Source organism: Esox lucius, chromosome 15 (genome assembly GCF_011004845.1).
Source record: "Esox lucius isolate fEsoLuc1 chromosome 15, fEsoLuc1.pri, whole genome shotgun sequence".
Lineage (NCBI taxonomy): Eukaryota > Metazoa > Chordata > Actinopteri > Esociformes > Esocidae > Esox > Esox lucius.
In genome coordinates, this window is record NC_047583.1 from 27,561,685 (window position 1) to 27,621,332 (window position 59,648).

Here is a 59,648-nt window from a genome sequence, read left to right on the forward strand (position 1 = left end):
ATCAGGCTTCTTGTCTCTAAAAGAGTCCTGACCAAACTCTTCTATCGATCCATTCTTTGATTGGGTCATTTGGAAACCCAGTTGTTTATCCATCCACTTGCTTATCTTTTTGCATCTGCACTAATTCCTTTTCCTGTTTTTCTACAACAACCATGATTTCCTCTAAACCAACAAATGTAATTGGTAGCTATCAACCTCTAATGTCAGATAAAAAGACTGGTTCTCTATAAATGAAGATTTCAAGGTAAACACTGAAAAATCTACAAACCCGATTCCAAAAAAGTTGGGACACTGTACAAATTGTGAGTAAAAACGGAATGGAATAATTTACAAATCTCATCAACTGATATTTAATTTGCAATAGAATATAGATAACATATTGAATGTTGAAAGTGAGACATTTTGTAATGTCATGCCAAATATTGGCTCATTTTGGATTTCATGAGAGCTACAAACAAGTTGGGACAGGTAGCAATAAGAGGCCGGAAAAGTTAAATGTACAGATAAGGAACAGCTGGAGGACGAATTTGCAACATATTATGTCAATTGGCAACATGATTGGGTATAAAAAGAGCCTCTCAGAGTGGCAGTGTCTCTCAGAAGTCAAGATTGGCAGAGGATCACCAATTCCCCCAATGCTGCGGCGAAAAATAGTGGCGCAATATCAGAAAGGAGTTTCTCAGAGAAAAATTGCAAAGAGGTTGAAGTTATCATCATCTACAGTGCATAATATCATCCAAAGATTCAGAGAATCTGGAACAATCTCTGCGTAAGGGTCAAGGCCGGAAAACCATACTGGATGCCCGTGATCATCGGGCCCTCAGACGGCACTGCATCACATACAGGAATGATCAGAGATGGGGACAAGTCACACATGGTCAAGTCCAAGCAAGTCTCAAGTCTTAACCATCAAGTCTGGAGTCAAGTCTCAAATCACAGTTCAGATAAATCAAGCAAGTCAAGTCAAGGGTTCACCCTAAGCAAGTCAAGTCGAGTCCTTAAAAGTTTCAAGTCAAGTCACAGTACTAAAGAGATGAACACACACACACACTGTCCTCTGTTTCTGACGTGCGCTCGGTGCGAAGCTAGATTTCAAAATCAAACATTTTTCTCATCCGCGGTAAATTTTTTTGGGGGGACAAAGCAGAGGGATCTTGAATCAGCCCAAGGGGTTGTATTCGCTATAACAACCGCCACGCTACACCTTATCCCGCTTATTACATGGCTACCTACCAAATAAATCTATAATTTGACACAAAATATTGATTTCAAAAGGAATTTATTGATTTAAAAACGACTGTATTGCTTCCTCTAAAGAAAATAGTCCGTTCCGTCTCTGGTTAGAATCCTGCTGCGTCCATAGCAACGCGCTGTTTTTCATGGCAATGGTCTGTTATCAAGAAATAACATGCATTCTGCACTGGAATTCAGCAAATACATGTAATAAGGGCTAATAATAACAACCTTATAAACTAATTATTGTGACTGAAAAACTGCCTAATATGTAATTACGCTGTAATTATTCTTCTCTGTATGAGTAAAAAAAAAAAACTCTTCGAAATGTTTAGGTGCTAGTAATCACATCGGCGCCTCCATGTTAGCCTTTCATGCAGTAAAGTTAACTGTTATGGTGTAAGCACAATGATTTTTAGTTTCCACACGCAGTCCACAAACACTTGCCCACATTTAATACAGACATTATAGCCTACGTGTAATAATATACATGCCCGCTCATTTTAAGATGCCCATCAACATTAAAATTCAGGCTATGCCACTGTTATAGTCATATTCCCTTAAATCTATTTACCAGACGTATTCAGTAATAATGGTCACATTTCTAACAAGAAAAAAAATTATATATAATATGCAACCAAGGCCAAATTATGACAAACAAAAGATTAATTCATAGTAACTTAATCGTTATAGATCTTAGTGAAACTGAATATAAAGAGATTACTTTCTTACCTTTCCTTGTGGTTCTTAAAATAACGAATGAAATTTGACGTTGTTGCATATTTTGCATCTGGCAAATCTTTTTCCAAACGATACTATTTGTGGAGCTCGACTAACGTTACTGTCTGCCATGTTTGGCGCGGTTTGAATTGTGCAGCGTTAAAGGCACATACGCTGATTAGTGGTGCTGATGTCGCAACATATAAAATTATTTTATTGCTATTTGTTTATTATAAGTTCAAGTCATTGTGGAGTCTTCCACTTCAAGTCAAGTCTCAAGTAACTTGTTCTCAAGTCAAAGTCAAGTCATTTTCATACTTTAATCAAGCAAGTCACAAGTCCTGAAAATTGTGACTCGAGTCAGACTAGAGTCAAGTCATGTGACTCGAGTCAGACTAGAGTCAAGTCATGTGACTCGAGTCCCCCACCTCTGGGAATGATACTGTAATGGAAATCACAACAGCTCAGGAATACTTCCAGAAAACATTGTCGGTGTACACAATCCACCGTGTCATTCGCCGTTGCCAGCTAAAACTCTATAGGTCAAAAAAGAAGCCAAGTGGAAAAGTGAAAAAAGAAGCAAAGTGGAAAAGTGTTCTGTGGTCAGACGAATCAAAATTTGAAGTTCATTTTGGAAAACTGGGACGCCATGTAATCCGGACTACAGAGAACAAGGACAACCCAAGTTGTTATCAGCGCTCAGTTCAGAAGCCTGCATCTCTGATGGTATGGGGTTGCATGAGCAGCCTACACATCTGGAAAGGCACCATCAATGCTGACAGTTATATCCATGTTCTAGAACAACATATGCTCCCATCCAGACGTCGTCTCTTTCAGGGAAGACCTTGCTTTTTCCAACATGACAATGCCAGACCAAATACTGCATCAATTACAATGTCATGGCTGCATAGAAGAAGGATCTGGGTATTGAAATGGCCAGCCTGCAGTCCAGACCTTTCACCCATAGAAAACATTTGGCGCATCATGATGCCATGACATTTAAAATCAACTTATTTTTCCCTTAAAGTGATACATTTTCTCAGTTTAAACATTTGATATGTCTATGTATTCTGAATAAAATATTTAAATTTGAAACTTCCACATCATTGCATTCTGTTTTTATTCACAATTGTACAGTGTCCCAAGTTTTTTGGAATTGGGTTTGTATAATTGCAAAATGGGTACACATACTTTCAAGCAGCACTTTATTTGACAGCTTTGAAGCCAACTGTCCAAATACTTCAGGTACCCTTAAATGGGAGGGACTATGTTCAAAATGCACTGCTATTTCTAAATGGTTCATCCAATGTGGAGTAAATACCCTTAAATTAAAGCTAAAGCTGCAACCGTATACACTTATGGACTGCACCGTTAATTTGCTACACTTGTAAATGTATTTTTAAGTCATTTTATGCTTTATTTGACAGGAACATGTAAAAGATATAGAAGACCAGCCGGCCTAATTCAAATACAAACTTCTGCCAGAGACCGCAGCTTAAACTGATCGACGACCGAGTCCACAACATTTACTACGCTGGAGTATTATGAGTTGCATTGCATTTTTCTCGAAAGGTCAGAGGCTATGAATACCACATCTGTAAAGCTGAATTACAACTTTACCACCACAACTGGTCAACCAAGTTATGAAGATGGGAATAGGAAGGTGTTTCTTTTTCTGTACATGACCATTATAATCATTGGGATTCCCTTTAACTTCTTCTCCCTCTACGTGTCCTGGAAGCACATCAGACAAAGGAATGACCTGGGTGTGTATCTGTTTAACCTGGCCCTGTCTGACCTTCTATCCACTGCAGGCCTGGCCCTGTTGGTGGAGTTTATGTTTCAAGGTGTCTGGCGTCACGGAGAAGCCATGTGTCTACTCTCTGTTATCCTCCTCTACACTAACTTCTACACCAGCGATGGGCTGCTTTGCTGTATCGCCATGAACCGTTACCTAGCTGTGGTCCATCCGCTAAAGTACGGCACCCTGAGGAGGGTAGACACGGCCGTGGGGATCAGCATGGTTATCTGGGTGCTGGTGGTCTCTCTTAACACTGCTACTGTCATCTGGGTCAAGTCAGACAAAAGCCAGGAGGATATTTGTTTTCAGTTGCTTGAGACAAAGAAGCTTAAACAGGTCAGTGTGACTCGTTTCGTTCTGGGTTTCCTGTTTCCCATTCTGATGGTGTCGTTCTGCTGCCGGGGAATCTGCATAGCGGTCCGCTCTAACCGGGCCACCGAAGAGCAGGAGAGGAGACGGGTATCCCGGCTCCTTAGGGTGGTACTGCTGACCCTGGGGCTTTGCTTCGGACCCATCCACATTATCATGCTCCTGTGTAGTTTTTGTACAGGCTGTGGGATCCCCTGTCATCTGATGTACAATGTCAGTTTGACTATGTCAGCTCTCAACATCCTGGCTGACCCATTCCTCTACTGTTTCGTCACCAGACTGGGCAAGGCACACGTTACACAAGTGGTGCACTTCCTCAAGCGGACAAAAGAAGAGAAGAATCAGGAGTCAGTGAGGTTTGATTCTTTTCAACCTCCAACCAGTTTCCTGGGGCCAGAATAAAATGATGGATTTTTATCTCTCCTTGTAACACCTTTTTTCTGTCATGCTGTTTTGTCTTGCCGTTCATACGTTCATGTACAGACTAATGTTTCAGAAGTGACCAACTTTATTAATAACACAAATAATAGACCTTGACCATTTCACTCATTTAACATTTGTATTATAACTCTCTAACTTCATGCTGTCCCAGGGGTTTTGCTTTGTTATATATAATGTACGACAGTAGAGCAGCATGTAAACAGAGATATGGTAGAACATCATGTAGGCAGTATTGGTAAGGCATTGGGATGTCTATTTATATGTATTTGGCACCCTCTTTTGCTCTACTGTATATCTGCAGCCACTACTTACAGGTACAGTAGAGCTTGTAAACCAGAGGCCGGTTCTCTTGCTTTATCCTCTACTAACAATATGGGACTGATTCAGACCTGAGATGCCAGGTGAAGGCAATCAACTAGCAGGTAGAACCAAAAACCAGAAGTGTTTCGGCCCTCCAGGACCGGATTTGAATAGCCCTGCTGTAAACTGTCTGCTCCTATCCAGCCACCGAGGAGCAGGAGAAGAGACAGGTATGGCCACTCCTTGGGGTGGAACTGCTGACTCTGGGGCTTTACTTCGGACCCATCCACATTATCATGCTGTTGAACAGTTTTTGTGCTGTGAGAGCTGTGGGAGCTGTGAGAGCTGTAGGAGCTGTGAGAGCTGTAGGAGCTGTGAGAGCTGTAGGAGCTGTGAGAGCTGTGAGAGCTGTAGGAGCTGTGAGAGCTGTAGGAGCTGTGAGAGCTGTAGGAGCTGTGAGAGCTGTGGGAGCTGTGAGAGCTGTGGGAGCTGTGAGAGCTGTAGGAGCTGTAGGAGCTGTGAGAGCTGTAGGAGCTGTGGGAGATGTGGGAGCTGAGGGAGCTGTGAGAGCTGTTGGCACCTAAAGTAGAATGTCAGCATGACATTGTCATCCTTGTAATAGCCTGGTTGACCCATTCCCCTACAGTTTCGAAAACTGGGCAAGCCCAGTTATTCATTTTGCAGGCAATTTTATCTAGAGGAAATTAGTTATCTCACAGGGATGTATAGGGGGCCCCAAGAATCAAATCTCTAGATATACCAACTGAGCAATGAAGGACCATTGTCTTTTCTATGGACATGTTTACATTACATTTTCCGATACAAATCAAAGAAGACTTGAGATGCCAACTTAAATTTGTTGTGTAACCTTGCAGATCTTGATAGCTGGATGCGCCACCTACCGAGGTAGCATGCGTCACATTTTCAATAGAGGCTCCCCAGAGGTTTGCAAGTGTGAAGACAATTGTGTCTGGACTGTATCAGGTTTCTGTGCTGCAGCCATGATTATCGATCGATCTTTCCTAGACTGAGTCAATCCTGAGTAGTTGGTCGCATAAATGCCGTTGGAAATGTTATGGAAATGATTATCAGTCTATGGAGCATTTTATTCTTTCTCTCATAATGTAAATAAGCCCTATGTCTCCTTATATATTGGGCACTGAGATAAAAGATCAGCTCTCCCCAGTTAAACTAGTGGTGGTAATGCTTGGTTATGCAGGAGAAGATTGTCTCATGAGCTTTTGTTGTGTCTGACACATCCTTCAATCAACGCCTGTTAGAAAAAGTTCAGCCTGGGTATAACTAATCACTAAGGTTTTTGTTTTGCTTGCTGGTCATTCTTGAATTCTTGAGAAATGTGGATCCTTCCTGGATTCATTCCTTTCTTTATCTGAATACACATCCAGTTTTGTTCCAGATCTACACATAAGAGTCTCACAGACATTCTATAGGATGATGGATGAATAGACTGATCTATAGAGGTGATCTTAATCTCAAAATGCTCTGGATATTGTGGCACAGACAAATCCACTACTGAATCAGCATTGCACCAACATCTCCAAGGAAAAAACCTGCCAGGCTCCGGAACATTCCAGAGGCAGCTAGTGGGGCCTGCCCATCTGCAATCCATCAGGGCAGGGATATTAACGCCCCAGCATGGCATCTTTGGGGCAGGCTGCTCTGTTTATATTTATACAGTATCTAACAAAAGTGAGTACTGTTGAGAAAAAGGGCAGAGTGCAGGAGATGAGCCGAGGGTTTCGGGAGCAGCAGCCGAGGACAGATCATCAGCCTACACTAGGACCTGAGATGGATGACATACAACTACCCCCCTCCCCCCAGGTGTTTGTCTGTGAATCGAACGAAGACCCCAGTAAAACAGAAAACTTTCAAGGAATGGGGAGGGCCTACATATAACCCAAATAAGGACTATGGGAAGGGTGGTAATGTCTGGGGTCATGTGATAATGATAAACCAATCATTGAACAATGTTGTATAATATGTATATCCTTCATACACAAAAGGAGGGAACTGAAAGATGATATTATGGTAAACCAAACATTGTACAATTATGTAAAATGTGTACCTCCCTCAAGAACCTCAAGAACCTCCCTCAAAAACATTATAAAAGGGTCTGGTGGGTCCGATAACGGGGCTTTTTTGCTTTTGGAGCAAAGACTCTGAGCGAAGAGTTGATCTGACTCTTGGTTATTGGACCCTCCCGGAACCCGGTGCTGTCTGTACTAGTGATTGACTAAATAAAGGTAGGAACTTGTGAGAGCTCTGTCTCCCTCTTGGTCTCTGTGGGTGTGTGATTGTCAATTGCTTGATCATAATTCCTCTGCCTCTGAGCCGCATCTCTGTTTTTACTAGAGATAGTAGCCAGTGAGATTCTGCGTACTGCGTAAATCAAAACTTAGACCTTGAGACGATAACAGTTCCCCGTCCAGGTCCCTTGCAGGCAACTGAGCGAAAGGGGTAGACGCGATCGTCGGTGAGAGTGTGTTTGGTACTGGTTTGCTCCAAGGTTGGGTAAAAATACATTCATTCCTTTAGGTGTTGGTTCTGGGTTTAATAAAGTATTTTTGATAGTATATGTTAGGGTAAAAAGACGTGGGTTGACCAGGGATTCGTTCCCGAGAAGGAATACAAGACTTGAGTCCCCGCCATAAAAAGATCTGATCTCTGACCCCTTTTGAACTCACAGAGGGACAGAAGATCAGCATTAGTTAGATAAGATTTAAAAAAAAGAGTTTGTGAGTTATAGCTGGGAAGTACCCACACCTTGGAGAAAACCAGAAAATAGTTTAAACGGACCATAAGAGGACCTAAAGGCTATATTAAGCCAGCCCAATTACGATAGAGGTGACTATCAGTACCTCAGGCTCGGTGAGTGAACTGGTTCTAAACAAGCACAACTATAAATGTTGTTGAGCGTTAGGAACCGCCTGGGGGCAACATAAAAGTTCCTCCGTCGGAAGATTGATCGATAGGACCGTTCCAGACTTAAGACGCGTGTCATAAGCCAGGGTGGAAGTTAACTGACCTTGCAGTGGGTCAAGTTAAGCCTTACGCTACATTCCAGTGCCTGGTAAACTGAGTTCGGTGTAATCCCTCCAAAGACGTAAAATCTAAATAAAAAGATCCTAGGGCAAGTGTGAAATTACCAAAAACGCTTGGCACCGTCACCCGATTAAAACTGAGGTCTGATAAATAACTGGAGGTAAGTTGATCCCAGAGGTAAAGGCCATGAAAGTACACACCTCACATTTTTGTAAATATTTGATTATATCTTTTCATGTGACAACATTGAAGAAATGACACTTTGCTACAATGTAAAGTAGTGTACAGCTTGTATAACAGTGTACATTTGTTGTCCCCTTCCAGTGTATGAGGGAGTGTGAGAGCAATAACACCAAATTTAACACACCTGCTCCCCATTCACACCTGAGACCTTGTAACACTAATGAGTCGCATGACACTGAGGAGGGAAAATGGCTAATTGGGCCCAATTTGGACATTTCCATCTAGCGGTTTAGACATTAATGGCTGTGTGTGGTGTTATTTTGAGGGGACAGCAAATTTACACTGTTATACAAGCTGTACACTCACTACTTTACATTGTAGCAAAGTGTCATTTCTTCAGCGTTCACATGAACAGATATAATCAAATATTTACAAAAATGTGAGGGGTGTACTCACTTTTGTGAGATATTGTACATTGCCCTCCATGGCCTCTCACACTGTTATGTAAAAGTCCTTGAGATCTCTAGGGCTCGTACAGAGTTGGGGAAAACCTCTTTTGGATAACATGCATGCTTGATTGAGCTACAGAAAAGCCTGAAACCTGGATGTTTTGGTTTATATAGGGAAATTTAAAGCAATTCTAAATAGATGCAATGTTATGAAATATAATTTATTTGTAAATGTATTGTTTTTCTATTTGGAATTTGTGTAAATAGGGCACAGGTGTAAAAGAGGCCTTAGTCTGTATAAATAGAGGTATACAATAAATCTGTTTTGTCACATTGTTTGGAGCTGCTTGACATTTTCTAAAGGGATTAATAAATAGAATTTATTCCATTATTCACTTTATTTCCCATTGCTGGCTACATTAGCAAGACAATATCATAATCTCTAATTCATACAAGGGAATGACTATGATTACAACAAATGTTCTAATATATAATTAACTTATAATTCACATAATAACTGAAATGTACGGTCATTCAGAGCACCGTGGTTTGACCACCTAGGATCTAGACATTATACGTGTAACCTTTTTGGAGCACTTTGATTTTGAGCAGGGTTGTTTAAGTGTTCACGCACTTCCCACATCTTTTTTCAAAAGTGTGTTAAACTGTTTAGAAGTAGATCTCATAAAAGTGGTAAATGCCTCACTTCTCTCTGGAAGTTTCCCAAACTCCCTGAAAACTGGTGTTGTCAAACCCCTCCTGAAAAAGAGCAATCTGGATAAGACCATATTAAACAACTATAGACCGATCTCAAATCTTCCTTTCATAGGCAAGGTCATTGAAAAAGTTGTCTTCAATCAGCTGAACAAATTCTTAAGCTCAAACGGATACTTTGACAATTTTCAATCTGGTTTCCGACCGCATCACAGCACAGAGACAGCGCTCATTAAGATAATAAACGATATTCGCTTAAATACTGACTCAGGCAAATTATCAGTGCTGATACTACTTGATCTCAGTGCTGCATTTGACACTGTCGATCACAACATACTTCTAGACAGGCTGGAAAACTGGGTGGGGCTCTCTGGGATAGTCCTAAAATGGTTCAGGTCATACTTAGAAGCAAGAGGGTATTATGTGAGTATAGGAGACCATAGGTCTGAGTGGACGTCCATGACATGCGGAGTTCCTCAAGGCTCAATTCTTGCGCCACTCCTATTCAACCTGTACATGCTCCCAATGAGCCAAATAATGAGAAAGAACCAAATCTCTTATCACAGCTATGCAGATGACACACAGATCTACTTAGCCCTATCGCCTAACGATTACAGCCCAATTGACTCCCTGCTCCAATGCATTGATGAAATAAATAGTTGGATGTGCCAAAACTTTCTTCAGTTAAACAAAGATAAAACTGAAGTTATTGCGTTTGGAAATAAAGATGAAGTTCTCAAGGTGAACGCGTACCTTCACTCTAAAGGTCAAACAACTAAAAATCAAGTCAGGAATCTCGGTGTGTCTCTAGAGTCAGACCTTAACTTCAGTAGTCATGTCAAAGCAATAACTAAATCAGCATACTATCATCTGAAAAATATTGCTAGAATTAGATGCTTTGTTTCTAGTCAAGACTTAGAAAAACTAGTGCATGCTTTCATCACCAGCAGTGTGGATTATTGTAATGGACTCCTCACTGGCCTTCCCAAAAAGACCATAAGACAGTTGCAGCTCGTACAGAACGCCGCGGCCAGGATTCTCAGCAGAACCAGAAAATATGATCATATCACACCAGTCCTCAGGTCTTTACACTGGCTGCCAGTTACATATAGGATCGATTTTAAAGTATTACTACTGGTATATAAATCGTTCAAAGGCCTAGGACCTCAATACATTGCAGATATGCTCAATGAATATAAACCCAAACGAACACTCAGATCATTAGGATCACATCAGCTAGAAATACCAAGGGTTCACTCTAAGCAAGGAGAGTCTGCTTTTAGCTATTATGCCAGTCGCAGCTGGAACCAGCTTCCAGAAGAGATCAGATGTGCTCCTACAGTAGTCACATTCAAATCCAGACTCAAAACACATCTATTTTACTTTGCATTTAATGAATGAGCACTGTGCCACTGTCCGTCTGACTGTTTTCACTGTCCTTTATTTTATTATATTTTTTATTCTAAACTGTATTTGACTTTATATTCTTAACGGTTTTAATTTTTCTTATTTCTTCACTGTTCTGTATTTGATTTTATATTCTTAATGGTTTTTATTCTTTCTTATTTCAAATGGATATTTATGTAAAGCACTTTGAATGACCATTGTGTATGAAATGTGCTATATAAATAAAATTGCCTTGCCTTGCCTTGCCTTCATAAGTCCTTGACTGCCAGCTGAGACCTGGCTACTTATTGGAATAGTCACGAGCAGTCACATAGATATTTTGCCCACAAGTATAAATGTCAAATATTTTACATTTCTTTTCCTCAGACTCACTAGCTGCAATCATTAGATAGCTTGGGTAGTGTCAGTCATCTTAAAATATCCATTTGTGTTTTGTCCATTCGTGTGACCTTTGAAGTTGTCTTTCAAAATAGGTCAGGAAATTGAAATGCACCAACTGCCAGACTTGCTTTTAGCTCTGGTTGACTCAGGCTATTATTATTTGTCATAGCACCTAAATAGAGTATTTTCCATTTGAGTCATCTAAAGATAGTGATAGTGATAGCAATAGTCTACGATAGTAGCAGTGGTAGTTTTCACACCCTTCTTTCTATTCTGGTTAGAGCCGGTTTCCGCTGTTCTGTCATGGGAGTAGCACACAACGTTGTTTGAGATCTTAAGTGTATTGGCAATTTCTTACATGCAATAGCTTTCAGTTCCCAGAACAAGAATAGCCTGACTCATTTCAGAAAAAAGTTATTTGTTTCTGGCCATTTTGAGCCTGTAATCGAACCTACAATTGCTGATGCTTTATTATCAACTATTTGCAAATGTCACCATTGCAAATGAGAATAAGTTCTTAATCGGCTTAACTGGTTAAATAAAGGTTAAATAAATAACAAAATTATTGGAAATGAGGTCGCACACACCAATTATTATGTTATTTTACATCCTAATTAGCACACTTGCCAAAAGACAATAACGTAAATAATACTGAGCTTAATTATATGCAAAATAGATTGGGAAATTGTATTGCCAAATACTAATACAAATAACTCAGAGAAAAATACATGCTATATTGTATAATCTAAAACCTCTATTTAATTTGTGTTTTTTTACTAAGCTAGCAAGGAATTGTTTTAAGATAGTCAGACAGTGGATCAATTACCAATTAGATTTTTAGTTTTAGGATCTGTGATAATGTATACAGCATATTTCAAAAATATATTAGGAAATTATTATAACAGTGAAATTTGTTTTTGGGATTTCAATAGAGCTTTCAGATTCACTGGATTAAACACCATAATATACCATAAAAGGCCTCCACTACTTCATCTGTCTTGCATAACCAAGAAAAAACTGACCTCCAAAAAATCTCTGAATACACCTACACTCAAACCGACACACTGGAGAAAAGTGTACTGAGAAAAAACATTCTAACAGCCTTGTCTGTGGACCTGCAGTGGCATCCAGACCTGCAGAAATAAACTAAGAATATCATGAAAAGCTAATATACTGGAGAAAGTATCTCACCCCGCAGCTTTTTTTCTCCAGTCTTTTATGCATGTCCTGGAGAAAACTGTCCTTCTGTAGCCTCCAGGTTTGGACGAGACCCACAGAGTGCTGACTATTCAGGGGTCATTTCCAGCTCAAAGACAGTTACCCATCATCTGGTGTCATGAATGTCAACACCTAGTCCTCCGGTTGTCTGTTCTACCACCAACTGAAGTATCTTGCAACTGATAACAATAGACAATAATACATTTCTTAGTCTGATTTAGATCAATATTTTTGGGGATAAACAATGATATCCTCTAGTGAATAAAAACCACAGTCAACTTAACCAGTGCTGATGCCATGTGAACAAACCACTCAAAAGAGCTAAAGACCATCATGTTGCTGGAAGTGTGTCAGAGATGTCTAAGTACACACAAACACACACACACACTATATACACCGATCTGCCATAACATAATGACCACCTGCCTAATATTGTGTAGGTCCCACTTTTGCCACCAAAACAGCTCTGACCCATCAAGGCATGGACTCCACTAGACCTCTGAAGGTGTGCTGTGTTATCTGGCACCAAGACGTTAGCAGCAGATCCTTTAAGTCCTGTAAGTTGCGAGGTTGATCGGTGTATCAGTGTTATTCACTTCACATGTCAGTGGTCATAATGTTATGGTTGATCGGTGTATCAGTGTTATTCGCTTCACCTGTCAGTGGTCATAATGTTATGGCTGATCAGTGTATCAGTGTTATTCGCTTCACCTATCAGTGGTCATAATGTTATGGCTGGTGGGTGTATATATATGTGTGTTGCTCCATCTCCCTCTGCAGTCTTTGAGCCAAAGCAGGGTTTCATCCCTCTGTAATGAACTGTGAATGTCAGAATAACAATTTTCTAATTGAGTTACTTTTTTTAAAGGAACGCATGAAACAATCACCTTTTACTCATAGTAAAGTGGATTTGGTTGGATTTTATATTAAGTTCTGGATCCAAACCTGTTAAGAAAAAAATGGCGGGGGGGGTTTAATGTACAGAGGTACAGCTGTGACACCAAATGTGAGTTCTCTAGCCTTGTGGATTTTTCACAGCCATTTCTGGGATTCAATTGAGCAACCTTCGGTTATTGGTCGTATGCTTTAACTGCTAGGCTGCCAGCTATGAATAACATTGATCAGACAATTAAAATAGATAGTACGCAGCTCAGAACATCAGCCAACATCTCCAAACACTGCAAGGTCGGACACTTTAGTGCTTGATCAGCACATTGGCTTTTCCCTGGCTAAGCATGATCCTGGCCAGTAATGTTCCATTGATTACCAATCTCAAGATGAATACAATAGTGCAATCCTGTAATTGAAGTGTGAATTGATGGAGTAAGGGCCAAAGCCAATCCATCTCGATCCATGAGAAGAACGGGAAACGACGGAAAGCAGGTGGAGGACACTTTGACTTTGAAAGCAGATGCCCACCTCTCTCAAAGCTCCCAACTACATTACATGAATGGCTTTCTCTCTCTTCTCTATTCTTTGTAATTGATTAATCGAATTTACAGTGCAGACAGCAGCTCGGCATCGACCGCAAGGCTACATATGGCCCCTGCATCCTGTAAAGAAAACACAATCAGAATCCTGGGGCATTATCAGCCATTTTCTAAAAGCTATGGGTGGACTGCTCCCTGCCTCACTGCCACAGAAACCAAACAAGATCATTATTTTTAACTGCTTTCTTTCTCCCACCAAGAAGGCTGTGATTGCTGAAACATCATGAGTATCCTTGGAAAATTACATAAAAGGAAGTATACTTACATCAGGTATAGGCTATTGTTGTACATTCCTATACTACATTAGAGCGTTAAGGCCGGTGTTCCACTTGATATTTTTTGTATTTTTTATATTTTGTAATATATTACTGATTTGGTTACAAATGTAGCTGCGGTTACTTTTTCCTATCTATCATTCAAAATGAGCTGTTCCGTTATGTCATTGGAGGGTGGGGAGAGGCTGCATCAAGGACTTTGAACAGGTAGACAAATCAACTGCACAGATGGAACACAATCAACAGAGCCCATGGTTACAACAAGATACTTTGTACATGTAATCGTGTGACAAATCAATATTTTTGAGGAAGTCGCAGTCAGATGGCAGGGAGGACAAGGAGCTGATGTGACGCTGCGCTGCCTATCTCCAAAGGATCTGCTCATCACTCTCGTTGACCACATTCCCCGTCCCTCTTTTCAAGTCATTTTGTTGCCTTTTTACATTTTATATCCATTGGAGGCTTTAACAAGTGAAAGCACTGAATACAGACTGACAATCATAGTCTGGACCTACTCTATCATAGCTGGGGTTTTTTTGTTCTTTAAAACCCCTTTGATGTAAATGGACTAATACAATTTCTTCAGCCATAACTGTCCTGAACTGTACTGACAATCAGTTAAACCCGTTGCATGTAAAAGCCAGTCAAGCTCCCCTTATATGTCAAAATATATATATATAATAATACAGAAAGACATTGAAAGAGTATGGTAATAACTGTGGTTTAGGAGTTGTTTCTGTTTTTCAGGGAGTGGGTGTATGCATTATAAAATACAGGGCCCTGGTGAAACAAAACCCTGGTCTACTATTTTAATGATTCAGAGGTATGATGTACACACAATGATCCCAATTAATCCTGTAATAGGTTATGTATAATAACAACATGGTAGATTTCTATGCTAGTGAGTCCCGACAAACATTGTGAGGCACCGCTGGAAAGACAAGACTCTCAGCTTTTAGCAGACACCCTGGATACCCAGATAGGGCCTACCGTTCTCATAAAAGACTGCATTTAATTAAGTAACAGACGTACCCCAGATATGTGGTACTTACAAGCACAATTCACCCTAAGCGTTGAAGTTTTTGCACTTTATCTTTATAACTGTGGAACACCAAGTTGTTGGTCGAAACCATGTACAATCAGAGTGTTGAGTACGGGAGGTAAATTAAGAAATATTAGTTGATTATCCTAGGACATATCCATTGTTAGGAATTAGTGCACAAACCATTTCATAAATAAACACAGTTGCAGCCCTCTCTGCAGTCTGAGATAAAAGTAGCATGCAGAAAATAAACAAGTATCAATATCATTATTGGACATTTCACCAGGATGGTTAATTGCATTACCAACCCCAGGGCAATGAAGAAAATAGTTATCCCATGTAAAGTAAGCTATATTTGTCAGATACGTTTTGGTGGGGATGTGTAACAATTAGTAGCCTCGAACAGCAACCTGATCCCACAAGCTTACATTTAAACGCTATACAGACATCAATCTGGTCGGGCTGAGATTAGAACCGTTTGGGCATGAGGCGTAATTCACAACACCAAACCGTAATGTACATCGAGCGACAGAAATCAAACAAGCAAATTGGTAAGTGTAGCTGTCTGAAAACGATTATTACCATTTATAACTCAAACCTTTGTGTATAAAAGACACCTTACCAAGATTATAATTATATTTTTTAAACAGCTGATGAATTTTGTTTTTACAAAAGACTAATAGCATTAGGTTTAGTGTTGCTGAATATTCCAGAAAAATCGATTTGATTAGTACTCATCATCACCTAGACCACACCCATAATTAGACCACACCCATAATTAGACCATACCGATAATTCATAAAAGTGCGCTGACTGGCCCGGTTAAATGGTAGCCGGGTCCAAACATAAGCCTATACAGCCTGACTAGACTGATAGCCAAGCAGCTTTTAAATGTAAGCTTGCGGGATCAGGCGGCTGTACGAAGATAAACAATGACTGCGTTCTTCAAAAACAAAGGAGATTCTGTAAGATAGATACTATACAGGAGATAAGAGTTCTTCACCCAAATACCCTCAATCTCTTTCCTTTCCACATTTTGGCATCTTTATTTTTATTTAGATTGCTATGGCACAGTGACTGCTGACTTTAAACAGAATATTTACTGAGAACAGTTTGAAGTCGAAGCGTAGAAAAAACAGCAAGGCACATTTTGAGACATCAAAAAAGGCCCCCTTCTCCTTCATTCTGTCTCTCATTCTTTCTCTGGACACACTAGTGCTTTTCCTGGGACTGTCGCTCTTCCTTCCAACGTACTGTTCTCTCCTTTGGCCGGAGCCGGGACAAAATGGTTAAGTTTTTTGCGCTCGTCTGCATATTCAATACTCGTCAAGACTGTGTTGCCCTCCTTATTATCACCCACTTCCTGATCTTCCTCCTCCGTGTCCTTCTGTCCCCCATCCTCCCTTTGCTCCATTGCCTCTCTGGCACGGTTCAGTTCGCGGTTCTTTTGTCTCTTGGCCAGCTTGTTGAGGGAACGGAAGCGGAGATTGAACAGGTTGTCCTCGGACGATGAGGCAGGCTGGGTCTGCTCGCTGCCTCGCCTCTGGTCATAGCAGAGCTCCCCTGCCCCCCTCAACCTTAAGTTATTCAGCTTGGTGTCGATGCTCTCCTGGGAGGACGTTTTGAAGTGGCTCTTCTCCAAAGAGAGCATGTCCAGGGACTGGGCTCTCTGCTCCAGGCCCAGCTGCCTACGCTCCATGTTACGGATGGTGGCGGCCCGCTGCAACTTGTCATGGATCTCCACGCTTAGCCGCCGTCGCGTCTCCCGGAACTCCGCCCGCACGTTGGCCTTCCACTCAGCTGCGTGGACCTTGAACTCCCCCACCTGCAATAACGCAAAGATGGAGGTCATCATTAGAGTAGGGAGGCATCCAAGTTGTTGGATCTTCAGATAAAAGCCTATGTGCTTCCCTTAAATACCAATGTCACAATATACTCCATACACTGTGTACAGGACAACTCACTGCATCTCAACCCACTTCTCTCACACCACTGTGTTTTTCATGGTTCCATGGTCTCCGGGGTGGAGGAGATAAATAGCTGAGCCTAATACAGAGGGAATGTTCAGTAAAGATAATGCTTACGATAATGATTTGCACTCACTTCCTCTTTAGTTTTTTTGGAAAGCACTCTGAGCCAGTCTCCAATCATGCTAAGGACTGCAGCAAAGTAGGCCAGGCCCACAAGGATCCAGAACCAGACCAGGGGCTTGTACCACTTCTTGTATTCAATGTTCCGGTCCCCACCTGGAACATTGAGGAAGAGTTGTTATATTAGATGCAAACTATTTATGTATTATTGTACACACTATATACAGGTGCTGGTCATAAAATTTGAATATCATCAAAAAGTTGATTTATTTCAGTAATTCCATTCAAAAAGTGAAACTTGTATAATGTATACATTCATTGCACACAGACTGATATATTTCAAGTTTATTTGTTTATTTATTTTAATTTTGATGATTATAACTGACAACTAATGAAAACACCAAATTCAGTATCTCAGAAAATTAGAATACTGCGAATAGATTCAATATTGAAGACACCTGGTGCCACACTCTAATCAGCTAATTAACCCAAAACACCTGCAAAGGCCATTAAATGGTCTCTCAGTCTAGTTCTGTAGGCTACACAATCATGGGGAAGACTGCTGACTTGACAGCTGTCCAAAAGACAACCATTGACACCTTGCACAAGGAGGGCAAGACACAAAAGGTCATTGCTAAAGAGGCTGGCTGTTCACAGAGATCTGTGTCCAAGCACATTAATAGAGAGGCGAAGGGAAGGAAAAGATGTGTTAGAATAAAGTGTACAAGCAATAGGGATAACCGCACCCTGGAGAGGATTGTGAAACAAAACCCATTCAAAAATGTGGGGGAGATTCACAAAGAGTGAACTGCAGCTGGAGTCAGTGCTTCAAGAACCACCACGCACAGACATATGCAAGACATGGGTTTCAGCTGTCGCATTCCTTGTGTCAAGCCACTCTTGAACAAGACACAGCGTCAGAAGCATTTCGACTGCTGCTGAGTGGTCCAAAGTTATGTTCTTTGATGAAAGTAAATTTTGCATTTCCTTTGGAAAACAAGGTCCCAGAGTCTGGAGGAAGAGAGGAGAGGCACATAATCCACATTGCTTGAAGTCCATTGTTAAGTTTCCACAGTCAGTGATGGTTTGGGGTTCCATGTCATCTGCTGGTGTTGGTCCACTGTGTTTTCTGAGGTCCAAGGTCAACGCAGCCGTCTACCAGGAAGTTTTAGAGCACTTCATGCTTCCTGCTGCTGACCAACTTTATGGAGATGCAGATTTCAGTTTCTAGCAGGACTTGGCACCTGCACACAGTGCCAAAGCTACCAGTACCTGGTTTAAGGACCATGGTATCCCTGTTCTTTATTGGCCAGCAAACTGGCCTGACCTTAACCCTATAGAAAATCTATGGGGTATTGTGAAGAGGAAGATGTGATACGCCAGATCCAACAATTCAGAAGTGCTGAAGGCCACTATCAGAGCAACCTGGGCTCTCATAACACCTGAGCAGTGCCACAGACTGATTGACTCCATGCCGCATTGCTGCAGTAATTCAGGCAAATGGAGCCCCAACTAAGTATTGAGTGCTGTATATGCTCATACTTTTCAGTTGGGCAACATAAAAAAAAAAAAAAGATTGTATTGGTCTTAAGTAATATTCTAATTTTCAGAGATACTGAATTTGGGATTTTCATTCGTTGTCAGTTATAATCATCACAATTAAAAGAAATAAACACTCAAAATATATCAGTCTGTGTGGAATGAATGTATACATTATACAAGTTTCACTAATGGAATTACTGAAATAAATTAACTTTTTGATGATATTCTAATTTTATGACCAGCACCTGTACATGTTAATGCAGAATCATTGTCAACTTTGTTTTCAGGAGACAAACAGCATGTTTGCAATAACTTATCAAAAAAGACTTGATGTATCAGCATTAATTTGGAATATTTTTGCACTAACATTCCACTTAACACATAACATATAACACATAACACATTCCACGTAATACATAACACATACAACTCTGGAAAAAATAAAGAGACCATTGCACCTTTTTCTTTCCTTTCCAAAAAAGTTGAAAAGGAAAGTTTTGAGTGAGGAATTTGCAGTGGTCTCTTAATTTGAACCCTTCTGTTTCTCACTCAAAACCTTCCTTTTTGACTTTTTTGGAAAGTAAAGAAAAAGGTGCAGTGGTCTCTTCATTTTTGTCTGGAGCTGTATATATTTATATGTCTGAAAAAGCATCATAAGCTATTCCAGGGATTTCTGAAAAAGTGCATGCAAAACAAAACATAAGCACACATACAGTATCTCACAAAAGTGAGTACACCCCTCACATTTATGTAAATATTTGATTATATCTTTTCATGTGACAACACTGAAGAAATTACACTTTGCTCAAATGTAAATTAGTGAGTGTACAGCTTGTATAACAAAATAACACAACACAGCCAAGTGAGTACACCCCTAAGTGAAAATGTCCAAATTGGGCCCAAAGTGTTTTTTGTGGCCACCATTATTTTCTAGCACTGCCTTAACCCTCTTGGACATGGTGTTCACCAGAGATTCACAGGTTGCCACTTCCATGACGACTTCACAGAGCTGGTGGATGTTATAGACCTTGCGCTACTCCACCTTCCGTTTGAGGATGCCCCATTGATGCTCAATAGGGTTCAGGTCTGGAGACATGCTTGGCCAGTCCATCACCTTTACCCTCAGCTTCTTTAGCAAGGCAGTGGTCGTCTTGAAGGTGTGTTGTGGGGTCGTTATCATGTTGGAATACTGCCCTGCGGCCCAGTCTCCGAAGGGGGGGGATCATGCTCTGCTTCAGTATGTCACAGTACATGTTGGCATTCATGGTTCCCTCAATGAACTGTAGCTCCCCAGTGCCGGCAGCACTCATGCAGCTCCAGACCATGACACTCCCACCACCATGCTTGACTGTAGGCAAGACACACTTGTCATTGTACTCCTCACCTGGTTGCCGCCACACACGCTTGACACCATCTGAACCAAATAAGTTTATCTTGGTCTCATCAGACCACAGGACATGGTTCCAGTAATCCAGTTTTCTTCAGCAAACTGTTTGCGGGCTTTCTTGTGCATCATCTTTAGAAGAGGCTTCCTTCTGGAACGTCAACCATGCAAACCAATTTGATGCAGTGTGCAGTGTATGGTCTGAGCACTGACAGGCTGACCCCCCACCCCTTCAACCTCTGCAGCAATGCTGGCAGCACTCATACGTCTATTTCCCAAAGACAACCTCTGGATATGACTCTGAGCTCGTGCACTCAACTTCTTTGGTGAACAATGGCGAGGCCTGTTCTGAGTGGAACCTGTCCTGTTAAACCGCTGTTTGGTCTTGGCCACCGTACTGCAGCTCAGTTTCAGGGTCTTGGCAATCTTCTTATAGCCTAGGCCATCTTTATGTAGAGCAACAATTCTTTTTTTCAGATCCTCAGAGGGTTCTTTGCTATCAGGTGCTATGTTAAACTTCCAATGACCAGTATGAGGGAGTGTGAGAGCGATAACACCAAATTTAACACACCTGCTCCCCATTCACACCTGAGACCTTGTCACAGGTGTGTTGCCAGCTGTTTAGACATTAATAGCTGTGTGTTGTTTTATTTTGAGGGGACGGCAAATTTACACTGTTATACAAGCTGTACACTCACTACTGTACATTGTAGCAAAGTGTCATTTCTCCAGTGTTGTCACGTGAAAAGATATAATCAAATATTTACATAAATGTGAGGGGTGTACTCACTTTTGTGAGATACTGTAATTTTGAATTGAAGGAGATTCCATTGGCTAATTTAATGTCATAATATAATTTCCATTTACAAGGATTTCAAGTAAATGTAAGAAAAATATGAGGAACTGAAAATGGCAATGGAATACTAAACAAATACACATACTGTAACTATGACACAAAAAGGGTTAACTGTAATATTATCCTACCTGCCACATAGTCCCCTATGCCAATAGTTGTTAGCGTGATGACAACAAAATAGATAGCGTCCAGAGCTGTCCACCCCTCGATGTGTTTGAAAATTATGGCTGGGATGCCAACAAAGACTACACACCCAGCTATAATGAAGAGTATGGTGGACGTCACCCTAATTTTGGTTTGGCTGATCTGTTTGTGCTTTTGCTGCAAGACAAACATGACATGGTCAGAGAAGAATGGTGAATCGACGATCACAAAGGTTTTATTAATGTATTATAAAACAGTGACCAATACACAAAAAATGTCCAGCTCAAAGGCACAGTAAGCCTGAAGAGATCTGCAGTAGCATCACAAACTAACTCAAACAGTGTGAAGTTGGTTAGCCATCTTTCATGGCTCTGCTCACCTAAAATAGATAACTAATTTGGCTTTCAAAGGGCTCTTAGTTCAAACTGCTTAAAAATTTGAATACATGTAAAATCTTTAAAGTAAATTATTCTGCGTTGTGTAGCCAAATATATTGAATATAGGCTATTAATTGGATGGGCTGGTCAAGTTGCTGCACACACATATCCCTCAGTTCCATCCCACAACCTTCTCTCAGCTTAACGTGCAGTACATGTTAGCTCAAATGTCATTTAAACAATAACATAAAATAAGGCATCTACTCTCTAGTTAACTGTCTTGTAAGACTGTAGTATAGAAAGGCCCTACTGGGAAGCATGTCTTTTGAGAGTCATTGGAAAATGTTTGTCATCATACAGTAGGTGGTAAAATAGTTGATGTTTCAAATATATCATCAAATTCTTAAAAGCCAATATTTGCGCCAATGTTAACACTTAAGCATTATTATGTCGACGTTCTTTCCAAAAATACATTTCCAAAGAGCCCTTTCTCCTGAAAATAGGTTATCAAACATGGTATGTCTAAATTAATTGATCACAGTCTAACATGCTTTTTATTAAATTGAAACCTCTGAAAGCATTTATTAACTTTAAACCTCTGAAAGCATAATGGGTTCATATGCAGTTCCAGTACATCCAATCCTCATGTAATTCAACCTACCCTGTAAATCTTCTCCACCCTCAAGACATTCTTCACAAAAACGGTCCCCAGTTGGTCTCCAATGCCGGCCAGGAGGAACCCAAATAACGGGATGCCAAATATGGCATAGAAGATGCAGAAGATCTTCCCTCCTTCAGTGCTGGGCGCTATGTTCCCGTAACCTGTCACAGAAGTGTTATGTTATGTAACGTCTGAGTTATTTTCCTGGAGTAAAAATATACCACGAAAGATTTGTGTAACTCAGTTGCTAGAGCATTACACTTCCAATGCCAGGGTTGTGACTTCAATTCCCTTAGGGGGGCCAGTACAAAAAGTAGGAATATGTATGCAGAAAGAGAATATATGTTAAATGACTAAAATATTAGAGAGGAAATAATGAGGTTGCACTCAGAGAACAAAACTGATTACAACCTGCCGTGAATGGAGATAGTTCAGAGAGGGATGACTAGGGCGCTGTTCAATCAGAACCAGCATGGTGGGAAGTGTGTCAGTCTCCACAGAGAAGCTGTGTTATTCAGTAAACAGATGAAACATTATTGATATGTTCTAATATAGAGACACCCCAGTGCCACTGTTCCTTCCCGCATCCCAATAGGAACGTGTGAACACATTTGGAGGCTTGAATATGAACACTGAAAACAATGTACTCCTGTGAATGATGCATTGTTTTTCCGCTCTTTATTTTCTTCTCCATTCCTAGCAAGCTCAAAATACGGTGAACAGCACACATTATGTTAGAGTTGTGTGAATCAAAAAGCCCCTATGATTTACCTGAAAGTAACCAAGTAGACAAGTGATACTGCATTATTTCACTAAGTCAATCAAAGGATGAAGAATGACTATTTAACAGTAATGAGTTCAGTAGTTAATGAGTTCAGTAGTCGGTGGTGGAGATCACCTATTGTTGTAATCACAGTCCCAGCAAAGAAGAAGGCACTGCCCAGGTCCCAGTGACTGGAATTGTAAGAAGATTCTCCAATCGGACTGACTCCTGCACTGACAGCGTCTATCGCATGCTAAGAAAGACAGAGCATTGGCTTAGTTATAACATGACAATGGTACAGAAATATCTTTACATTGCAATTCTGGTGAATACATAAATTCCATTCAGTTCAATGTGCAAGTTAAACATCCAAACGAAAAAGAAAAAAATGAACCCAGAAAAAAACCACAGCAAAGCTCTTAGCTAAATTGGCGCCAGTGGGATAGCCTATGTGATCTTGCTCTTTCAACAGCAGCTACGGACTATGAAGAGCATAGTACAATGCCAAGGCCCAAGGTGAAGGAAGGAGAAAACCCTAAGCCTAACACGTGTCTGGCTGTACTTAATTACCAACTCACAGCATCGTCATCCCCTGCTGGTGTGTGTGAGTGTGTGTGTTATGGTTAATTAATGACTATCATTTTCTTCTTTAGGTATTCCCTACGACAGGTAGCAATTAGATGGTCACCCACTGTACCAGAAGACTTGTATTGTTTATTTCTTGTTTGTCATTAACATTATGTAACTTCAGTCTCCAACTGCATGTCAGTCACCTGTACTATAGGTTTCACCGTCTTCTCTGAATCTCATATTTCTCCTATTCAGATATCTTAACAGCAACATTTTCTCCCAGTAGCTCTGAACTTGTCATGGTCACATTTCCATAATGTATTAGGGTTAAAGGATAAGGCCACAGGCTCAGCGTGTGCCTGTACCCTGTGGTGTGTCCCAGTGGGTGACTATGACGCATCTGCTTGGCTCCCCTCTACCTCACCTACATTGCGACTAATGGCACAAGTGCTGTCAGGGCTAAAGAAGAAGAAGCAAGGCTACACTGCCCGAGTCAATTTAATGACCCAGTCGATTTAATCCAAGAAAGAGAATTCCTTAGTGAATACCATAACGGGGCAATGGGAAAGGACACTGAGCAAGTATTTAGGGCCATGCAGCTGCATCCCCTTCTCCAAGGTGGCTTTCTACTCCTGCTGGCTGAACCTCTTTATCCCTCCCATGAGGGGAGGCGGGGCTTGCCCTGCTGGCTGCCCCCGGAAGGTTCCGGATGCTGACAGCTTTGATTGGGGGTGTTGGTGCAGCACTGATGCACTAGCTGGGGGCACGTTCACACCATAATATATTCAAACTGAGCAAATTTTAGCTGCTTTGGCCATGCAGTCCTTGAGTTGCTTCTCCTTCTGCAGACAAGTTTCCGACTTGACTGTCTCAGGCTTGACTGGACAAACTTTTGTAGCTAATTCTAATCTGGCATTTCGGTTTTGGATACAGATCTGAGGTTTGGTTTCTTTCTATTTCAGCACATTCCAAACTGTTTATTTGGCTATACCCAACCTTTATGCTATGGCCTTTATGAAGGTGACATTCTGTACTTTTGCGTCACATTCATCTTTCAATTCTATTTTCATACGTAGCAAACATGTTGACTTTACTGTCACAATGCTTATGTAGGGCACTGAACATGATCAGCATCAGCAATACCACTCCATTTGGAGCCACACCATTTTTGCTCAAATTCAAAGATAACAAATATTTTACTCAGTAAGTCACAACAGACCTACTTGCTGAATGGTTGCTGTGCCAGGCTCATATGTGTTGTTCTCAGTAGTTTGAAAATGAGGTTAACCAGTGAGTGAATATTGACATAAAGAGGTGATGAACACAACTTCCTCAAGTATATGGCTGCATCAGAAAACAGTGTATTTTATACTATATTCCATTAGCTCTGAAGTAAATTAAAGTTTTTACCCCTAGGAAAGACAGTACAATAACATCATTCCAATGATCATCAACTGCTTGTGTCGAAGTAACATGCAGAATCTCTACTTCTCTATATAAAAACAACAGGCTTAATTGTAGTTGATGACACCATGAAGTCACATTGGGCACACATGCACACTGAGCCATACTAACAAGCACTGCAAATTAGGCCTGACGTCCTGGTGGGAAAACAGTAGGCAGCCAGGAGCTACACTTAAGAGACAAACGCACACAAACACTCCCACACTCTTCCCAGAATTGCCATCACTGAGCCAAAGCCCCATCAAACCGTAAAAAGTGAGTCACCCAAAGCTGAGGTCTCCGGCCAGAGCCGTCTTCATGATAGATGGCTAAATGACAGATTTGACACAGTACTAATGGAAGGGCTATGGAACATTTTAGGGGAACATATAAACTGCAGACATGTTGATGGAGTGCTTGTTTAAAAGAGGACACACCCCATAAGAGTGGGCACAGTTACTGCCTTCACTGATGACATCTTTTTGTAGAGCTTTAAACATGGGTTGATCCCTCAAAATAAAGTTAATATGTATTGATTGTTAATACACTCAAAATAATGGGTCATTTAGCTTTTTGAGTGTTCCCAAGAAGAGGTATTGTTCTGTAACAGTTTTAATACTACTTACCCTCAGTTGCTTTCCTTGATTTTGTCTCTCTCTGGTGGTGATCTGAGATATAGTTCCTTAGCTAGTGGGATTGACTTGTCATGTGACTTTTATTCAGGAAAGAAGTTGTTGCCTCATGTATGGCTCAGTGTGCTCATTTGTTAGTTATATTCATTATCCCTATCCATCTTCTACGTTTGAATGCCTTTGGATGCTTTGTCATATCACGCTGTTTCAAATTAACAAACCCTGTGGACATGGACATTGTGTTTATGGATCATTAATGTGAAGACGTTTAACTTGCTGTCAAAATATGACTAGGAACACATACAGAGGACGGTACAGGTATTTTTAAGTTAAATATACTTGGCTTCTAGTGATTTGCAAACACTAAATTATGTTGACTTCAAACAATTAACAGCATGACAAATGTTGTCAGTATCCTTTAATACAATGTAATTTTTTTGTCTGTTCCCTAGTGATTTTTTTTACATTGGAATATGCCAATACATTCCACAAGCTCAAGCAGGTATGGTTGCGCAAACTGCTGAATGTTTTTGTATTTAGAAATGATACATTTTTGGGTTTATTATTGAGTTATACCAATGGTGGTGCAAATTGTTTAGTGTGTAATCGCAGTTGTCATTGTTTGATAAAGTCTTTGGATCTCTTTCACTGATTATATTAGCAGAAATATTGAGAAATGTACACAGTGTCTAATTTTTGCCTCTTTTCAACTGAGTCATCTTTCAACCTATTTCCTACATCCTTATGGGTTTACATTTAGAGAAAGCCAAAGGATGCCAACAACACACAATGTCTGTGGCCAAATGTTAACCATGGTGGGGGATCCGTAATGGTATGGGCAGCCATCTAGTGGGAGTTCACTGGGTTTGATGATTGCTCTGGATGGTCGTATAACAGCCAAGGACCAGGTGATGCAAACACTTTCCCCTAATTATGTTCTAATATTCCAGGATGATTATATCTTAACACACACTGCTAAACTAATTAAAGAGTGGTTTTATGAACATGAGGATTACATAAAATACCTTACTTTGCCACCCCAATTACCAGATCTGGAACTTATTGAACTTCTTTGGATTTTCTGTTTTGATTTGCGCAACTACACTGAACAAAATTATAAACACAACCCTTTTGTTTATGCCTCCATTTATCATGAACTGAACTCAAAGGTCAAAGACTTTCTCTATGTACATAAAAGGGTTGTGTTTCTCTCAAATATTGTTCACAAATCTGTCTAAATCTGTGTTAATGAACACTTCTCCTTTGCCGAGATAATCCATCCACTTCACAGGTGTGGCATATCAAGATGCTAATTAGACAGCATGATTATTGCACAGGTGTGCTTTAGGCTGGCCACAATAAAAGGCCACTCTACACTGTAAAACCTAGTTCAGAATACTCAAAACTTTTGTGGAATCTGATTACATCAAAATATTTAGATAAACTAACTTAATTTTGTATGTAATTACTTACAAATTACAATTTATTTATTCAAGTTTATTTCAAGTTTACTGTACATAAAAATATAGGAGAATATTTTTTTCCAATATGCATTGCTCTATCAAGTGATCTCTAAAGTTACCACCCATGACTTCATTTGTTAATGACAAACACATGGTTACTGAACACACTTAATTTTTACTGTTATAAAATTGTGAATACTTAACATATCCCAAAAATCCTTATTTTGAAGCAACCCCCTTAGCTATTATGGACTCATGGACTAATAATTTCAGATGCCCTCAAATACATTGTGCGGTCAGGTTGAAATCCTAGCCCAGTTGCCACAAAGCCAAACTTTCAAGAACATTTTCTGAAAGATTTCTGGTTAAACTGGGAACTTCCCCAGATATTCTTTTTTTTGCAACGCTACCCACAAGGCATTGGCTTGCAAAAAGGAATGCACAGTTCCCACGGAAATCCAACTAAACTTTTGACAGGAAGATTATTTATGTCATTGTTACAATAATTTCAGTAGTGGGTGCAAAATCTTTGTTTTACTACATAATTGGATTACTTTAGACAAACGTATGTGTTTGATGTTTGTGTAGCTAAGATGAATTAATCAGTCAAAGTACATGCAAAAAAAAGATAATAAAACGTTTCCAAAATATCAACTTGAAGCAGAGCATGCTGTGAACATTTTCATTTCAAACTTATACAAATTTTAACTTTGAGTTACACTTAGTAGAAACATTTGAGTAAAAAATACGTTAGAGTTTACAGTGTAAAATGTACAGTTCCATCACCCAGCACAATGCCACAGATGTCACAAGTTTTGAGGGAGCTTGCAATTGGCATGCTGACTGCAGGAATGTCCACCAGAGCTGTTTCCTGTGAATTGAATGTTCATTTCTCTACCATAAGCTGTTTACAAAGGCGTTTCAGGGAATTTGGCAGTATATCCAACCGGCCTCACAACCGCAGACCATGTGTAACCACACCTGCCCAGGACCTCCACATCCAGCATCTTCACCTCCAAGATCGTCTGAGACCAGCCACACGGACAGCTGCTGCAACAATCAGTTTGCATGATCGAAGAATCTCTGCACAAATTGTCAGAAACCGTTTCAGGGAAGCTCATCTGCATGCTCGTCGTCCTCATCGGGGTCTTGACTTGACTGCAGTTTGTTGTCGTAACTGACTTGAGTGGGCAAATGCTCACATTTGATGGCATCTGGCACTTTGGAGAGGTGTTCTCTTCACGGATGAATCCCGGTTTTCACTGTACTGGGCAGATGGCAGACTGGGTGTATGGCATCGTGTGGGTGAGTGGTTTGCTGATGTCAACGTTGTGGATCGAGTGGTCCATGGTGGCGGGGGGGTTATGGTATGGGCAGGCGTATGTTATGGACAACGAACACAGGTGCATTTTATTGATGGCATTTTGAATGCACAGAGATACCATGACGAGATCCTGAGGCCCATTATTGTGCCATTTATCCATCACCATCACCTCATGTTGCAGCATGATAATGCATGGCCCCATGTTGCAAGGATCTGTACACAATTCCTGGAAGCTGAAAAACATTCTTGCATGGCCAGCGTACTCACTGGACATGTTACCCATTGAGCATGTTTGAAATGCTCTGGATCGGCATATACGACAGCATGTTCCAGGTCCTGCCAATATCCAGCAACTTCACACAGCCATTGAAGAGGACCAACATTCCACAATTAACAACCTGATCAACTCTATGCAAAGGAGATGTGTTGCACTGCGTGAGGCAAATGGTGGTCAGACCAGATACTGACCCCCCGGACCCCCCTAATACTGTGAAACTGCACATTTTAGAGTGTCCTTTTATTGTGACCAGCCTAAGGCACACCTGTGCAATAATTATGCTGTCTAATCAGCATCTTGATATGCCACACCTGTGAGGTGGATGGATTATCTCGGCAAAGGAGAAGTGCTCACTAACACAGATTTAGACAGATTTGTGAACAACATTTGAGAGAAATAGGCCTTTTGTGTACATAGAGAAAGTCTTAGATCTTTGAGTTCAGCTCATAATAAATGGGGGCAAAAACAAAGTGTTGTGTTTATAATTTTGTACAGTGTAACTAACTAGAAAGTTGAATCAACTTTAGTATTTCTCCGTTATACTGAATGTATTTAATGTCATTCACAGTTAGCATATCTCTCGAGCAAATCAAATTAATTGGCAGCAATCAAATGGGTGCAACGGTCAGATAGTTGTTATTGTTGTATGTACATCCCGATTTGGTTCCTGGCTACTGCCATTTATTGGCCAGGTGAAAAAGGTTTATTTACTTTTCCCTAATAAATGTCTGCTAATCGCTCTGGCTGGTTGATACTCTAGCATACTGTAGATTGCCGTTGTCTTTTGAGGGAGAGGATGAGAGACTACCTGCTTATAATTATTTGATCAGGACTTGTATGTTCACAAATTTAGGACTCCTATAGTAATTACATATTGAGAGTAAAAGGGGATTTGGGAGTTTTAGAGGGACATTTCGGTTTATAGCATGTTGGATTTCATTTTCCAGTTTTAGTGTTGAACCGTCATCCATACAGTTTTGGTAATAGTTCCATTTCTGATATTAATTTCAGGCACTGGTCATATGCTGCAGTGATCAAACTCACTCCAAAACATGTTCTTAACCGTCTCCACATAAATGATAACAACAAAAATGTTTCAATAATTTTTCTGTATATATCACCAGTTGTGCATTTTAAGAAAATGGATTAGCTAATGTGTCTTTTCCAGACTTAATCACCATATCATAATTCACCAACACGTTTTGTGCGCAAAAGAAGTGATGCAATGACATTTTGTGCAAGGAGCCTTCAACAGAGGTTTTCCGTACTCAGGAGACGTAAACGGAGCACATAGACGTGTGATGGCTGAGCAGAGAAATTTTTTGGAAAGATTCAAGAAACTGTTGCCTGAAATCAAAAGGGTTTCTCAAGCTCTCTAAACATGGAGAATATTCACAGCTAGAGGACCAAACGTGGCTCCTGGATTTAACTATTCTTAATGACCAACAGCGAGGTTGAATGAACTGAATGTAGATCTGCAAGAAAAAGACAGAAATGCAATATATATGATCTGCACTTTAAATGTAAGGTACAACTGCTTTCAATTAAGCTGGAAAGCTCTGCTTGACACTACTTGTTACTTTGTTCAAAACATTGAATCTGAAATGCATGCTCAGTTTTGTGAAATGCACTTTCAGTTTTAAAGTCGAGGTGGACAAAAAAGCTAATGCTTTTAGCGTTAAATGCATCCAATCTTTGATGATTTCTTTGGATTTTTTTAAAACAGACATGCGTATCAAGACATCTACAATATAAATTATACCGATAACAAAATTCCTGCCCGATACCGATAGTTGATATTCTTAGAAAACAATCAGCCAATTTCGATACCGATACCTACATTCTCTCAATTCTGTACCTGTTAACTCTAGCATGAATTTAATAAAAATGTAATCAAATGAAATGGCAATAAATGCAGATTCTGTAATAAAAATGTTTCTATACTTTCTAAACATTTTAATGACCAAAAACCTACAAAAATAACTGTCGGTGAATGGAAAATGTACATTATGTGATGGTAAATTCATATTCTCTTTCTTTAATTGTAAATTACACAATGTCTTGATAGAAATGTAGGAAATAATGTATAAAACTTCATCAACAAAACTGCAACCGAGATAGAATGATGACATAAATTTTTTTTACTCATGACTATATAAAAATATTATTATAAAGATCACTGGAGCATATTGGACACGAATTCAGACAAAATCTAAATTTGCCAAATGTAACGCAATCTGCCAAACAACGATTATAACGTTTTGCAAATAATCGTCAGATACCAAATTGCTAGTGGATACAACAGTGCATCCTTAAGCATTTCTGTGGATGTAGTCTGTCCAAGAGTGAATACTAACCCAATACTAAGGCAAGCATGCACCATTACCCACCTTGATAAGTGCCTCTAGTTCTGCCGGCATCACACATGGGTGCCTATGAAGGAAAAGAGCCTTCTCAAGAGTGATGCTGTCCTTCTGGTTGCTCTCAAAGGGTTGCTCAAGGGCATTGAAGGCCAGGCCTCCGCCGACCAGATAGGCCACCACCACCACAAACACTGCCACCACCGTCTTCCACCTCATCACAGAGTGCAGTGTCGAGAAGTCACCGGTCGTGTCCATACTAGCTATCACACTGGCAGAGCGAGAGGAGATGGAGAGGCGGGGTAAGGGGCAGTGAGCATTTGCCCCCTTGGGATCACTGCCACTGGGGTTCTGCACGGCTGCTGCACTGGCCTGGACTAGGCTGGACTGGATCGTCCCTGACTGGACCTTCTTGGGAGGGACCAAGTTGGTCTGGATTGCCACTAAACAGGAGAGATAATTCAAGTGTCAGCCAACTATAGTAATTTATACCTCTAAATATGAAGCTCGCAAATATGACACATATGGTACTTTGTTGTGTGATTCCCATTGCAGTGTAAATAGAAATCTTAATATACAACCCTGTTTCCAAAAACATAAAATGCTAATATAAGCAGAATGAAAATCCTTTAAACCCTATATTCAATATAATAAAAATTAGGACAATAGACAACATATCAAATGTTGAATTTGAGACATTTTATTGTTTCTTTAAAAACATATGCCCACTTTGAATTTAATTCCAGCAACATGTTTCAAAAACGTTGGGAGAGGCAACAAAAGACTGAAAAAGTTGTGGAATGTTAAAAAACTAAACCTGGTGGAATATCACACAAGTAGGTCAATTGGCAATAGGTTGGTAACATGATTAGGTATAAAAAGATAATTCCAAATAGGATGGGTCTGTCAGAAGTAAAGATTTGATAGACTGCACGGGCAATTTAAGAATAATGTTTCTCCACTTAAAATTGCAAAGATTTTGGGGATCTCATTATCTATGGTACATGATATCATTAAAAGATTCAGAGAATCCGGAGAAATCTCTGTACAGGTGCTGGTCATATAATTAGAATATCATCAAAAAGTTGATTTATGTCAGTAATTCCATTCAAAAAGTGAAACTTGTATATTATATTCATTCAGTGCACACAGACTGATATATTTCAAATGTTTATTTCTTTTAATTGTGATGATTATAACTGACAACTAATGAAAATACCAAATTCAGCATCTCAGAAAATGTGAATATTACTTCAGACCAATACAAAAAAATTATTTTTAGAAATGTTGGCCAACTGAAAAGTATAAACATGAAAAGTATGAGCATGTACAGCATTCAATATTTAGTTGGGGCTCCTTTTGCCTGAATTACTGCAGCAATGCAGCGTGGCATGGAGTCAATCAGTCTGTGGCACTGCTCAGGTGTAATGAGAGCCCAGGTTGCTCTGACAGTGGCCTTCAGCTCTTCTGCATTGTTGGGTCCGGCGTATTGCATCTTCCTCTTCACAATACCCCATAGATTTTCTATAGGGTTAAGGTCAGGCCAGTTTGCTGGCCAATAAAGAACAAGGATACCATGGTCCTTAAACCAGGTACTGGTAGCTTTGGCACTGTGTGCAGGTGCCAAGTCCTGTTGGAAAATGAAATCTGCATCTCCATAAAGTTGGTCAGCAGCAGGAAGCATGAAGTGCTCTAAAACTTCCTGGTAGACGGCTGCGTTGACCTTGGACCTCAGAAAACACAGTGGACCAACACCAGCAGATGACATGGCACCCCAAACCATCACTGACTGTGGAAACTTTACACTGGACTTCAAGCAACATGGATTCTGTGCCTCTCCTCTCTTCCTCCAGACTCTGGGACCTTGATTTCCAAAGGAAATGCAAAATTTACTTTCATCAGAGAACATAACTGTGGACCACTCAGCAGCAGTCCAGTCCTTTTTGTCTTTAGCCCAGGCGAGACGCTTCTGACGCTGTGTCTTGTTCAACAGTCGCTTGACACAAGGAATGCAACAGCTGAAACCCATGTCTTGCATACGTCTGTGCGTGGTGGTTCTTGAAGCACTGACTCCAGCTGCAGTCCACTCTTTGTGAATCTCCCCCACATTTTTGAATGGGTTTTGCTTCACTATCCTCTCCAGGGTGCGGTAATCCCTATTGCTTGTACACTTTTTATACCACATCTTTTCCTTCCCTTCGCCTCTCTCTGTGAACAGCCAGCCTCTTTAGCAATGACCTTTTGTGTCTTGCCCTCCTTGTGCAAGGTGTCAATAGTCGTCTTTTGGACAGTTGTCAAGTCAGCAGTCTTTCCCATGATTGTGTAGCCTACAGAACTAGACTGAGAGACCATTTAAAGGCCTTTGCAGGTGTTTTGAGTTAATTAGCTGATTAGAGTGTGGCACCAGGTGTCTTCAATATTGAACATTTTCACAATATTCAAATTTTCTGAGATAGTGAATTTGGGATTTTCATTAGTTGTCAGTTATAATCATCAAAATTAAAAGAAATAAACACTTGAAATATATCAGTCTGTGTGGAATGAATGTATATATAAAAATGTTCACTTTTTGAATGGAATTACTGAAATAAATCAACTTTTTGATGATATTCTAATTATATGACCAGCACCTGTATGTATGAGACAAGGCTGAAAACCAATATTGGATGGGTGTGATCTTCGGGCCCTTAGGTGGCACCACATTTAAAGAAGACATGATTCTGTAGTGGAAATTACATCATGGGCTCAGAAACACTTCCGAAAACCATTATATGTGAAAACAGTACATCGCCGCATCCACAAATGCAAGTTAAAACACTAGCATGCAAAGAAGACCCCATATATATACAAGATCCAGAAACGCCGCCACCTTCTCTGGGGCCAAGCTCATTTAAGATGTACTGAGGTGAAGTGGAAAACTGTCCTCTGGTCTTGCGTATCAACATTTGAAATTATTTTTGGGAATCATGGACGCTGAATCCTCCGGACTTATCAGCACACAGTTCAAAAGACAGCGTCCGTGATGGTATGGGGGTGCATTAATGCATATGACATGGGTGACTTGCTCATCAGCATTAGTGCTGAACAATATATACAAGTTTTGAAGCAGCAATAAGTCTCTCTTATTTCAGTAAGACAATGCCAAACCACATTCTGGATGTATTGCAACAGCATGGCTCCATAGTAAAAGCATCCAGGTGCTAAACTGACATGCCTGCAGTCCAGACATGTCACCCACTGTAAACATTTGGCACATTATGAAACTAAAAATATGTCAAAGGAGACCCCAAACGGTTGAGCAGCTGCAATCCTATATCATCAAGCAAGAATGGAATAAATTTCATTTTCAAAACTACAGCAATTGGTCTCCTCAGTTCCCAAATGCTTACAGAGTATTATTGTTAAAAGAAGAAGTGATGCAACACAGTGGTAAACATGCACCTATCCCAACTTTTTTTAAATGTGTTTCTGGGATCAAATTCAAAATTGCACGAGGCATTTCTGTTACTTTGTCCACCCTCTGTATATTATAAGTCTTACACCCCGGATTTTTCCGTGCCTAGGTTGTTCATATGGTTTTTTGAGAAACATGTGTAAATAGTTCTTTACAATACCCCCAGAGTCCCCCAGAGCCTCAAAGTGGAATTCCAAGAACATTCTCTTTTTAGTGTAGCTACTGGTCATCTGAACATGCAAAAACATTGTTGCCCAAAAAGGTAATGTACTTTTTTAAATAGGAATGGCCACCCCTCATAGTCTGACTCCTCTATAGGTATTTTATAGCCACTGTGCATCAATTTCTTGTTGTTGCTTGCCCTTTGGGGTTTCTAGGGTGGTTATCTGTAAAAGCACTTTGTGACCACTGTTGATGTAAAAAAATTACTTTATATTTAATATTTGATTTGACTTACACACAGAGACACTGAGAACATTGATAAGAGGTTCCATCTCAATCTGCCCAATAGACAGGTGTGGCCCGTAAGATAGTTACAACTGTTACAAAGGGTAATTGCTTTGGTGATGGGATGTATAATAAATGCAAGCAAGCTGGGTGAGGGAGGGAGGGGGAGGGAGGTCAACCAAAATGGGGCATTGTGCAAAGGAGGCCTCCATATTTAGATCCTTTTATGTATAAACACTGAAAGCCCCAGCATTCACCCCCCAACCCACTCCTATGTGAGATTGTCCTGACTGAGTCTTTTGAGAATGGGAGGGACCTTGCTGGGTTTCATCATTTTAAAGAGCTAATAGTTCCTATGGAGGTGTTTTTTAATATAATTTTAATGATTGACTCGCTATATACAGTACTATATACAGTAGGCTATATAACTTGCTAGCTCAATAAAGAAAATATATAAAAGTCCCTTTTTTTGCAACATGAAATTCCATCTAGATAGTCCATCCTTTGACAAGAATTAATACTGAAACAAAGGAAAACAACCTGAAGTAATCAAGACCGGGACACAGCCAGAAATACACCAACATCAACAACAGTCACTTTGCCTTAGCACACCTATAGGTAGTAGGATTACATTTCCAAGGTATTGTTGGGATAATAAGTGGTCTCTTGGACAGGTAAAGATATGGAGTCATGGAGTTAAACATATTTTGAATAATGATTCATCATTGATCTTGTTTTTAGTCCAGAAAACACCCCAAAAGAGTATTCAAAATCAAGGAACCTCTTTTTAGGATGGCTGGGAATGACTTTAGAAAGACATTTAATCTAATAATGTCAGACATGCAAGCTACAAAAAAAGACCTATATGGGAAATATATGGGAATATGCAAAACATTTGTTCATTTATTTTTTGTATTTCGTGCATCTGCCCCCAGAAAATGTCGTTCTATTTTAAATGACACCAAGTTGAGAACTTTTGACCAGACGAATTTGCGTTAACCATTTATAAATGAGAACCACACGCACACGCATGTCCAAAACCGAACTCAATAAAAAAAAATGTCTTTGCAAACGGGTTTTACTTTTCTGCATAAGGATACATTTTATCAACTGATCTCCAATATAGGCTATGACTCCCACAGAGAAAGCATTGGAAATCACGATCATGAATATAATCAACATGCTCCTTTGGCCGCGCCCTACGTACTAGTGCAAGTGGTGCTCATGGAGGATAGCAATCTGTTTGGATTCAATAGGATTCATATCAGCTATTGGACCAGATTAAACTGCTGAAACAGATAATATGATGGATATTGTCGCTAGAAAGGCTCTGTTTCTGCCCGTTAATTCCCAATACCCACCCTCAAACCACACACACAACCCCTAACGATGTGCGACCAGCTGTGCCCATAAGGGATGGAGAAGAAAGAGATCCACTTAACCGCCTGCATTCATAATTAGCACAATTGCAATAACATAAATTCCATTAAGCTATACTTTGAAATGAAATAAACAAACGATACATTTGAAAGATATGGCACCGTACGCATCATTCACGTTTTAGTGATTTTGTGATGTCCTAGACACACAGCAAGGATCTGGACACTACTAAATCTCTATACGACTATGAATTTATTCGTTCATCATAAGAGAAACCTTACACAAATTTTATTTGAAAGTCAAATGTTTACTAACCTTGTTGACCAGGGTCCCAATTTTCTTTTTTTCTACGGTTTTCCAGTGGAAATTTCATAGCTATTGTTCTTCTGAATAAACACTATAGCCTACAATAACAACCGGGTAAAAAGTGCTTGAGAAAATGTAATCAAGAAAACCAAATCAAAGCATCCTTGTCATACTGGTGAAATTCTCTCTTAAAATTACATAATCAAATGTACAGGAAAAGTAACTGGAAAGCAACCATGTACCCTTTCTCGATCGTAATTTGGTTTCTGGCTTTGCTATCACAACATTCAAACCCACCCTGTGGGTTACAGTTCTAACGTCAGTTTTGGAACAGAAGTAGATGGGGGTGCGCTTTTAAAACATTACTGTACTGTGAAAAATCAACCCCAACAAAGGATGAACAATGATAGTAATGCAGCTAGCTACATCTCATCGTCAACGCCCGTTTTTCAAAAAGTTCTTATTTAATTATCACTAATTCTGAAGGCCCGTGATACGCGTAATAATGTACAAATGTATGTAAACTGGTTACTTACTATTTTGTGCAAAGGACCCCGTCTATCGTCCTTACCTCGAGGGAACCACTGCACTCACAGTTGGGTACCGGCGTACAGGCACATGGCGCTAGAGTAAAAGCATAAAGGTATTCAAGCATAGACAACGCAAACCATTACATCATCCGCTGGAGAAATCATACATAATGTATCAAAATAAAAAGCTGTCTTTCTGCAACAATATAATCGTGTCCCTTACACATATGGTATGAATATAGCCTAGTGCTTTGTTATTTTGAGGTTCCACAGTTTTTATACAGGCACTTTTTTGGGGGGGATGCTTGAAATAAAAATTACAGAATTACATTAAATGCAGTGGACTGTCACTGCAGAAGTCTGTGGTTGTTTTTTGATTTCCATATCGGGTTATATATATATAGTTAGGCATTTGAATGGGCTATTACAGTGGCTTATCGTTTAACATCACAGTGAACACTTTAAGGAATTTAACAAATACGTTGTTAAATTAAACGGAATTAGTTCTGATACTGTGCATTTAATTTAATTATCTAGCAACCATACAAATAGTATACCCTAATGAGACAATTGCACCCCAAACACCCTGTAAACTTAGATTCCTCGAACAACCTTAAACCAGTCCTAATCATTTATAGCGGTTCAGCTGATACACATTGAATTTAGCTCATTCATCCACTCACTTTCTGAGAACAAATACAAATTAGTCCTCTGATGTTCATTACTGGGTTCTGTATTGTCTCTTGGCACTATGAAGCGGTCTCTGAGATGTAAACAATACTATAATTTTTATTTATAATGTATGTGAACTCCACAGTTGTCTATCCCACAGCTGTAAAATAAATCAACATGCTTTCCTTATAACTGGCCGTACTGGGTCAAAAGGTCGCTTAAACAGACCCAATACTAGTAATCTGTTGACAGCATGCTGCCTTGAATAAATATGACATAATGATTTCTTTTTTTTCTTTCTGTCAGGGGAGAGGTGTTTATAACTTTTTGTTAGCCACTGTTGTTGAAAGAGAAACTGTTTACTTTGTGTGATGTCATGTCCACCATGACCACATCTATTTGCATGTGATTCATAGGACTTCTTAGGCCTGCTGTTAATTCTATGGGATAACTGCTTTCTGTAAACCATGTGCACTGATGTGAATATATAACGCTTTCTTTTGGCGAATTTCAATTTAAAATGGTTGAGAAGAGTATAAGTTATGCCGCAATTATACAGTGTATTAATAACACCCGCTCAGTAGGTCTCCTTAAATTTGTTTTACTTATACCCGATTTTTCTCCCTAGTGTTGTGATATCCAGTTCATGACTAAGACATCCCTAGCTACTACCAGCAGACTCTGGGCAGTCGATGCCAAGATGTGTCTTCAAAAAGCATATCTGATACCATTTTGTTTCTTATCCTGCTTCTTGCTGGACCAGGAAGTCTAGATCGTAATACTTACATGCCAGAAGAAACGCACTCCCTGGCCTTGACTGAGCACACTGAGGCCCAAGTTTCCACAACTATTCTAAAATCATAAATGCTGCTCTAAACAACTGCACAACTTGTTTCCTCCTCGTCTTCTCTTACCAAACGAGACTGGTACAATACGAGCTAGACCAGGGTGGTTTAGAGTAGGAAGGTTAGTACTGCATGTCTAAACTGAGTATAAGGAGATTACAAGTCCATGCAAACTGATATTGGGACCAGCAAGAACGTTTACATGGGAAATATGTCAGTCACTGATGAATTTTGTAGAAAAAGATTATTTAAAATTCTGACTTAAAACACTGAATTTAGATGTCGACTTGTAATCGTTGATTATGTACACTCTAAGCGCACCAGAGAACGTTTTTATCAAGGATCTGTCTGTACTGAGCTTAGTGTCAAACTTTGTGTCAAACTCCAAACAGGCTGGTGTGCCTTTTTACTGAAGGTTTTCATCCGTCTGGCTGATGTACCATAAAGGCCTGATTGGTCAAGTGTTGCAGAGATTGTTGTCCTTTAGGAAGGTTCCCCCCATCTCCACACAGGAACTCTTGAACTCAGTCAGAGTGATCATTTGGCTCTTGGATACTTCCCTGACCACGACCTAAATTTTTTTTGTTCTAGTTAGGATTCTAGCAGCCGTGTGCAGCACTAATTGAAGTTTATTAAGTGATTTTTCAGGATATCCGGAAAGAAGAGCATTGCAGTAATCTAATCTAGAAGTAACAAAAGCATGTATTCGTTTTTCTGCATTAGTTTTTGATAGAAAGTTTCAGATTTTTGCAAGGTTTCGAATATGAAAATAAGCAACTGTTGAGACATATTCTACAAGTTCATCAAAGGAGAGGTCAGTGTCAAGGGTAACACTGAGGTTTCTTACAGTTTTTTGGGATACGACCATGCAGCCATCGAGGTTCACAGTGAGATCTGCCAACAAAGCTCTTTGTTTCTTGGGTCCTAAAACAAGCATTTCGGTTTTTCTTGAGTTTAAAAGCAAGACGTTCTCTGTCATCCACTTCCATCCATCCATCCATCCATCATCTTCTGCTTATCCGGGGCCGGGTCGCGGGGGCAGCAGTCTAAGCAGGGATGCCCAGACTTCCCTCTCCCCAGACACTTCCTCCAGCTCTTCCGGGGGGACACCGAGGCGTTCCCAGGCCAACCGGGAGACATAGTCCCTCCAGCGTGTCCTAGGTCTTCCCCGGGGTCTCCTCCTTGTCATCCACTTCCTAATAACTGAAACACATGCTTCCAAAGTAGCTAATTTTGGGGCTTCTCCATGCTTATTTTGAAATATATAACTGTGTGTCATCAGCATAACATTGTGATTCTGGATTACATCACCCAGAGGAAGCGTACACTCACCTAAAGGATTATTAGGAACACCATACTAATACTGTGTTTGACCCCCTTTCGCCTTCAGAACTGCCTTAATTCTACGTGGCATTGATTCAACAAGGTGCTGAAAGCATTCTTTAGAAATGTTTGGCATAAATTGATAGGATAGCATCTTGCAGTTGATGGAGATTTGTGGGATGCAAATCCAAGGCACGAAGCTCCCGTTCCACCACATCCCAAAGATGCTCTACTGGGTTGAGATCTGGTGACTGTGGGGGCCATTTCAGTGCAGTGAACTCATTGTCATGTTCAAGAAACCAATTTGAAATGCTTCGAGCTTTGTGACATGGTGCATTATCCTGCTGGAAGTAGCCATCAGAGGATGGGTACATGGTGGTCATAAAGGGATGGACATGGTCAGAAACAATGCTCAGGTAGGCCATGGCATTTAAACGATGCCCAATTGGCACTAAGGGACCTAAAATGTGCCAAGAAAACATCCCCCACACCATTACACCACCACCACCAGCCTGCACAGTGGTAACAAGGCATGATGGATCCATGTTCTCATTCTGTTTACGCCAAATTCTGACTCTACCATCTGAATGTCTCAACAGAAATCGTGACTCATCAGACCAGGCAACATTCTTCCAGTCTTCAACTGTCCAATTTTGGTGAGCTTGTGCAAATTGTAGCCTCTTTTTCCTATTTGTAGTGGAGATGAGTGGTACCCGGTGGGGTCTTCTGCTGTTGTAGCCCATCCGCTTCAAGGTTGTGGGTGTTGTGGCTTCACAAATGCTTTGCTGCATACCTCGGTTGTAACTAGTGGTTATTTCAGTCAAAGTTGCTCTTCTATCAGCTTGAATCAGTTGGCCTATTCTCCTCTGACCTCTAGCATCAACAAGGCATTTTTGCCCAAAGGACTGCCGCATATTGGATGTTTTTCCCTTTTCACACCATTCTTTGTAAACCTTATAAATGGTTGTGCGTGAAAATCCCAGTAACTGAGCAGATTGTGAAATCCTCAGATCGGCCCGCCTGGCACCAACAACCATGCCACGCTCAAAATTGCTTAAATCACCTTTCTTTCCCATTCTGACATTCAGTTTGGAGTTCAGGAGATTGTCTTGACCAGGACCACACCCCTAAATGCATTGAAGCAACTGCCATGTGATTGGTTGATTAGATTATTGCATTAATGAGAAATTGAACAGGTGTTCCTAATAATCATTTAGGTGAGTGTATATAGTGAGAACAATAATGGGCCCAGAACCGAGCCTTGAGGAACACCAAAACATACCTTTGATTTGTCAGAGGATATATCATCCACACATACGAACTGATATCTTTCAGATAAATAATAGCAATGTAGCCCAATATGGGTTTCCAGTCTCTCTAAGAGAAGGGAGTGATCAATAGTGTCATTTTTGCCACTGTGTTTCATCACCTCTTCTTTTAACAACACTTTTTGCTTGATATACAGTAGGGAGAACAAGTATTTGATACACTGCCGATTTTGCACATTTTCCCACAAGAAGTGGGAAATCAAAAAAATAAAATTACTGAATCTAAAACAAAAATCCAGAAAATTACAGGAAAAACCTGCAAAATTGGCAGTGTAGCAAATACTTGTTCTCCCCACTGTAGGATTTCAGGTGCTCAACTGTTCAGGGTCTCCTTTGTTGCGATGTTTGATTTCATAATGTGCCAAATGTTTACAGTGGTTGATATGTCTGGACTGCAGGCATGTCAGTTTAGCACCTGGATTATTTTACTATGGAGCCATGCTGTTGCAATACATCCAGAATGTGGTTTGGCATTATCTTGCTGAAATGAGCTAGGCCTTCCCTGGAAAATACATTGTCTGGATGGCAGCATATTTTGCTCCAAAACCTGTATATATTGTTCAGCATTAATGGTACTGATGCACCTCCATACTATCACAGATGGTGGTTTTTGCACTGTCCATTAATAAAAAGTTGGAAGGTTCCTCTCCTTTGTAGCCCAGAGGATGCAATGTTTATGATTCCCAAAAATAATCTAAATCTGTTGATTTGTCTAAGCACAGGACAGTTGTGCACTTCACCTCAGTCCACCTAAAATGAGCACAGGCCCAGAGGGGGCACCAGAGCTTCTGGGTGTTGTTTATGTATGGTTTCTTTGCATGGTAGAGTTTTCACTTGCATTTGTGGATGCTGCGGCATACAGTGTTCAAAGACAATGGTTTTCGGAAGTGTTTCTGAGCACATACAGTGATGTCCACTACAGAATCGTGTCTGTTTTTAATGCATTGCCGCCTGAGGGCCGTAAGATCAAAACCATCCAGTATTAGTTTTCGGCCTTGTCCCTTGCGTACAAAGATTCCTCAGTAATCTCTGAATCTTTTAATGATATTGTGTACCACAGAGGATGAGATCTCCAAACTCTTTACAATTATACATTGTGATACATTATTCTTGAATTGTGGCATTGTCTTTCAGAGTGGTGAACCCTTCCCCATCCTCACTTCTGACAGACACACCCTCTCTGGAATGCTCTTTTAATTTTGATGATTATAACTGACAAATAATGAAAACCCCAAATTCTGTATCTCAGAAAATTAGAATATTGTCAAAAAGGTTCAATATTGAAGACACCTGGTGCCAGAGTCTAATCAGCTAATTAACTCAAAATACCTGCAAAGGCCTTTAAATGGTCTCTGAGTCTAGTTCTGTAGGCTACACAATCATGGGGAAGAATGCTGACTTGACATCTGTCCAAAAGACGACCATTGACACCTTGCACAAGGAGGGCAAGACACGAAAGGTCATTGCTAAAGAGGCTGGCAGTTCACAGAGCTCTGTGTCCAAGCACATCAATAGAGAGGCGAAGGGAAAGAAAAGATATAGGGATACAAGCAATAGGGATAACCGGACCCTGGAGAGGATTGTGAAACAAAACCCATTCAAAAATGTGGGGGAGATTCACAAAGAGTGGACTGCAGCTGGAGTCAGTGCTTCAAGAACCACCACGCACAGACGTATGCAAGACATGGGTTTCAGCTGTTGCATTCCTTGTGTCAAGCCACTGTTGAACAAGACACAGAGTCTGGAGGAAGAGATGACATGGTTTGGGGTGCCATGTCATCTGCTGGTGTTGGTCCACTGGGTTTTCTGAGGTCCAAGGTCAATGCAGCCGTCTACCAGAAAGTTTTAGAGCACTTCATGCTTCCTGCTGCTGACCAACTTTATGGAGATGCAGATTTCATTTTCCAACAGGACTTGGCACCTGCACACAGTACCAAAGCTACCAGCACCTGGTTTAAGGACCATGGTATCCCTGTTCTTAATTGGCCAGCAAATTGGCCTGACCTTAACCCTATAGAAAATCTATGGGGTATTGTGAAGAGGAAGATGCAATACGCCAGACCCAACAATGCAGAACAGCTGAAGGCCACTATCAGAGCAACCTGGGCTCTCATAACACCTGAGCAGTGCCACAGACTGATCGGCTCCATGCCACACCGCATTGCTGCATTAATTCAGGCAAATGGAGCCCCAACTAAGTATTGAGTGCTGTGCATGCTCATACTTTTCATGTTCATACTTTTCAGTTGGCCAACATTTATAAAAATATTTTTTTTTGTATTGGTCTTAAGTAATATTATAATTTCCTGAGATACTGAATTTGGGATTTTCATTAGTTGTCAGTTATAATCATCACAATTAAAAGAAATAAACATTTGAAATACATCAGTCTGTGTGCACTGAATGAATATAATATACAAGTTTCACTTTTTTAATGGAATTACTAATATAAATAAACTTTTTGATGATATTCAAATTTTATGACCAGCACCTGTATTTCAAGAAACAATAACATTTCTTAGTTTCAACATTTGATATGATGTCTTTGTACTATTTCCTACTGAATATAGGGATAAAATTATTTGAACATCTTTTCATTTTGTTTTTATTTCCATTTAACATAGCTTTGGAACAACATTTTTGAAAACAGGGTTGTAAATGTGATATTTATTTTGTACAGAAAACTGCACACACAGTGTTTGACTAATTGACTTATGAGGCAATCAGGGAGCTAAAAGACTCCCTTTACACTACAGACTGGGATAACAATAACATACATGACTACACTGAAATGGTCACATCATACACAAATGTTAGTAAATAGGCATGCCATCAAAAAGTATTGTATTACACAACAATAAGCTTAGGAGTCTCTGGAGGGATATAAGGAGAATTCTCATAGGGCATCTGAGGAGAAGCAAAATTACAGGTACAAATCTGTCTACAGGGAGACCAAGAAAAAGCAGAATGGAAAAGAAACTCTCCAGCTATGAATTTTATGTCTGGAAAGGCATCTGAAAGATCCCAAACTACAAACCAAAGCCCCAGCTGCTGATGTGGATCGAGCACTTCCAAACAAACTCAATCAGTGTTGCTGCAGATTAGTCTCTAAAAGGCCTCTTAATCATGAGTAATTTCAGCTCTTACACAATATGTGGGAATTCATTTTCAACACATTGCTTTTCTCTGTGTGGTACGTGCATTTGATAATACACAATATGTCTGTAATGTATGTATAGTATATTTGTATTATTTGTTATTTCTTTACAGCAACAGCTGTAGGCTACAGATTCATCCACGACCAGCATGTTCCTCTTTTTTTGCAAGACGTACAAATGATAGGTAGATAGGTCCACATACACTACAACAGATGTTTTATTCAAGACCAAACAAATGTGTATTTTGATGAACTGTAATAATGGACATGAACATATTATATGTGGAGTTGAAGAAAATATACCTGAAATAATAATTCATTTAGTATATTTTGTCCCAATGCTGTTAATCTATAATTAAACAGTTGCTAGTAACTTCTTCCTCTTAAGTAACACATTAGTTTGGGAAATATGCTAATATTGCTAAAATATAAAAAAAAAAAAATGTTGAGACAGAATTTCCTAAGACTGATTTAGGAAGAGCATTTGTGTAACGTCAAGCCACTAAAGATGGCGTTATAGTAGTTTCCCAGACAAGAGCCAATATATGCTCCAGAAAGATTGCATATGTCTGTAATGTATGTATAGTATATTTGTATTATTTGTTATTTCTTTACAGCAACAGCTGTAGGCTACAGATTCATCCACGACCAGCATGTTCCTCTTTTTTTGCAAGACGTACAAATGATAGGTAGATAGGTCCACATACACTACAACAGATGTTTTATTCAAGACCAAACAAATGTGTATTTTGATGAACTGTAATAATGGACATGAACATATTATATGTGGAGTTGAAGAAAATATACCTGAAATAATAATTCATTTAGTATATTTTGTCCCAATGCTGTTAATCTATAATTAAACAGTTGCTAGTAACTTCTTCCTCTTAAGTAACACATAAGTTTGGGAAATATGCTAATATTGCTAAAATATTAAAAATAAAAAAATGTTGAGACAGAATTTCCTAAGACTGATTTAGGAAGAGCATTTGTGTAACGTCAAGCTACTAAAGATGGCATTATAGTAGTTTCCCAGACAAGAGCCAATATATGCTCCAGAAAGATTGCAAGACAATTGCAGTTGTGAATTATCATATGAGGTGAGCTGCACACCCTTAAACTTCTCCATCTGCTCACTTTAGAAGTTATTTTGCACCCAGCTGCTAGTCATTAGCCTGCAATGTCTGAGTTTGAGGGGTTAATTGAAACTGTCTGCCTGCCTTGTCTTGCTGGAGCAACTCCTAGTGGCAGCTTGGGTGCCTGTAAGCTAAATTTAAGTAGAAGGCCAGAGTTTGTGTTCCTTCTGGTGTGCAAGGATTGCATTCTAGATTTTGTGGTCGAGCAAGTAGTGTAAGAATAGGATGCTTTTAGCAAGACCCATATCTCAACATTGACTGTCCTGGGAGTCTGCTGGGTGTTGCTGCAATAAAGAAGGGTCTTAATTATGAAATTGGGGAGAGAGAAAAATAGTCCAAGTCTTATAATTTCAATATATGCATACCAGAGTTATGAACACTCATTTTTATGCAACAGACCTTTTTATTTATACCTTTTTTTTCTTGTTCTTCATCTGATAACATAGATGTGTCAAGTAAGAATACAGGTTGCGACTGCCGACGTAAAAACTCGTTCATGAAATACATTATCATGGCATGGATAAGGGACTGCTAGCCAGACAATATTGTGCGTGCTCCTTTTTTTGTACGTAGGTAACACGACGCATTTTCTCTGTAGAGCCGGATAAAGCGTACTGACGCAGCCCTAGCAACGAACCAGTAGCATGGCGACGAAGACGCTTTCTATTATTGTAGCTATGTGGATTGCGTGTATTTAGATTTTTTTAGATAACTTTAGCTGAAATATGACTTTTAAAAGAAGCTAATACAACTGAGGTGAATGAGCATGGGATATACTGAGTATGGAGACAAGAAGAGGTGGGTAGCTACAGATAAGTTTGATAGCTAGCTAACGTTAGCTCATTTATTTAGCTAACCTTACGGTTACAGTACAGCTCACTAATTTAATAAAGGGTAATGTAAGCAAATGTTGAGTAAGCTATAAAGCTACCATCAATTCACAAGTATTAGGTGAGTATGTATATATAAAGTAGCCAATAGATTGTAGATTGCTAACTTTCTTGCTACCTATCCAACTTAATATAGCTAGCTACTGTAGCTCACACCATGGCATGTTTTACCCGAAAGTAGATGAATGTGATTGGTCATTAAAGAGAGGAGTGTCACGCGGTTAATAATCTTGTCAACACTGATATAGACGCAGATCATTTTGAAACGGTGAAGTCCATTTTTCACAACGCATCCTTTTTCTCTCTGGATCCATCTCTCAAGGTTCTGAGTTTCACTCAATAGAAACACACAAGTTTAAACAGTTCTCTCGTATAGAACACTACTCGAAATAATTGGGGTTTCAACTCTTATTTTCCAAGAACTCAATAGCCAACCAATAGGAGTTGTGGATTCGAACAAGTCACCAGCTAATATTTTTTTCGGAGCTTACTCTCATTTGACTTTTGCATAGTGGCTGGTAGCCAAAAAGTATTTTTTATTCCGTTTTAAATATTTTGTATTTATGAGTTTGTAGATCCAACAGTAAAGTCCTGTTCATTTGTTAAGTCTTCTGAAAACAGCTGCTAATGACTCCTAACTCTTTTATATGTAGGTGCAGCTGTAACATCATTGCCAACTAGAAGACCAAAAAAACTGATTATTCTCTAGACCTTATGTTTGTATCTCAATCAGTTGGAGAAATCCAGACTTTCTTGTGACATATACTGTATTTTCTGCAACCTTCTCAGATGAAACACTAAAAATTATATGGAGGGATTCACAATTGTGAGACAGACACAAAAAATGCTACCACAAACACAGATCTTGCTATTTATAATAGAATGTGATAACATCTCGTGGGCGATGCAGAACATTTGGGTGTTTAAAGGGGCACTGTGTAGAATCCTGGCTCTAAACAATAACACAACTTGTCTCCTCGTCTTCCCCTACCTGGTGGGGAAGGGCTAACTAACTGGTCCAGGGTGGTTTGGGTGGAAAAGAGTACAGAAGAGTGTCTAAAGCGAGTATACGGAAATTACAAGTCAATTCAAACTGATAAACAGACCAGCGAGAATGTTTAAATGGGGAATATGTCAGTCACTAGGATTAATTTAGTAGAAAAAGTACTTTTTTAAACATTAACTTCAGATTTTATGCTATTAGTAAACATTTTATATATTTTTGAACAATTGTTCCAACTTCAAGAGGACATTAACAGAATTATATTAGATTTTTCTATTTCCAGCAGAACTGGGATTGATCCATTGATCTGAGCCCTGTTAATTAGAGTAATCGCAATAATGTTGAGATCCTGGTCAAATATCCATGTCCAAAAGAAAATAATGGAGAAAAAAAAAATGTCAAGGATGTTAACTCAGAGCACTATAGAATACCCTAATAAGTGTGGAATATAGGTAGAATCATATTCAAAATTATTAAAATGTTCCATCCTGCTGGATTCTTCCACCAAGTATTAAGGGATGTGAAGATGTACACAATGAATACCAGATGTAGGGTAATCTTTAATAATGTAAGTGCAATGCAGTAAAATGTAACAACTAGGCAAGGGTTGTGTAGACCTTCACTAGTGACAGCATCTTATTTACTTTTCTTACAATAGTTTCAAAGAGTAGTCACCTCTGGTGCTAGCATTCCCACTTAATTTCTCCCACAGATAACCTGGCTGCTAGCAAGCAGCTAACTAGATATCAGTAGCTGGCTTGGCTATCTAGCTAGCTTTTTATAACTTGTATTAGGATACCTATTATTGTAGCCTATTGTGCACATGGTATGGTAACTATAACGGAGCAAACAAACAGTTTTGTATGCTAGTGTAGTAGCGGCGTCAGACATGGAGATAGATAGGTAGCCTATCCATCAATCATCCATCAATCTTATGTTGTATTTAGCCTAAGCAGCAAACTAAATAACAGCTAGCTCTGGGGATTGTATAGGTATTTGTATTTGACTGAAGTAGTTGGAGGGGGTTGGACAATATCAGACTATTTGGGCCATGTTAATAAATAACACCTAATCCAAAATATACAAGAGAAAATCATTGGGACAAAGAAGAATCTGCCAAGTGCTAATAACAGCAATAAAGAAAACGACATTTCAAACAACACCTTTTCCCAATAGCCTTTGAAATATACAACTCTGGAAATAAAGAGACCTCTGCAAAATTATCAGTTTCTCTGGTTTTACTATTCAGATATGTGTTTGAGTAAAATAATTTTTTGTTTTATTCTATAAAATATTGACAATATTACAACCATTAGATGACCAGGTGTTTGCAAACTTCAGCCTAGCTCTTCTTTGCATCTCTTTGATGAAGGGCTGTTTGCTAGCTTTGCATGACTTCAGCCCTGCCCCTAGGAACCTGTTTCGAACCGTCCTCGCTGTGCACTTCACCACAGCTGCTGTTTGCCATTCTTTTTTTAGGTCACTTAATGTCATCCTATGGTTGTTGAGTTACATTTGATTGAGTTGACAGTCATCTCGGTCAGTGGACAGTCATTTTCGCCCTCTGCCAGTCTATAGCTTTGTTGTCCCCAATGTCTGTTGCTTGAACTTGTTCTTATGAATCGCTGTTGATAGCCTTGATATTTTCAGGAAGGAAGCAACCTGACGCTCACTGTATCTCCCTGCCAGTAAAGCCAGAATTGAACCCTTCTTTTCCTCACTCATACATTTTATTTTATTCAATTTACCTTTGAGGTACTACTTGCACTGTTTTTGCCATCCAGCTGGTCCTATTGCAAGAGGATAGTGATGACCACAGCAGTGGTTTTTATACTTTTCCTCGTTAAATTTGATTTGGTTCAGGTCATCACCTAATCAATCAATCACATTTATTTATAAAGCCCTTTTTACAACAGCAGTTGTCACAAAGTGCTTTACAGAGACACCTGGCCTTAAACCCCAAGGAGCAAACAACAGTAGTGTTACATTTCAGTGGCTAGGAAAAACTCCCTAAGAAAGCCGAATTTTAGGAAGAAATCTAGAGAGGACCCAGGCTCAGAGGGGTGACCAGTCCTCTTCTGGCTGTGCCGGGTGAGATATTTCTCAGATTTCTCTGGGCTGAATCCAGAGGCTATTTGATTTTAGACTAGGTCAGAAGTATGACCAGGTGGACAAGGACAGGGACAGCAACGGGCCCCCCAAACCAGGTAATCCGCAGGTGTGGACCAGGACCTCATTTCCTCCTAAAATTTTAAACTGGAAGAAACTGAGAAAAGTTAGAAGTGCATTCCTCATATCCCCCAGCACAATAATATAGCAGCGTAACACCTTGGAATTGAGACGGGGGGTCCGGTGACACTGTGGCCCTACCCGGGGGAGGCCCCGGACAGGGCCCAACAGGCAGGAAATTGCCAGGCATCAACCAAAGGGACACCCACCAACCGCAACCCCCCTGAATGAGGGCCGAGTATTGCCAGCAGCATACAGCCTGATTGCACAAGTGTGCAACAGAGTCAACAACAAGCCAGTGACTCTTCCCCTGAAAAGCACTGGAGGGAGGGCATCCCAGTGGCAACGAGAGCCCACCTGGCAAGACAGCAAGGGTGGACAGTATCAAGCCTACTGGTCACCTTCACGCCCCCGGGCCAGGCTACACCTAATTATAAACTGTGCTGTAGAGATGAGTTTTTAGTAGACACTTGAAAGTTTGCACTGAGTTTGTATTTCTAACCTTAATTGGCAGATCATTCCACAGTAGTGGAGCTCTATGAGAAAAGGCCCTGCCGCCAGCTGTTAGTTTAATCAGTACCTCATTAAGTAAAATGATGTGTGCATGTGTTGGAATTTAACAGACACTGGAATGGAATGGCTGCCATACATGTAGAGATGCTGATTTAAGAAAAATTAGGAGTGGTCTCTTAATTTTTTCCAGCGCTGTATATCTATATCTTTCATGTTTTATATGATGGAAATCTCACAAATGGCTGGTTTAAGTAGCACACACTAGATACTTTTCTACTTAATCAATTTCAGGTAATGAATCGCCTCCCCCAAGGCACATTCTGGCTGGACCACCCAGAAGACAAATTACTTTAAAAAGCAGCCGTGAGTATTAAGGTATTACTTTGTAATGTGTAAAAGGGAAGATATGTTTTTAATTTCCACTGAGAAAATGTTCCATTTGTTCCTGTCTTTTAGAGTTTTGCCCTAGGTCATCAAGCAGACTGACTCAGTATATTATTCAAGACCATATGGTATCCCATTATAAAAAGGTGTATTCTGCTAAAGGTAAGGCTGCAAGAGATTCATTAAAATAATTTGTTGTAAACAATTGAAAAGCGCTGTTGATTTTATATCCAATTTCTTACAGCTGCCATTGATGCATCAGTTCCCAAAAGTATGCTGAGCAGTGTAAAATGTAAGTACATTTTCAGAACAAAATCGCAATAAATAGCACATAAGCTATCTGATTTAATTTAGTTCATCCTTGTTGTGTACATTCAGACAATGACCAGTTACAGCGGGAGAGATTGAGGAAAGATGCATCCAGGTCTGAGCGACATCCTCAGTCACACCCAGAGAAGAGCAGCAGAGCATACACCAGAGCATCCTGTCCATCTCAAAATGCTCATGTAAGAAAATGGTGCAGGGTTTTCTGTCCTGCTACAGTAGTCTTACACAGTATTTAGTATCAAGTTTTAAAACCTTTAAAATGTACACTGGTTACCTGCACATACAAATATTTTCAGTCTATTCCCATACAGGCATCAATTTCACTAATTTACATTATTTGTCTCTCTTGAACTTCAGAGCAGAGCTGGTGAAGAAAGTACCTACTTTGACCTGGGAAGCTCCTTGATTTCCTCACAAAGACTCCACACCACCTTTCAAGCCAAGCAAATAGTCTACCAGTCCCAACCAAATGGTGGGTCTAGAAGCCCCTCTCACTTCCTCCACGCTGCTTCTGAGTACAGCTACGGTAGCCCTGACTGCCAAAGGCAGCAGTCAAGCCGCTCCTGTGCCACCACAGGTACCCAGGGTGGCTACAAGGCCTTCCAGGACCCTGTACAAAAGACCTACAGTGGGGATCTGATTCAGAAACATGCCCACCGCTTCACCCAGGACAAGCCCTTCACTCCCAGGACCCTGAAGTCAGACAGTAGATCCTATCTCTCTCGTTATCGCTACTACACGCCACCTCGCAGGAAACCAGCTGAAGACGTGGGAAGAAGCAGCCTGGGGCTGACACGGCGGGAGACGTATCAGGGAAGGTAAGGTGTTGCCCCATCCTTGACTACACAGATTTCTTATTTTTCTGTGTGTGTGAATGAGGTGAGAGAAAGAGAGAGAGCAATATTGGTTTCCGTAACATCTTATCATATTACTGTTGTAGTCCAGAACGTATACTGAATCATGTTTATTTTTCTGCAGCACACAAACCAAGGACTGCTCATCGGCTGAATGGGATGATCCACCCCAGGCAAGTTGGATTGAACGTATAGGTCCTGGGCGAACATATTAAGTGTGTAATACGATACAGTGGTTACTGAAAGTCTACAGACAAAGACTCAAACATATTGCCATAACAACTGGGGAGTTTTTCAGGCCTAACATTTTTTAAATGCAGTTGAACAAGCCATTCATTGTCAAAAAATTATAATGAGTGCCCTTTAAACGCCCAACTGATCATCAACAACTGATGATCCTGGCATAGCATCACCAGAGAAAATACTTAAGCGTCAGGAGGAGTGTGTGGGTAGAGTGGCTTGCCATCATTATCCTGAGTGGATAGCTAAGAAACACATGCTACAACACCAAATTCAACACGGTCTGAGAAGTCACAGTCAGACAGCAGGGAGGGCAAGACATTGTTAAAAAACCTTAAACGGAGTAAACTCTGCTTTCTTGGCTATGAAGAGCTTAGATTAAAATGAATGATTTGTTCACTCTGTTGTTATAGAGACATGGCACAGAGCATGAGTGGTTGGACACAGAGGATGAGTCCCATGCACTGCATCTGTCAGCATCTGGACGACCACACAAAGGAAACAATAGCAGCAGTAGTGATCTCTTCCAGTCCTCATACAGGTACTGTTTGTAATTGTTTCAGACACTATGTGTAGTTGTATGTTAGTTCTCTGTTGATGCTCTGTCTTCATTGTTGTCTTGTACCAGGGTTTCTCCAGACGGAATGAAATCTCCTACCATGAAGAGGGTGTCCGTAGAGTAAGACATTTCTTTTAGCCTTTACTCAGTTCTTTGACTGCTTTCATAAAGTGGAAAATAGGCTGCTAAATGTAATTAATTCAGGATTATAGCAGAATCTTAACAGCTCATAGCAATCTCACCTGTGCAGATTCCTTGTCAAGTGACTATTCTGGTTTACTGTTCCTTTCTCTACAGGGAGGAGGAATTATTGTACCTTGAATTTATTGCTGATGTAACAAATGAGATCTTGTCCAGGGGACTGTTCTCTGACAGGTATGTCTTTGATATGAATATATTATTTTTAAGACACATGAGAGACCCTGTAGCTATAATCTCCTGTATTTATCCTGTATTTATGATGAGCTATAAATCCCAGGTTATGGCCTCAATTATACTCTTAATACAAACCCCAAAAAAGTTGGGACACTGTACAAATTGTGAGTAAAAAAGGAATGGAATAATTTACAAATCTCATAAACTGATATTTAATTCGCAATAGAATATAGATGCCAAATATTGGCTCATTTTGGATTTCATGAGAGCTACACATTCCAATGTAGCAATAAGAGGCCGGAAAAGTTAAATGTACAGATAACGAACAGCTGGAGGACCAATTTGCAACTTATTATGTCAATTGGCAACATGATTGGGTATAAAAAGAGCCTCTCAGAGTGGCAGTGTCTCTCAGAAGTCAAGATGGGCAGAGGATCACCAATTCCCCTAATGCTGCGGTGGAAAATAGTGGAGCAATATCAGAAAGGAGTTTCTCAGAGAAAAATTGCAAAGAGTTTGAAGTTATCATCATCTACAGTGCATAATATCATCCAAAGATTCACAGAATCTGGAACAATCTCTGTGCGTAAGGGTCAAGGCCGGAAAACCATACTGGATGCCCGTGAACAACATATGCACCCATCCAGACGTCGTCTCTTTCAGGACAATGCCAGACCACGTACTGCATCAATTACAATGTCATGGCTGCATAGAAGAAGGATCCGGGTACTGAAATGGCCAGCCTGCAGTCCAGATCTTTCACCCATAGAAAACATTTGGCGCATCATAAAAAGGAAGGTGCGACAAAGAAGACCTAAGACAGTTGAGCAACTAGAAGCCTGTATTAGACAAGAATGGGACAACATTCTTATTCAGAAACTTGAGCAACTTGTCTCCTCAGTCCCCAGACGTTTGCAGTCTGTTATAAAAAAAAAGAGGAGATGCCACACAGTGGTAAACATGGCCTTGTCCCAACTTTTTTGAAATGTGTTGATGCCATGAAATTTTAAATCAACTTATTTTTCCCTTAAAGTGATACATTTTCTCTGCTTGAACATTTGATATGTCATCTATGTTGTATTCTGAATAAAGTATTGAAATTTGAAACTTCCACATCATTGCATTCTGTTTTATTCACAATTGTACAGTGTCCCAACTTTTTTGGAATCAGGTTTATAATTTCACCTCATGAAACCTGCAAAATGTTTTTAAACAGGGGCATGATAATGTTGCTTCACTGGTGTCTGTGTGAAGGTGTCTGTGCAGTTTTCACATGCTGATATTCCTACTAATTTATTCCTCTTTTCTAAGGATCTTGGAACGGGTGTTTGAACGTCACATTGACAAGAATAAACATAGATTATGTGAGGTTAGTGTCTCAACTTCACATGTGCCTCTACTATGGTAGCATAATCATGTTGCTTTTTATACAAATCTTACATGCAAAATTACAGAACGATGACCATACTGTATGTCTTCTCTTGCAAATGATACATTTGTCAGAGGTTTCCTCAGCATCACAGACATTGTCTGTTTCTGTAATCTGTTTTGTCTTCTACTAACTGAGAGTACACTTGCTTTTAGGGTAGCCTACGCATCATATCATACTACATAATATTTATAATACTTTTCTTTCCTGACATTTGTTTATGGTACAGTGGGTCCTTTTATTTATTTATTGGTGTATTATCAGCTACTGCCAAAAACATGGATCTGAAAACACACTTTTCTTTTTCAAAGGCATGCAGCATATTTATACTAAAAAAGCAGAAGGTCATGTACCGTAAAACATTCTAGTTTTGCATGCCCACAATGCCAAACATTTAGAAAGCAAACATGGGTTTTTACTCATGGAGTCTGTTCTTGTTCTTTTTAAGGACAAAATGCGCCATCTTCTGGAGACACTACACAATGATATGCAAAGTCCAGCCAACACACCTGCTTTTAGTGCAGAACCTGTGAATGGTGAAGGGACTGAGGTTGACCTTCTTCATAGTAATCTGCAGGGTCTGGATTGCCTGGACAGAGGAGCTTTATCAGAAACCAAAGAAAACAACTACTTTTTTCCCTATTCATTGATTAAGAAGGAAAATGATGTTCCATTGTCAGTGACCAAACTATTACATGGCAGCCAACCTGAGAGCACTGACTCTATCAGTCTACCTGCTGGTTCGCCAGATGATAAAGAAAGTGCTATGGGGCATAATAATAACAGGGAAAATGTTTCTCCATCATTAAATGAAAATACACCTTTAACCCCTGAGGATGGTCACCATAGAGAAATAGAACCAATCGAAGACAGTCATGGTGGGATGTTGGTAGAGCTGGAAGATCTCGAGAAGAATTTGTCAAAATCGTTACATGTGTCCTATGCACCTGATTTCCCAGAGCTGGGAGTCTCTGACAATATAAACGAAGCAGCCTCTTTCAGCGATGATGAGTTTTGATATTATTTGCAAGTTTAAGTGAACTGTACGTAATATGTTTTGCATCTGAAAATGCCTTTAAATAATCTTGAGCAATAGTGGATAGCTTGGGGCATGTTCAATGCTTGTCATATTATATATAGCTCATTGTAAATCAAAAGAGACTATTTTCTTTCTTAGTAATTTCATAGAGATCTTTACCATCCAAATGTGTTTTATAAATGGAAGATGTATGTTTCATACTTTTTGTAAAATGCCTATTACTGTTTGGGGCACTGTATTGCCTTGAAGATTTCCACTACAGTATTGACCAATATGTATTTGGATTATTATTACACTAGTGATAATGAACTAGACCAGAAATGTATTTTGTACTATATATTTATCAGATAAGAGAGAGCATCATTGATTTAAACAAAATTATTTGCCCTGTTTTGGGACACTGGACTCTGTGACATTTAGCCTAGTTAACTGTGACCTTGGCTGTGATTGACAGTGTTTTTCCATGTTTACAATAAAATACGTTGTTTTTATGAACTCCCTCTTTCATCATGAACTCTGCACAAATGTCAACTTTGTTCTAGTGGGGCAAAAAAACAACTGCAGTATCACAAACTGTATTTTACATCAACCTGGCATAAAGTTAGTATTAGTGCTGAATGATGTTGTCATGAGCAGTGTGTACTTTATATACAGTTGTGCTCGTAAGTTTCTATACCCTGGCAGAAATTTTGAAATTTGAAAATATGACTGACCTTGCAAAAAAAAAATATTTAAGGATAGTGATCATATGAATACATTTATTATCACATAGTTGTTTGTCTCCTGTTTAAATCATAATGATAACATAAATCACCCAAATGGCCCTGATCAAACATTTACCTATCCATGAATGTTTGGTCTTGTTCCAGACACACAAAATGGCAATTAAAGGTGAATTTCCCACACCTGTGAGTGTCTGTATAAATAGTCAATGGTTTTGTCAGCTCTCATGTGGATGCACTGAACCGGCTAGATACTGAGCCATGGGGAGCAGAAAATAACTGTCAAAAGACCTGCGTAACAAGGTAATGGAACTTTATAAAGATGGAAAAGGATATAAAAAGATATCCAAAGCCATGCAAATGCCAGTCAGTACTGTTAAATCACTTATTAAGAAGTGGAAAATCTGGGATCTCTTGATACCAAGCCAAGGTCAGGTAGATCAAGAAAGATTTCAGCCAAAACTAACAGAAGAATTGTTCGGGATACAAAGAAAAACCCACAGGTAACTTCAGGAGAAATACAGGCTGCTCTGGAAAAAGAAGGTGTGGTTATTTCAAGGAGCACAATACAACAATACTTCAACAAAAATGAGCTGCATGGTCGAGTTGCCAGAAAGAAGCCTTTTTCTGTGCCAATGCCACAAAACAGCTTGTTTACAATATGCCCGACAACACCTTGACACGCCTCACAGCTTCTGGAACACTGTAATTTGGAGTGACGAGACCAAAATAGAGCTTTATGGTCACAACCATAAGTGCTAGGTTTGTAGAGGGGTCAACAAGGCCTATAGTGAACAGAATACCATCCCCACTGTGGAACATGGTGGTGGCTCACTGATGTTTTGACGGTGTGTGAGCTCTAAAGGCACGGGGAATCTTGTGAAAATCAATGGTATGATAAATGCAGCATGTTATCAGAAAATACTGGCAGATAATTTGCATTCTTCTGAACAAAAGCTGTGCATGGGACGCTCTTGGACTTTCCAGCACGACAATGACCCTAAGCACAATGCCAAGTTGACCCCCAAGTGGTTACAGCAGAAAAAGGTGAAGGTTCTGGAGTGGCCATCACAGTCTTCTGGCCTTAATATTATCAAGCCACTTGGGGGAGATCTCAAATGTGCGGTTCATGCAAGACGACCAAAGACTTTGCATGACCTGGAGACATTTTGCCAAGACAAATGGGCAGCTTTACCACCTGCAAGAATTTGGGGCTATTAAAAAACTATATAAAAACTATTTATATAGTTTAAAACTATTAAAAAAAGACTGCACGCTGTCATTAATGCTAAAGGGGGCAATACACAGAATTAAGAACTATGGGTATGCAGACTTTTGAACAGGGGTCAGTTCATTTTTTTCTTTGTTGCCATGTTTTGTTTTATGATTGTGCCGTTCTGTTATGACCTCCAGTTGAATGTGAATCCCATAAGAAATAAAATAAATGTTTTGCCTGCTCACTCATGTTTTCTTTACAAATGGAAGATATCTTACCAATTTTCCAAAGGGATGCAAACTTATGAGCACAACTGTATTAGGAACTCCAAAATTCCTCATACCTCACCCATTGCTTAGTCAAGCATTGCCCGTCCTCAACCCTCATCTAGCAGGGTATTCACACTACACTCAAGTGTCAAGTGTCACCTTTCCTCAAACCTCTAGGGTTTCATAAAGTCACCACACTAATTTCTTATTGCTGCCTACCTTTAATGTAGGCACGTAAAGTTTACAATATTAGGCCTATAGTCTCATACTAAAGTGAATACACCCTGTGGACAGTTTGTTTTTTTCTTACATATTTGGACATTTAGATATGTAATCTTCATTTCAACAGTACTGACAGGTAACAGTAACCTAATTTAACAACTTACACTAAAATTATTTTTATAATTTATTCATCAAAATGAACAGAAAAGCAATTTCACAATGTTACAATAGCCAGTGTTGCATCCTTTGGGCGAAATAACTTCATGTAGCCATTTCATGTAACTCTATTTCAATCTCTGATATTGACTTTGTATCAGCCTAACCTACCAACCTACCATTTCTATTCAAGACATTCTATTGTAGCTTTGCTTGGTCATTGTGTTCATGCTCGATATATGTTCAATTCACCAATGTTCAATTTGCTTGGTCTGCTTCTCTGGCAAACGTCAGTCATGTCTTGATATTTTCTTTTGAGAGCAGAGGCTTCTTCCTTCCTTAACTCCCATGTAGGCCAAATTTGTGCAGTGTTTTTCTGACAGTTAACTCATGTACTTTGATATTGATTTTGAGAGACTTGTTGATCCCTTGATGTTACCCGGGAGTTTTAGGGACGTTTATGAGCAGTTTTTTGTCTGCTCTTGGCTGTCTGTCATACAGTGAAATTATGTACTTTGAATTGCTTGGAAATTGCATTATAACCCCTCCCAAATGTATAGGCATCAATAATCCTTCTTCTTTTGATCTTAGTAGGATTTGTTACCACACACACAAAAGGTTAATACCAATCCAGATCAAGTTTCTAATCTTTATAGAAGGCTGAACCCTTCCAAGTTACTCTAATAATTTTCTAATTATTTGAACCGGTTTTTGGGAACCTGATTCTACTTTTAGCTGTTTTACATTATGGTAAAGGAATAGGTGTAATAACTTTCCGCACAAGAAAATTGCTTTTCTGCAAATTTTTCTTTCTTTAATGGTTTTCATTTTTTAGTGTGATTTGTTAAATTGGGTTTATCAATGAATATAGTTGGAATTTAGCTCTGATACCTATTTGTCCAAATATGTGTCCAATATCATTGTGTCTATATAAAAAAAGACTACATTTCAGGAGGTGTGAACTTTTACATATGATGGTATGTGTTTTATACAGTCTGAAAATGCATTTCTACTAACAAATGACTCTAGGCTTGGCCCTTTTATGTTTAAAGTTGGTGTCTGTTTCCATTCTATAATAACCTGCTTATTGTGGGGATAAGTACTGTAGTTCATCAGATTTTCTAATCTAACAGATTATCTGTAGAAGAGATTCAGCCCCATGGATAGCACTGTGGTTGAACTACTTCAATTGAATTTAAACCAATTTTAATTTTTGTCACAGCATAATATACTCCATCAGGTTCATGGAGATTGGTGCCTATTGGCTCCAGGGAATATTTCCTGGTAGAGTATGCAGTATGATAAGCAGAACTACTTGGCAAGATGTGCGTCAAAGGACACGTGACAATCTTTCAAACCTGCTGGGAGGTTTTGGAATGAGGCGAGCCATAATCGGTAACTGTACATCACAAAATTGCATGGGGAGTTAACCAGGTCCCGGGAAACAATTAGTGTTATTACTGGTCAGATGCACACCTGTCACTTGAAACTGCACAGTTGAAGACTGGTGAATATGTCAGGACGCAATGCACATACAAAAGCCCTGAGGCTTCTTTTCGGGGTATGTGGTGCTGTGGTGGTGCCACATACAGGCATGTGGTCAAGGTTTCCAGAAGGCAGTGCATTGGCTCAGAGACCCCCAGGGTGGAGTAGTTATAGTCAGCATTGCTT

The 59,648-nt window shown here is 39.8% G+C and overlaps 3 protein-coding genes across 8 annotated transcripts in view; 2 read left to right on the forward strand and 1 right to left on the reverse strand.

The window, feature by feature from the left end:
• LOC105015507 (G-protein coupled receptor 4) overlaps positions 1-5,255 on the forward strand; it is an 11,518-nt gene extending 6,263 nt beyond the window's left edge. For 4 of the 5 annotated variants that reach the window (XM_010878712.5, XM_010878708.5, XM_020053897.3 and 1 more), the window contains exon 2: positions 3,381-5,255. In XM_010878712.5, the coding sequence (XP_010877014.1) occupies positions 3,536-4,525 (990 nt within the window). In that variant the 5' untranslated portion in view covers positions 3,381-3,535 and the 3' untranslated portion in view covers positions 4,526-5,255. The remainder of the gene's footprint in view (positions 1-3,380) is intronic. The other variant, XM_020053898.3, reaches the window with a different exon arrangement.
• Positions 5,256-14,844: 9,589 nt separating this feature from the next.
• On the reverse strand, positions 14,845-37,177 carry kcnk10b (potassium channel, subfamily K, member 10b). 2 transcript variants are annotated; one of them, XM_020053856.3, is made up of 8 exons: positions 37,096-37,168; positions 36,569-36,657; positions 31,003-31,415; positions 23,039-23,156; positions 22,141-22,301; positions 21,087-21,279; positions 17,190-17,332; positions 14,845-16,911 (listed from the first exon to the last, which is right to left on the reverse strand). In XM_020053856.3, the coding sequence occupies exons 2-8, from the start codon at positions 36,624-36,626 to the stop codon at positions 16,279-16,281; spliced, it is 1,719 nt and encodes a 572-aa protein (XP_019909415.2). In that variant the 5' UTR covers positions 36,627-36,657; positions 37,096-37,168; the 3' UTR covers positions 14,845-16,278. The 2 variants fall into 2 exon arrangements, with proteins under 2 accessions (XP_019909415.2, XP_010877008.2); XM_010878706.4 differs by lacking the exon at positions 36,569-36,657 and having other exon boundaries at positions 37,096-37,177.
• An 8,978-nt stretch (positions 37,178-46,155) lies between these two features.
• spata7 (spermatogenesis associated 7) lies at positions 46,156-55,883 on the forward strand. Its single transcript, XM_010878726.5, has 12 exons — positions 46,156-46,348; positions 50,477-50,548; positions 50,642-50,731; positions 50,814-50,861; positions 50,948-51,075; positions 51,254-51,714; positions 51,875-51,923; positions 52,404-52,531; positions 52,619-52,669; positions 52,847-52,924; positions 54,236-54,293; positions 54,802-55,883. Exons 1-12 carry the CDS (start codon positions 46,333-46,335, stop codon positions 55,369-55,371), a joined length of 1,749 nt encoding a protein of 582 aa, XP_010877028.4. The 5' UTR covers positions 46,156-46,332; the 3' UTR covers positions 55,372-55,883.
• Positions 55,884-59,648: the final 3,765 nt, after the last annotated feature.

Excerpts from the sequence above, each read along its gene's own strand:
- spata7 (XM_010878726.5), top strand. Across the intron at positions 51,715-51,874 it reads CGGGAGACGTATCAGGGAAG|CACACAAACCAAGGACTGCT; the intron begins GTAAGGTGTTGC and ends ATTTTTCTGCAG. Across the intron at positions 51,924-52,403 it reads AATGGGATGATCCACCCCAG|AGACATGGCACAGAGCATGA; the intron begins GCAAGTTGGATT and ends CTGTTGTTATAG.
- kcnk10b (XM_020053856.3), bottom strand. The coding sequence starts at position 36,626 with ATGAAATTTCCACTGGAAAACCGTAGAAAAAAAGAAAATTGGGACCCT. Across the intron at positions 23,157-31,002 it reads AACTAGAGGCACTTATCAAG|CATGCGATAGACGCTGTCAG; the intron begins GTGGGTAATGGT and ends TGTCTTTCTTAG. Across the intron at positions 16,912-17,189 it reads CCAAAAAAACTAAAGAGGAA|GTGGGGGAGTTCAAGGTCCA; the intron begins GTGAGTGCAAAT and ends GCGTTATTGCAG.